Genomic DNA, 72,089 nt, shown 5'->3' with positions numbered 1-72,089 from the left:
AATTTGTGCTTTTCCATTAGTATCAACCATACCCCTTCCAGACACAGCTGCAAGTATATGCACCAAAGTTATCACACTAAGTTATCAGTTAATTTCCTACTGCTCAGACAAGACTTTATTTTTTATGGTGCATCAATATTTTCATCCCACTTAACAGCTGTAGTTCTGTATTTTTTTTTTTCTTCCAGTCTTTCCTTTTTCTTCAAAAAAGTTCCATGAACTAGGTTTTAAATTGCTAGACCTGAGTATCAAGTATATCAAGATGCAGGTAGATTTATGGATAGCCTCCGAAGACAACCTCTGTCAATACACTTTGCGTTCAGTGAAAAATATTTGGCCATTTCTATTTCAAAGTAGTTTTGAGGTTACTTCAACCATTTGATTTGACATTTAAACTACCACTGGCAGATCATGGAACTTTGGGGTTACCTTGCCTAGGGACTTTAGCATTTCACTGCATACATGCACCTTCTCATGTGATGTTGTTACCAGATTTGCCCGTCTCCTTGGGCAATTCGTTTATTAGAGTTACATTTCTGAGGTCTCTGCAATTTTATCAATGTACAGCTTGTGTCACTTGGGTTTCTATATGGAGCTCTTATCTTTCCCTTCTGCAAGTCTTCACCCCCAATGGAGCTAACTTGCAGGGCTTAGTTTCAATGGGGCTGGGTTCCTTCAGCTACCGAATCAATGGAACACATGCACACTCATATAAATTAACAGAGCACATCTGAGCAGGTAGGGTCATTCAACATTTCCAAGCTGATACCCTCGTGTGTCACAGACTCAGCACAGGAACAGAGCACATCTGAGCTGGCCGGGTCAGTCAGCATTTATAGGCTGACACCCTCACATGCCATGGACTGAACACAGAACTTAGTTCAGACGGGCAACAATAAAATGCAGTTAGACACATGCACGCAGGTTAACAGAGCACATCTGAGCAGGCAGGGTTACTCAGTACTTACAGGCTGACATCCTCATATGCCATGACTTAGTACTTCATAATCTCTTGTCCCAGTTGTCCTGATAATAACTCCCTTGATGAAGAGACCCCACAGGATTTGGGGCTTTTTGGGGATCTTTGGCTCAGATAAAAGAAGTGTTACTGCAGAGCAAGTGAGGGGGAAGAAAGAGTAAACAAGATTCGGAGAGAGAATATGGCAACCAGCTTGACCATAAAAGTTATTTTGTTACCAGATATATGAAACTTATGATGGCACTAGTAGTAATAGCCATACAAGAAAAAACAAACAAAACAGTTACAGTATTACACAACTTCAGTTGGGTATTTGGGGAAATCTAGCTGAAGCCTGATCAACAAAAGTTGGGTTTATAAACTAATGCCTGGAGTAAGAAAGAAGGAGAGAAAGAGAGATTAAATCAAGTCTGAGGTTTAGAAAGTGGGCTTAGAGAGAGAGAGTTGGGGTCTCATCACTACGTGAAGCTTGAACCAGCAGTCATGGTTCCAGGTGTTTGTTGGAGCTTGCAGACAAGCTTCTCGGTTTCAGGTCCAGAGTGCATGAGACAGGCAAAGCCCCCAGCACAATCAGTGGAGGCATTTGAGGCAGAAAAGGAGAAGGTGACGTCCCAGTGGAACTGGTGCAGCATTTGGATCCAAGCACCAGAACAGAAACTTAAGCTTAGGTAGGGGTTTTTGCAGGGAAACAACAATGGTTCAAGGCAGAAGACTAGGTTTGTTTATGGGTAAATGATGGCTCAAGGGAGTATACCAGAGTTATTTTGTTATGCTGGACAGTAAGATCATTCCTGGCTATGGGCTGCTGTTACTCTGAGGGAACTCACAATGCAGACAGGCAGATTCAGTCTTCTGGGTACTAATAAAGGAGTCATCACTAGAATTGCTCTGATAAATGCTAAGCTAGTTGTGTGCAGACGTGGATTGATTAGCATTTGGAGCAGAGATCCCCCATCATGCACTACTCCTCTGCTTCTCTGATCCCAGGGTTCAATGCCGTTCTTACCTTGGAATCTCTGTTCTCCACTCTGAATACTAATGGAGGTGCCTCTCTGAACCATGTTGAATGTAAATGAGACTAGGAGAGTTGCTTTACCCCTATCACCCTTGTCCAGAGGGGTTTCGGAGTGTCTCCCACTTCATCTTCATTGCCTTTTGTAAGTCCTTCCTCTGATCAGTTCCAGTTCAGGCAGAGGTAGGGGACAGTTGAGTCCTTCATGAGTTAGACAGGCTGAGTACTGTGCCAGGGTTCCCCAAGAGCACAGAGCTGATAGGTAAGAATGTATGACCTTATCCTATAGCATTTTGCACTTCTGAGGCTAGGTACAGACATTACACATAAATAGGTACAAGTGATTGGAAATTGGTCTAAACCTGTAATAGAATTGAAGTTAGGGGAACATAAAATAGTTTAAAAATGGCAGAACCCAGTCTAAGGTAGACCTGGATGGATGTAGTCTCAGACTTAACCAGTTTGTTAGCTGGTCAGGTTAGAACTTCTATACCAGACCCCTATCAATTCATGCTAGGTTGCTGTTCACCAGCATCCCAGGGACCTTTGCACCCCCTCTCACCACCCTACCCTGCAAGGAGGTGAGGAACGTGGCTGGGCTACTTTGGCTGAGCACCTAATCAGGCCTACCTCCCAGGCTGTCACAGAGCTGAGGGGAAAAAAAGCCTCTGCTCCCCAGCCCTGCATCCTGCCTGTGCCTGTAAGTGGCAGCACTGGCAGGGGGCTGGGAGGGCAGAGGTACCCTGTCATGTGCTCCCCCTAGTGCTACCTGACTCTTAGCCCTGGCTCCTGCCCATCCCATGTCAGCTGAGCTGGGCAATGCCACAGGGGTGGGGATGTGTAGCTACCCCCCCCAGCTGCGCTTGTTCAGCCCTGCAGGGACTGGGGCAGAAGCCTGCAGCGCACTGCTCTGCAACTCCCCAGCTTTGCTTACAGCCTCATATGGCTCTCATCTTTGGCTCATGGTTTTTTGCATCAGGTAAGCCGTGCAGTGGTGGGGGCAGGTGGAGGATCAGAGACCCCCCACTCTGAGGTCCCAGCCCCAGCCCACTCCTATGTCTGAGAAAGCACACCTGGGGGAGCCTTCACTTCCCCACCCACCCATGCCACTTTCCAGCTCCTGCTGACCTGGGCAGGAAAGAGCCAGGGGCTGAGAGCCACATGGGGCTATCAGCCAAGCCAGGCAGCACCGGGGAGGGGGTTGGGGGAGCACAGGCCACATTTGATGGGAGAGGCAAGGTGGAACAGAGCTCCCTCACCTCGTGGCTCCAACCTGGCCTCCCTCAATACCCCAGCCATGGTAGCTGGGGAGAGCCCGTAAGGCAAGGGGACTCCATTCAAAAGCAGCCAGCAGCTCCATGCTCTCACTCTCCCTCCCCCTTCCTCCCCTGCTGACAGCTCCACCTTCCACATGGGGCCTCAGCTGCGGGGGTGCCTCCCCCCACTGCTACTGACAACCACTGCTGGCAGGGAGAGGGCAGGGCTGGAGAGAGAGGCTGCACTGGGAAGTATATGGGAGCCTCCCTCCCCCCCCCCCCCTTGGCCTCTGCCAGTGCAGGCCTTTACATCCTGCCCCCCAAACAAACATGCATTTTGTTCTCTCCTGATTTCATCTACACAAGTTAGAGAAACCTGTGTAGGTTGGATCGATTTTTTTTCCCTCAAGCCTTTTGAATGTCTTTACCCAGCCTGAGTGATCAGTTCCAGAAGAACCTAATGTAACTTCAGTTTCTGACTGTATCATTTATCTGTAGTAAATAAGAAAAGAAAGGAAGAGTTGGAGTGAAAGAAGGATGTTTAATAACTATGGACTTACAACTGGTAAGATGTCAACAAAATAGATACATTTTCATATAACATGCAAAGGTCCCCTTTGATCAGAGACATATTTGCCCAGGATAAGAAATATCAGGTAGGAAACTTCAGCTGTGTAAATTGTCATAGCCAATGAAGAGAACAGAGCCATGCTGATTTACACCAACTGAGATTCTGGTTGCTTTTCCTACTATTGGGGGGTGGGGGGGAATTAAATGCAATCATATACCCTTGCAGAAGTAATGTAAGTATTGTACAAAGAATATAGACACACACTTTTAAAAAAATTCTTTAAGGTCAACTGGACACACAACATTGATTGGGTGGGGTGGGGGTTGTTTTCTTTTTTGCAGATACTGTAGTTAAACAAGTTCTACAAGCACATTTATTACTAGTGATTCATTGCATGCTTGCAACAGCACAGGAGAGTTTAATTTTAAATGCAGTCAATAGACCTCTGTGTTTCTGTAACAATGCACAGCTAAAATATCTGATACATCTACAGAGTTAGGCTCATGGTCACTGACATTTTCAATCAATAACATCATTGACAAATAGCAAACAGATTGCTTTGAACCCAGTGCAATTTCATCATTTTTTGGTTAAAAAAATAACTAATTCTATCAAAAAACTCCTGCACCAAAAAAAAGCTTTATGATTATGTTGTTTTCCTATGAAGGAAATAAACAGAAAGGAGCAAAAGCATGTTTGCAGTACAGTATACAGTAATTATCTGGAATTATTTTACCATTCAGACATCCTACATGCTTCCTTCCTGGTTCTCTCCAAGACCATAGTGCTGCTTTTTAAACAATAATAAAGGTGAAAATGAAAAATAAACAGTAATTCAGTTTAAATGTGTATTAGCTTGAAAACATTTAGTATGTATTGAGATAATAGGAATGTTTTCTCTTCCTTCTGAATTGCAAGGTATTGGTTTTTACACAAAGCTGTATAAATAGAAGTGTATGGGTGCTTGTACATGTTATGATGGTTACCATGTACACGTGACAAACATTTCCTTTGTGTGATTTAATAGTGTCACACATTACATGTGGGCAAGGTTTGGGGGTTTCAAATGAGTTTGCAGCCTTGCAAACTAAACCACTTCCCCATGTAGTTTAGTTTGCAATGTTGTTACTTGTAATGTTGCAGCCTTGAATCTGACAGCTGTCACCTGCCTACTGAAGAGACAAGTGGTGAGGGGCCCGATCCTCCCCCCCCCCCCCATTTTGTAGATCCTGTCCACCTCTCCTGCAGTCAGGGGGCAAGCTGCCAGTTGGCCAAATGGCCCCTGAGCTGCAGGGGGTCTCAGTCCTTCCCTTCATGGTGGCAGCTCTCCTTGGGGCTGGCTGGGTGGACTGCTAATGGGTCAGGTGCTGCCCTCACTTGGAGGCAGCACCCAGCCAGATCCAACTCTTCCTCAAGCCTGCTGGGGCTTCCAGCACCCTGTGCACTGTCCTTACCACCTTCCTGCCACCTGGGATCACCCAGGAACAGCCTGGCTTGCCCCTGGAGCAGCATGGGGAAGCAGCAGGAGGGTGGCTGGGTGTGCTGATGGCTGGGGAAGGTGGTGGGGATGGTGTACAGGAAGCTGGAAGCCTAGGTGGGCTTGGAGAAATGTTGGATCTGGCTGGGTGCTGCTTCTGAGCTGAGGCACCACATGGATCACTAGCAGCCCGCCCAGCCAGCTCTAGGGAGTGTTGCCTCTGTGAAGGGAAGAACTGGGGGGTTCTGAAGCTCATGGGCTGCTCAGCCCACCAACAGCTTGCCCCCCAGCTGTGGGATGGGGCGGGCAGGCTACACCAGAATCAGGGCCGGGTCCCTCACCGCTTGTGCTTCCAGCAGTTTGCTGCAGCTGGCAGGACACCTGGGGCCACCCAGGAAAGGGCTGGCTTGACCCAGGGGCATTGCGGGAGGCTAGCAGGAGGGTGGTTGGGGGCACTGGTGGCAGCAGAAGGTGGTGGGGTGGCACATGAGGCCCTGGGAGCCTGGGAGGGCTCATGGGGAAGTTGGTTGTGCCCCTGTGAGCTAAGGCAGCACACAGCCTGCTAGCAGCCTACCCAGGCAGCCCCAGGGAAGTGCCACCATGGCAGAGGGAAGGACTGGAGCTCATCACAGCTCAGGGGCCACTGGCAGATGGCCCTCCAGCCACAGGAGAGGTGGGCAAGTTCCCTGGGGGAAAAAAAAAAAAAGAAAGGATCGCGCCCCTTGCCATAACATGAAGGAAAAATTAAAATTGTTTAGTCCTCTAGTTTTTAGTCTATGTCCCACCATGTCAATTTAGGGGGTATAGAATAAAAAGTTGGGGATTAAATCCCTGTCACATCTACAAGTGCCCTTAGTCACTACTGAACACACAAATAAAAACCTCTACGGCTGAATTATGCCATTTAGTTTGAACCCTAAAAAACTGTGGTGCGGAGAAGACCTGGAAGAGGGATTGGGTTAGTTCCCAGGACTCTCTTGAAAACAAATGTCTAAGGAGACTTACACAAGTGACATATTTTCTGCAATCAGGCCCCTGAAAATGCTCTACAGCTGTGACTTAACACACATGCATAACTATAAAACAGTTTTAAAATGGCTGATCTCATGAAAAAATAATCCTGGTCAAATGAAGTATTAGATTAAGGCTCTCTAAAGGAGATCACCTTAGGAAACTTGTGTTCCCTTCAGGGTTATTTTTTCCCATGGTGGTGGGGCTGTCAGCAGGGCAGGGAGAGCAAGGGGCATGGAGATGGCAGCTGCTTTGGAACAGCTAGAGCTGACGGGGGCGGGGGGGAGGGAGCGTGGTGGAATGGAGCCCCCTTACCTCACGGGCCCTCCACAGCTAGCCCGGCTGGGATACTGGGAAGAGTCAGGCTGGGCTTGTGAGGTAAAGTGACTCCGTTCCACCCTATCTTCTCCCCTCCGCTCTGGCCATTCAAAACCAGCCAGCAGCTCCATGCTGCTGCTTCCCTTTCCCCTCCCTCCCTGACAGCCTTGGAGATGGGGAGGTAGGGTCGGGGGTCCACAGCCTTCTCAGAGGCTGGAGTGCCCCTGCCTGCTAGCAAAGGCCAGTGCAGGCAGTCTCCACCCCCTCCTACCCACCTCCGACCCAACAGGCAAATGTCTTTTGAGTTGGGAGGGGACTCTAATTCATGGCGCTTTACATGCTCTCATTTTGCATAAAGTACCATGAGTTAGAGCAGGGCCCTGAATGTCCGTAGGCACCCAGAGACCCCAACTTCATTGCTGGATCTAGTTCTTACAAGTCACTCTAGATTCCACCAGGCCTATTTTATATGAAGACAGTTCCCTTTTTCTCCCATGAAATATAATGTGTGCCACTTCGGTCATGAGGGAGCAGTCACTCCAAGTCAATTCAACACCCCTACCACTGAGGTTGGAAAATTTAACTTCAGCACAGTAAGAAGGTTGGTAAACTCTCTTGACTGTAACTTTAGACCATGGTTGCCCCTTTTATATAATAAAAAAGATGACAATCCCACATGCACCTTAATTTAGAAAAGAACAAGGACCTTGTTACACATTAATTTTAGGTGGCTGCAGGAACTCTTAACCCCTGGACTGTCCACACATCAACACCAAGAACTGGTTTGAAGCATACCTTAGGTGACTTAAAGTTATGCTGCTCCAGGACAGTTTTATCTCTGATTTGCATTCCCCCAGATCATCTTCCAATAATATGCGGCCACTTCTCACAGATGAGCCATCCAAGTTGCAGTCCTCCAGAAACCCAGGATGCAGTGTCCCCTTGCCCCCCTCCTGTTTTGTGTGGGCAAACTTTCCACCCCCTGAGCTCTACTGTCTAGAGGGCAGTTTTAGCACCAACCAAAATTGCCTTCCCTCACTACTCCTACCTCCCAGCCACCCCAGGGAGCGTGACCAGCACCCCCGCACCCCAATTCAAAATGTCTTTTAAAACATGAGTCTTTTTTTAATTTACTTCCTCTTTATTTCTTTTTTTAAATCTTTTTTTTTTTTACTTCTTTTTATTTTCTCCGTCAGTGGCTGACTTTCTTCATTTTACCACCATTCTCACACCTCCATTTCCATTCCATCTCCCATTTCATTATTCACCCCATCCCATTAACTTTCTGCCTCCCAGCTTTATGTTCCTGCCTCACATCCCCCCACCACCCCCACCTAGAGCGGGGAAAGAAAGAAGCACGTCCTGGCTCACCATCCCTGTAGTTGCAACTCACAACTGTATCTCCTAGTTAGGCCTCTGCTTACCAGCCCTTTAGCAAGTCACAGTTGTGCAGATGAGGGACAGTTGGATAAGTCAGGTTTTAGCCTTAAGGTGTAACTGCTCCAAGCTCAAGCTAGCACTAACACTGATAAACAGTTGAACAGCTGGAAGTGCAACATGTAACAAGGTCCCAACACTGATTAATATTTGTTGTTCCTATATGTTTTCTATCCCTATAAAAGCTATCTTTTCCTTCCATATCTTATCTTCTACCATATTTTTGAGTCTTTCAGCCTCAAATATAAAGGACTATGCAGCTCAGAAAGCAGTGTCTAAACAAATAAGGTTATACAGAGAACCAGTTCTTGTTTTATTCTAATCTCATTGGATTCTCATCCCCGTAGGAAAGGCAGTGGGACAATATGGCAAACTCACACTTGCTGAGCCATAACTAGTATTCCATGACTGTTTGGTTTTGCTACTGGAGTCTTCTAACTTACCACAACTTGGTATTGTAGGAGGTTTTACCTGGAGGTGTTGTTCGGTGGTATCCCTCAGATCCCAGGTGACTCAGCTGGTACTTCTCCTGTATGGCTCCTCTTCCCCGACACTCCACCTCTTTCCACTAGGGTGGTAAAGATCAGCCTTGATGGTATCTGAGCATGACAAGGGTGCCATTTGCTCTTGTGTAAAACCTGATCTTGTGGCTATCTACAGGTATATGGTTATGGCTAACAAAATGGAAAATGAACAATATAACTAAAAATGCTTGAAGGATGTGGTGGGCAGGACAATGATGCCTATTGCATCCAACTCTTTGTCTCAGCACTTAGGGCTTTTTGAGGCAAGTTTCTCCTGGTTCCTATGTGATTCTATGTTGTGGGTATACTTAGGCTGAACCAGTGCCTTGGGGCTCCTAGCACCTGGCCATGTGTTGTAGTGTCCCATGTGACACTCATGGTTCTGATAACTCCCCACTGGGAGGTTTTTGGTCTGTGGCTGCTCAGCCATGGCAGAGAGGATTGAAGGGTTCATGAATGGGTTCTTCCCTTCAGTGGATCCTGATGATGTCCATCAGGCTGGACTTTCCCAATCCCAGATGACCTGTGAATTTCTGCTGCCAGCATGGGGATTGGGCAAGGAAAAGGTTGGACCTGGATCCCTTAGCCACCTGCTGCCTCTCCCATTCTTACCTGAATGTCTTTTTCCAGGCACCTGGAGCACCAGTATCCTCTGGCTTAACTCCTGGAGGGAGTCTCTGGCTTTTCGGCAGCTGGTGAGTGTGCACTCCAGCACCCTCTGAATGCTCCTGCCAAGGAACAGGCTCTTGTTGCCTCATGCAGCGGCAATGCTTTGTGGGGTTGCACTGGCTCCATTCTGGTGGTGGGAGGAACACCTGTCAGTGTAGCCAGTGCTCCTTCCTCTCCCCCCTGCAGTTCAACTCTGGGGCTCCTTTTACACCCGGAGTCTCCCAGTGTCAGACCAATCTGCGGGACCTCCACGTGGTATCAGCCAATTTGCCCACAGACTGGACACCTGGGATACAAGCACCATGGTAAGTGAGGTTTGAGCCTGCCATAAGCAGTAAAGTTGAATGATGGCAATCTTAGTGAAAGAGACATCTATAGCATGTAAGAGGATGATCATAGGTGTTCTTAATTTTCCTTGTCCATATTACTGATGATCTATCTAAATATCTGTGGCATCATTTGAGTTAAAAGGTGTTGTATTTTAGTTATATTTTGCTCCATAGAAGATTTTCTATAAGGGGAAAAAAAACAAAAAACTATTGTAAAAGACCCAATATTTTGTGGTAGAATATTTAGTAGCTTTTTGCTTAAATCTCCAATCAGTTTTTATACTGCAGTTCTTCATGTGCTTCAATTTAGACAAGTGAACAAGTAAGAAAGATGAACCTTGATTTAAATTAACCAAAGTGCACTTTATTACAAATCCATCAGGCATGTCTGTGTGGTAGCCCATTCAATTATGACCAATTTAATCAAATATATTTCATTCTGAAATATTTAGTTTTCTGAGCCTGTATGAACAGCTGAGGAGTAATTTTGTTGTTACATTTATATATGTTCTGCAGCTACACAGAATAAAATGTTTCAGGAGTAATTCACTTAGCCTTCGCCTTCAAGTCAATAGCTTTAAAAAACATACAAAATGCCCTTCAATATAGAAGCATGATGTGCTTGGTAATATTTTTATTCAACCAACTTTATAATTGAAAGACAAGCTTTTAGGCACAAACTTCCCTTCCTCAGCAACAGTGGGCAGTGGGCACATCTACATGTCCATTAATGCACCTTAGATATTGTGCATTTAGTTTACTACTTCCTTAATAAAGGACTAACTAAATGCTCAGTACCTACAATTACTGCGCATTTGCTCCAGCACACGGTTACTTAGTGATGCTTACTGTACATTAGCCTAATAACACTGTGCAGTAGGCTATTAGCACAGTTTGTATTGTGATGCTCTATTTCACAGTGTTATTAGGCCAATGTGCAGTAAATATATTGTGTAGGGCCCCATGGGACTGGGAGCGGGGGGGCAGCAAAGGCGCCAGTCGCAGGGCTCAAGTGCCTATATACTAATGCTAGGAGCATGGGGAACAAGCAGGATGAATTAGCACTCCTGCTTGCACTAAACACCTATGACTTAGTGGGGCTAACAGAGACCTGGTGGGATTCATCCCATGACTGGGCGGTACATATTGAGGGCTATAGATTGTACAGAAAGGACAGGTCGGGGAAGAAAGGGGGGGGGGTTGCACTTTATGTCGGTGACCAATATACATCAACCCTCATCAAGACAGAATCCGAGGCTGAGGAAGTAGAAGGATTGTGGGTTAGGCTACATGGGGGGCAAGGAGAAAGGGATTTGGTGATAGGGGTCTGTTACAGACCCCCACACCAAGGGGAAGAAATAGATGTGGGGCTCCTGAGGCAACTCTTGGAGACCATAAAAGCTAAAGAGGCGGTAGTCATGGGGGACCTAAACTACCCGGACATCTGCTGGGAGACGAAGACAGCAAGGTCCCATCGCTCACGCAGGTTTCTAACTTGTGTACAGGACCTCCACCTGACACAGGAGATGTATGGTCCCACTAGGGGGAATGCCATACTGGATCTGGTATTGGCAACGGGAGATGACATGATAGGGGACCTCCAGATCGGTAGCTATCTGGGAGACAGTGATCACCTTATAATAGAATTCAACATAAGACGGCGAGTGGGTAAGGTAACTAGTAGGGTAAAAGTGCTAGACTTTAGGAAAGCTGATCTCATTGCACTCAGGCGATTAGTCAAGGAAGCACTGCAGAGTAGGAGTTTTGATGGGATGGGTGCCCAAGAAGGGTGGCTGTGCCTAAAGGAAACGATCCTTTGGGCACAAAGCAAGACGATCCCCGAGCAAGGCAAAAGAGGGAAAGGGGCCAGGAGGCTTCCATGGCTGACCAGAGAAATCCAGGGCAGCCTAAGGGCCAAAAGGGGAGCACATAAAAAGTGGAAACAGGGTGAGATCACTAAAGATGAATATACCTCCTCTGCTCGTGCTTGTAGGGAGGCAGTTAGGCGGGCCAAAGCTACCATGGAGCTGAGGATGGCGACCCAAGTAAAGGACAACAAGGAATTGTTTTTTAGATATATAGGGAGTAAAAGGAAGGCCCAGGGAGGAATAGGACCCCTGCTAAATGGGCAGAAGCAATTGGTGACAGACAGGGGGGACAAGGCTGAACTCCTCAACGAGTTCTTTGCCTCAGTGTTCCTAAGCGAGGGGCACGACAAGTCTCTCACTGGGATTGTAGAGAGGCAGCAGCAAGGCGCCAGACTTCCATGCGTAGATCCTGAGGTGGTGCAGAGTCACTTGGAAGAACTGGATGCCTTTAAGTTGGCAGGCCCGGATGGGCTTCATCCGAGGGTGCTGAAGGCACTGGCCGACGTCATTGCAGAGCCACTGGCAGGAATATTCGAATGCTCGTGGCACACAGGCCAAGTCCCAGAGGACTGGAAAAGGGCTAACGTGGTCCCCATTTTCAAAAAGGGGAGGAAGGAGGACCCGGGCAACTATAGGCCGGTCAGTCTCACCTCCATCCTTGGTAAAGTATTTGAAAAAATTATCAAGGCTCACATTTGTGAGAGCCCGGCAGGACAAATTATGCTGAGGGGAAACCAGCATGGGTTTGTGGCGGGCAGATCGTGCCTGACCAACCTAGTCTCTTTCTATGACCAGGTTACGAAACGCCTGGACACAGGAGGAGGGGTGGATGTCGTATACTTGGACTTCCGGAAGGCCTTCGATATGGTATCCCACCCCATACTGGTGAACAAGTTAAGAGGCTGTGATGTGGATGACTGCACAGTCCGGTGGGTGGCGAATTGGCTAGAGGGTCGCACCCAAAGAGTCGTGGTAGATGGGTCGGTCTCAACCTGGAAGGGTGTGGGCAGTGGGGTCCCGCAGGGCTCGGTCCTTGGACCGATACTCTTTAATGTCTTCATCAGCGACTTGGACGTGGGAGTGAAATGTACTCTGTCCAAGTTTGCAGATGACACAAAGCTATGGAGAGAAGTGGACACGCCGGAGGGCAGGGAACAGCTGCAGGCAGACCTGGATAGGCTGGACAAGTGGGCAGAAAACAACAGGATGCAGTTCAACAAGGAGAAATGCAAAGTGCTGCACCTAGGGAGGAAAAATGTCCAGCACACCTACAGCCTAGGGAATGACCTGCTTGGTGGCACAGAGGTGGAAAGGGATCTTGGAGTCCTAGTGGACTCCAAGTTGAACATGAGCCGGCAGTGTGACGAAGCCATCAGAAAAGCCAATGGCACTTTATCGTGCAGCAGCAGATGCATGACGAATAGGTCCAGGGAGGTGATACTTCCCCTCTATAGGGCGTTGGTCAGACTGCAGTTGGAGTACTGCGTGCAATTCTGGGTGCCACACTTCAAGAAGGATGCGGATAACCTGGAGAGGGTACAGAGAAGGGCAACTCGTATTGTCAAGGGCCTGCAGACCAAGCCCTACGAGGAGAGACTAGAGAAACTGGACCTTTTCAGCCTCCACAAGAGAAGGTTGAGAGGCAACCTTGTGGCTGCCTATAAGTTCATCACGGGGGCACAGAAGGGAATTGGTGAGGATTTATTCACCAAGGCGCCCCCAGGGGTTACAAGAAACAATAGCCACAAGCTAGCAGAGAGCAGATTTAGACTGGACATTAGGAAGAACTTCTTCACAGTTCGAGTGGCCAAGGTCTGGAACGGGCTCCCAAGGGAGGTGGTGCTCTCCCCTACCCTGGGGGTCTTCAAGAGGAGGTTAGACGAGTATCTAGCTGGGGTCATCTAGACCCAGCACTCTTTCCTGCTTATGCAGGGGGTCGGACTTGATGATCTATTGAGGTCCCTTCCGACCCTAACATCTATGAATCTATGAATCTAGAGTAAGCTAAATATCAGGTAGAACAATTATTTTTGTTTAGCAATTATTTTGTTTTCAGTTAGAAAAGTTAGACATTTATAAGTCAACTGGACTGGATGAACTTCATCCGAGAGTGCTGAAGGAGCTGGCTGAAGTTATTGTGGAACCCTTGCAAAACTCTTCCAAAACTTGGGGAGCTCAGGGGAGGTCCCTGAAGACTGGAAGAGGGCCAATGTTGTGCCCATCTTCAAGAACGGGAAGAGAGAGGACCCAAGCAACTATAGGTCAATTAGCCTAACTTCTATCCAGGGAAAGTCCTGGAAAAATTCATCAAGGAGTCTATGTGTGATAGGCTTCCAGAAGATAGGATTTTGAATGACAGCCAGCATGGCTTCATTGCAGGCAGGTCTTGTCTTGCCAAGCTCATCTCCTTCTATGACCAGGTAACTCACCACTGGGATAAGAGAGAGGAAGTTGACATTGTATACCTAGACTTCCAAAAGGCCTTTGATCTGGTATCCCATGATGTTATCACAGGAAAATTGGAGGATAGAGGGCTTAACTTCATGACAGTTAGGTGGGTAGGAAGCTGGCTTTGGGGTAGGACCCAGAGTGTTCTAATGAATAGATCTGTGTCATCCTGGTGAGAAGTGGCCAGTGGTGTCTGTCAGGGGTTGGTGCTTGGTCATGAGATGCTTTTTAACATCTTTATCAATGATTTGGAGGTTGGGGTAAAAGAGTTCACTGGCCAAGTTTGCTGATGACACCAAGTTATGGTCATGCTTGAAGACAGACTGCAGATACAGGAGGACCTGGACAGGCTGGCAAGTTGGGCAGACTGGAACCAGATGAAGATCAACAACGAGAAGCGTAAAGTGCTCCATCTGGGGACAAACAATACCCAACATACTTACAGGCTCAGTGGTACCAATCTGATTAGCACTATGACTGAAAGGGACCTAAGGGTAATAATAGACCATAGTATGAATATGTGCCATCAGCGCGATGCTGTAGCCAGCAGGGCAAACAATACTCTGGCATGCATCAATGGATGCATCTCAAGCAAAACCAAGGAAGTGGTTCTTCTGCTTCACTCAGCATTGGTGGGACTGCAGCTGGAATACTGAATCCAGTTCTGGGCTCTGCACTTCAACAAGGATGTGGAAAAGCTTGAGAGAGTCCAGAGAAGAGCCATCCATATGATCAGAGACTTGCAAGGCAGGCCATATGAGGAAAGGCTGAGGGACTTGGGACTCTTCAGCCTAGAAAAGAAAAGACTGAGAGGGGACTTGGTAGCAGCTGACTGCTACATCACAGGAATACATCAAGGGTTCAGTGAACAACTGTTCACTAAGGCACCCTTGGAGAAAACCAGGAGTAATGGTCACAAACTCCTGGAAGACCATTTCAAGCTTAACACTAGGAAAAACTTCTTCATAGTTAGTGTCCAGACTGTGGAATAAACTCCCTCCAGAGGTGATGCAATCACCTCCTCTGGAAATATTCAAGAGGAGACTGGATGGTCACCTCACTGGGATCACCTGACCCCAGTTGTCTTTCTTGCCTAATGCAGGGGGACTGGACCCAATGATCTTGCAAGGTCCCTTTCAGCTCTTACAATCTATAAATCTACAAAACCCTATTATGTTGTAGAAAACGATCAGTTAGAAATGGGCGGTAAACCTGTGGAGTAAAGAGATGTTATAAGCAGTAGTTGCAGACAAAATAAAAAATAGCTGATAAAAGTTCTGGTAGAGTTGCACCTTATAGACTAAATGAATCAGGGTTGTGTAAGTTTTCATGAACTGTCGTAGCATCTAAGTGAGCATCTGGTTAAGTGAGCTTTTACATCTCTGATTCAGTTACTATATAAAGTACAATTCTCCCTTGCCTGTTGCCTTACTTAAGAGTAGCATAGCTAGCTGCTTCTCTGTGCTGATAGCTGTTATAGATCAGAGGTTCTCAACCAGCGTGCTGTAGTATCTCAGAGTGCTTCAAGTCCTCCTCAGGGGTGGCACAGACCAGGTAAGAGTTTCTAATGCACAGTCAGATGAGGAAGGACTGTGTCACATGTGCACTCTCCTGACTCATTAAGGTTCTCTCTCTAAAGCAGGCAAGAGAGCCAGATGCTGTTGCAGCTGTTCCTGGTCTGGTTACCCATGTTTTCTCCTGGAAACAGAGGCACAAAAGACAGTTCCATCTGCTTGACTGCCTGTTTCCAGGAAATGCTATGCAGAGTTGGACTAGGAAGAGCTGCAGCATGAGTAGGCTCTCCTGCTTTCAGCTTTTCAGGGAACCCTAATGAGGTAGAAGAGTGTGTGTGTGCTACAACTCTTCTTGGTCTGGCTGTGCACTAAGCATGCAATGCATTTTTAACTGGCGTTGGTGGCAGTACCCAATCAAGAACCAGTAAGGTAAGGTGAGGCAGCGTGACAATGCCTCTCAGCTGGGGATGTTGCCAGATAAAAAAAGCTTTGGGAGGATGCCCTGGATCTTAAATAGTTGAGAACCAATTATGTAGATAGACCTAATTATATGAAAAAAGAAGACTGTTCAAAAAAGAAAATGGCCATTATTACCTTTGGAGCACAGAGAGGTTAGAAGAGGGAGTGGGTAACCTGCTAAGAGCCATAAAACCATTGTCAGTAAGACTATGATTCTTGGTCTCTTAGGACACAGATGCACGAGACACGTAACTGCATATTAACTTAGTTTAGTGTGCAGTATGGGCAAGCATCTACATGTGTATGCCTTTACTGCAGAGTAAAAATAGCTAATAGTGATTAAATTTGATTCCTTCAATTGCAGATATCAAATTTAGTCGTGATTAGTTAAAGCTCAGTAATACACGTGCAGATGCAACCCAGCACTAAGTTTAGTGCCAGGCCTGCACTGCAAGTAGGGGGCCAGCCTGAGGCCAGCCCCAGGGCTTCTGCCTTACAGCTGAGCTGCCTCTGTGGCAGCCCCTAGCTGCAGGCTGTACAAGCCTCCAGCCATTTTGTGCCCTGGGACACTGTGGCAGCACATTGTTTGTGTCTGCCACTTTAAGGGCCAGAAGACAGCAGCCTGCGGGTGCCTGATTAGGGCAGCCATTTTAGATTCAGGGCTGCCCATATAAACAGGACATTTTGCTGCTAGAAGGCTAGGCCACAACATCACCTGGCTGAGGGCTGCTGGTATCATCTGGAGGTAAGGGAGGAGCTGTAAGGGATGGTCAGGAGGCTCCTGGTCCTCAGCATGACCTAAAACTGCACCCTGCCAGGAGTGGGTGGCCTGGTGGGGCTCTCAGTGGTGTGGGAGCCCCCAGGAAATGCCAAGCTAGTTACCACCCTGGTGAAAGGCGGGTCAGGACACCTTAACCCCTAGCCCCTACAACCACGTGGGTTACCCGCTTTGTAGGGTCTAGAAGCTGGACCCCAGAGAGAGAGAGAGAATTAGACCATAGACTCTTAACCTGTCTTGACATCCCCTGACTGGTCCAAGCTGGGGCCAGGACTGGAAAGGTCAAAGGGCCAGGGGCCCACCATGAGGAATGCCCAAGAGCTGAGGGCCTGGGGTTCTGACTGGCCTGGAAGTGAGCCTGGGCCAGTAGAGCCACAGGTCATGGGGGGACCACACCCATAAGGGGGAAGCAGCTCAGGGAGCTATGCAGCTGGGAATGAAGGCAGAATATACTGCCTGAATGGAGGGATCTAAGTGGGGTCCAACTAGTAGGATTCTGGGGCCCAGTGCAGGGCCAGTGATATGGATAACATCTGGGTGCCATCTGTGAGGCTTGGGCTGCAGTATAGGAGAGGAATGGAGCTGCAGATAGACCCCCCCTGACATCAGGGCAAGAAATGGGCAGCCTCCCACTTTATTACCATCAGTTAAATAATTAACAACAAGGCATGGTGGGAGAGAAGGTGGGCAGTTTGCCCAGAAACAGGTGGGCGGGCCACTGGGAAATTGGGCCTGAGAAGGGCCCTTGTTACAGGCACATACACCAGGACTCTGGAGGAATCCATTTACTCTTCAGGAGCACTGCGTGCCCTTCATGCCACCCCTGGATAAGACACAGGCTGCCTCTGCCTGTCCTGTCACCTATCCAGAGCTGCTTCTTGGCCACAGGTGGGTATTGCAAAGGACTGCAGCCTGCTGCACCCCCTGATAAGTCCTGATACCTTCCCAGGGCTGCTGGCTGGCTGGCTGGCTGGCATCAGGACCAGCACCTGCTCCCTGCTGAAGCTCATTCCCATCAGTCTGTCCAGTGCTTGCAGGTACTGTTGTGCATTTCCCCTGCTGTGCAGCTCCCAGTCCCATGCTGTACCTCTGTGCTGGGTGCTCCTGGCCACTGTCCAGGGCTGGCAATACAGGCATAGTTGAACAGGGGCACAATGTTCACCAGCAGGGGTGACCTGCCTGAACCCCTGCCCTGCCACGATCCCTCTGGTGACATGTCAACAGAGGAAGGGCCCTTGGGTGTTCAGCAACCCACCCCACCATCTCCCTGCCTCCCCACCAGCTCCCCAGCATCCACTAGCAGCTTGGGGAATTTTGATTGGTGGCTACCTCAACAGCTCCACAGCTGCAGACCCCACCACAAGGAACAGCCAGCCATGACACTGCTGGCCATCAGCATTGCCAGCTCTTCCCTGGGGGGACCCCTAGTCAGGCATCATCCCACCATGCGCCATGGACAATGGGTGCAGTTGGAAACCATCACCAATGTCGAAACCCATGCCGATTTGCTAGCCTCACCAGCCCCAGATATGTGGTAAGTTCTGCATGGTGGGGAGGGCCCTCCTAGCCCCAGTCCCCACCCTTGCCCCTGTTCCCTTCCCCTCCCACCCTGCTGCACTCCTCTGAACCAGGGTTTCCCCCAACAGCACCCAGAGAGGCGAGACACAGTTCAAAACTTTATTCAGCAGCCCATGTCTCTGCAGCTGGGCAGGCAAGGGCCTCTCATTCTCTGAGGAAGGTGTTGATGTTGGCAGCAATGTTCTCCTTGGCAGTGGGGGCAGGGACATGTAGTGCTGTATGTGGAGGTTGCAGGGTAGCCCAGGCTTGCCTCCCATGCCATTGTAGCTCAGGGTCCCAAACCAGGAGTGCATGTGTGCCTGGAGCATCAGGAGGATCAGCAGGAGCAGGGCATAGTGACTTGGGCACCCCTCAGCCTGCATGAACAGCTCATCATGCACCACCTGGGCACAGACTACAGGGACATGCTCAGAGCACAGTAGCTGGATGCTGGGGGGCTGGCCCTGAGGTGCCTCCCCACAGAGGCCCCCAGTGGTGAGGGTGGGGGCATGGCCAGCTCCTCATCCTAGTTTTCCAGGAGCCCTTCACCCTCTGATCCCAGGCGCTGTTGGCTAGGCAGCAATGCAAAGAAGTGGTGGCCTATAGGGGAAGAGGTGGGGAAGCAAGGTCTAGAGCCACAGCAGCGGGTGCTGCTAGCAGCCACGCCTGTCCTGACCTTAGAAGGGGGTGACGGAGGCAGGCTGTCTGTGGCCAACACCCAGCAGGCCACTGGCCCCAGGGGAACAAGCACAGATGGTGGGGGGGGGCACCCCATGGCCCCCTACTCCAGGACTCAGACGGAGACTGAGACGTTTGTAAATAGTTTTGACACTGGGGGGAGAGTTTTTTATTGCTGGTTGGTGGGAAGGGTGTTAGAGGGGCTCTGTTTGTTGGGTAGGGAAGGGGGCAGGGTCTCTGTGTGTTGGGGAGGGAAGGCCAAGGGGGCTCTATGTGTTGGGGGCAGGGGGTGGGTGTTGTGAGGAGAATAAAGTTTTTGTTTCAAATATGTGCCTGCTCTGAGAGTGCTCAGGGATGTCAGGGTGTAGGGGACGTGTGGCCAGTGGGGCAGGTAGGCTAGGGTGGGGAGTCCTTCAAGAGGTGGTTCATGATTTTTCCATGATTAAAATGAAACACCGCTATATATATTAGTGGTGTTTCATTTATATCATGACAAAATGTGGATTTGGGGTCATTTTTTTCACCAAAAATTGGGGATTTTTTTTTAATTGGAGAAAACCAGGATCCTCGCTGATTATGGTAAGAATGTCAATATGTTCATATGTTTTGTATTTATTGTTTAGGCAGGATCTTGTTCCATGTAATGTTTGTCAATCGGCACATAATTTACTTCTTAAGCTGTTTAGTGAGTTTTGGGAGGTTGCTTGAGGTAGAAGAAGAGATGATGGGAATATTTCTTTCAGAATGTGATTATCTTAAAATATAGTTTATAATTTTTTAATAATCTCTTTTGTCTACTGCAGTGTGGGTGATGTCATGGGAGTGTAATAGGAAAGGTTGTCTTTTTGTAGGTTTGTGCAAGGGATTTGAAGGGCACGTTCAAAGCTAGTTTCTCTAGTGCAGTGATTTGGTTCTCCGGTGCACACTCTGGTGTGGTGAGTATCACAAGTGTCCATCTCTGAGCATAGGCAGCAATATCTGAGCCTCGACTATAGGTTAAAGTTTCCCTGGTGTACGTAGAACAGTTGCTGTTTTTGTTGAGGTAAGTGTGATAGTCAATGGGATTTTTGCATGTTTGTAGGGTTCCATTCTGGATGTGGACCATAGTCTAGAAAGCTGAGAATTTGATGGAGAGCTAGTAGCAGTTGAAGTTTCACTGAAAGTAAGTTGGCAAATCTAGATTTTCAGTCCAGATAATGATGTCATTCATGTATTGTAGCGTATTATAGGTTTGATTTTGCATTTTTCTTAACACTCAGATCCCTATATTCAAGCTCATACAAGGGGAGGCAATACATGTACCCTTTTTGGAGATCAGTAAGTATAATTTGAACTTTTATAACTAGAATTTGAATTACTTATAAAGTTTGACATTGTATCATGTTTAAAGCTTGTGCCAATCTAAGCAGTTGACCTCACTGATGTATTCTGATAGCTCTTTGTGCCAGAGCAGTCAGGAAAGACAACAGATAAAATAAAAACAAAAGCAAGCAACTTAAAAGACCAAGTGAGCTTCATTGCCCTTTATGTCGCTCTTTAATTAAAAAAAAAAATGTTAATATGTCATGAGCTCCCCCTGCCCCACAAGTAGTGTAGATGCAATGCAAATGATCACTGTATAGCTCTTTCTATTGGATGTCCATGGCCTGCTTGTCTATTGAGAATTACTTTCATTTAATATCAGTGGTTCAAATGGAGCTACTGCAGTGTCACAGAACAGGGGTGTGGCCCATTGGTAAATTCAGCCTTCTGTGCTTAAAATTCATGCCAAATTTTGAATTTTTTTTTTCATGCTGTATTATTAATGTCCAGAAAAAAATGGCAATATAAACCAAACAGAAATTTGAGCTCTAGGAATTATTTTCCCTTTTGTGCCTTCTCTAATTTTACTTTAATTCACCCCTTCAGAAACAAACTAAACTGTGGAAAATAGGGCTGTGCAAAACTTCAGCAGCTGCTTTGTTTCAGAGGTGTTTTGGCCCATTTTGGTGCTCGAAACACTGAATCTGAATCATAACGGAAGGCTCTGAAACATGTCCGAAACTAAATGGAACCATCCGAAACGTTTTGGAATGTTTCAGATATTTTGGATTGTTTCGGAGATGGGCTGGCGGGGAAACAGAAACTCAGAAGAGGGAGGGGGAAGAGAGGGGGAAGGACTGCTCTGATATTGACACCTGTAGCTGGTCAGTGTCTGTGATCTGACCCTGAGATCCCTTCCAATCCCAGTGCTCTGTTACAGGCTACCTTGTCCCTGTTGGTTTCATCCCGCTGTGCCTACACGCACACAAGTGACAGGAGCTTTGCTTTCAGAAGCTTGAGGTGCCGTTTCACAGAAACCCCTTTATCTACCTCCTGGCAGTCTTCATGGCTTCAGAAAAGGCTACCATGCCTGCTGTTTTCATCCCGCTCCACCTTAAGACACACACAAAGTCGCACATGTCACGAGTTTTGCTTTGAACAGTTTGAAGTGCAGTTTCACAGAAACCCCTGTACCTATCTCCTTGATACCTTGCAGGCTTCATGCCCTCAAAGGGCTACCAACCCTGCAATTTTAATCAAAATCAGGCATGAAATGACAATGTTATAGGCATTTTAGTGATTTCCCTATTGTATGCCTATTCAGTCTATGGCTGAATAACCGAAACAGTGTAGAAACTCCAAAACAGATTTGGCCAAATCAAAACAGAACAGCGATCCGAAACACTGAAATGAATCACTGTTCCTCCAAAATGGCTGAATCCAAAAACAAATCAAAACATAACCTTTTCACACAGCCCTAGTCCAAAATCAATCCTGAGAGTCAATACTTGGGCTTTTGTTTCACAGAGAAGCTTTAAAAATCCCTAAACGGCAGAAAAGATGAAAAATAAAGGGAACAATTCTTAAGTCATTTTAATCCAAAGGAGGACTTTGGATCATCATTTAGCTAAAGTACTGAGGGATGACACAAGTTTCATTTTCCAAATCAATCATTCTCTTTGGAGGTTTAAAAGAAGATCTCTATTTCATTAATGAATGACCAAAACCATACCTAGAATCTGTACCATTTTCACATATTCAATTAATCTTTTATTGAATTTACCAACTTTAATGGACAGCAAAACAGGGGAACAAAAAGACAGAAAGGTTTGGGAACTGAAAAATATAAGTCGCGGTGGGGAACACCGCTCAAGAAAATGGCACATTCCTGTAAAAGACAAGCTGGACCTAGAATAAGCTGCTAGCAGATATTCTGACTTGGGCTTTTAAAAAAGAAAACAGAATGGGCCTGTGCCAAACAGATCTTTCCACATTTATTGGAACACACTAAACTCGTATTCAATATTTATTGTTGTACATTAATTATTAGTGTGCATCAATTATGTTTTTATTACAGGAGCAGTTAGAGGCCATTATGCATAGCACTTCACATGCATATTGTCTCTGAAGAGTCTACAGTTTAGAGAAAGAAGTTATGTATGGGGGGGAAAGTGAAGTACTGTTATTCCTAATTTAAAGATGGGGAAATAAGACAGGAAAGGATTTAAGGGATGTCTATACCATCAAAACATTGTGTTAAGGAGCACCAAAATGAAGTATGATGCACTTGCTCCGTGTGCGACACCCTAGCAGTAGCCAATTGACAGCGCACCCAGGCCAGTACATTTGCTGTTTGGAGTCTGTGTTTTGTTCCACCCCCCATAAAGGAACTGTGTTGTATCAGTCAGGTTGTAGCAGGCAAGTGTGCCATGTCTCACTGCAGCACTCCCTAACACGATTCTTTGATAGCCAGAATATTCAAGCACACAGAATTAAGCTGTTACATGCCAAAATATAAAGCTGTAACAGAGCTAGAAAGATAAGTCAAAATTAACCCTAATTTCAATAATACTCCACAGCATAAATAAAAACAGAATAACTGAACTTCCACAAGTAATACTATAATTCTGACTAATGTATCCACACCAAAATATTATTTTCTGCTAAAATCCAAATGATCAGAGAAACATCAAATTCTTTTTATTAAAGAATATTTTCTAACCCAGATGAAAACACAGCAAGCAGCCTAATTATATTCAGATCAGGTATCCCAAACAGATGTTACACAGAGGATCAATATCAAAGTGTATAGTTATCATGATACCCCACAATTGTAATTATGATCTAAATAAGCAAAGAAAAAAAAGGAATAAAGCAAAGTTATGACAGATAGGCCAATATAAAAGCAATTTCAGAAGCTGTAATGGAACAAAGATGATGAGCCCTCTGAACTGGAATAGGTGTTGCCAAACATTTTTGTATTGGCAGCATCTGTTTGAAATAACAACCAAGAGTCATAATTATAGTCAAGAGGCATGACATATATTACCCTTCAGAGACAATACATTCTCAGTTATCAGAAATGATAAGTAGATGAGGAACTAAAGAAGATTGACAAAATGCCATAACATGTTTCCTGTGCAACACCAGTAGCTATGGGAGTTTTAAACATGTACCTGATAGCAGGATATGTATTGAAGTCAATGGATGCCTTTACACAGACTTCCAAGAGGAAGTAATGAATGAATGAACATTGAACATGTTCAAATATTCCTATTTTCTCCAAGCTGTAGGGGTGGGTTGAGACAGAACAAAATATCTAGCAGTAAGTATTAGATGAGAAAAAGGTAGTGAGCTAGTTGGATTAATCATTGCAAGTCAATTTTCTAATAAATTGAACCTCTATTTTTATGAGTCACTACTTAGTTTATACATTCTTTGGAACAGGGGACATCTTTTTGTACAACCTTTTTTCTATTATCTAGCAGAATGGGCTCTTAGGCACTACCTCAATATACCTGATAATTCTTTTACCAGTCCTAATTTTTCTTAATGCTTTGTTATCCAACATGCAGATTCCTTAGAAAGTGTATGCTTTGTCTGTTGACTTTTTTCTATTCATTGTATGTAATTAAGGGACAATAGAAAAAAAAAATTAAATAGGAGAAAAATTGTAAACAGCAATTGGAATGTGCTAAAAACCATGCTTGTATCTCCCTCTATTGACTCCTGTAACTCCTAATTTAGGAAAATATTCCTACTACTCAGGAAATCATTTAAGCATATGGTTAAGTTTTACTTAAATCAATTGGATTTAAACATTTGGCCCTAGACACATTACATTTGTTACACCTAATCAGCTGTTTTAGCATAACAAAAACCAACAGTCCATATGTTTGTGTTGTTTTCCATGCTAAAAAAGGCATGATCTGGCAAATCCATGGCAAAGACATTGCTCTTTCAAAGGTTTTTTTAAAGAATGGGGTTTTAACACATCAATTGAATGTAGGGACAAGTCTCTTTAATGCCCAGTATCCCATAGTGCTCTACTCTCCCTCTTCCACTCTTCAACTGGGGACTGAATATAGAATAGACAGAAACTAGCTAAGGGCTAAATCCAACCAATGATTCAGATGTCTATAAAATAGACACAGCAGTGCCTAATTTTTAGACATCTGGCCAAGGTGAATTGATTGGAATCAAGGTCATTTAAGTCACCTAATGAAAAACCTCATTTCCATTTGAAAATCAATTGTTTTCTAAAGAGAGGGGCACCCTTATTGGTTGATATAACTATTAAAATATATAGATTTCCAATTAAACAAAATCATTTCACTAGAGTTGGTGCATTATTTTGTGTCTTGTAGGCTTAGTGGATGATCCTGGTGATATACATAACAGTATTTCCTGTAGTCAGAATCTGGGTCCCAATGCCTCTGATGTTGCCAGTCTCTTTCACCCAGAAACATATCTGCCACAGGATATGGTATGTAGCATATTATGGCTTAGTTATAAGAACTGATATATTTTCACCCTTATTCTTTGTTTATGTAGAAAATGCCTAGCCTCTAACTCAAAGTGATTTCACAGAATCATAGAAAATTATGATTGGAAGGGACCCCAGGAGGTCATCTAGCCCAACCCTCTGCTCAGAGCAGGACCATCCACAATTATATCATTCCAGCCAAAGCTTTGCCCAGCTGGGTTTTAAAAGCCTCTAAGGATGGAGATTCCACCATTTCTCTGGGTAGCCTGTTCCGATGCTTTACTATCCTCCTAGTGAGACAGTTTTTCTTAATATCTAACCTAAACTTCCCTTTGTTCTGTTACCTGCCACCACTGAGAACAGAGGACCGTAGATTCAGCATATTTTCTTATGTAAATGTTTTAAAACAATGGGTTTCAAACTCCCTAGATCTCTGTGTGAAGTCTGGACCCTGCAACAGCAGAAAGAGCAGCAGTGGGGTAGTGATGCAGAGGGTAATGTAGCCATCACTTGCATCCTTGTTATCAATATGTGTCCCAAAAGGACTCCATAGCTGGGAATTTGGTGGTGGTCCTCACCTCAGCCACTCTGAGCCCTGACAGCTGGGTGAAATGACTCCATGGGCTGGAGACACCCTCTTTAAAAAAAGATTATAAGTTTAGGCCTTGAGATATTTTGTATTACATTAAGGTTTGAAATTAATTTAAATAAGATTATTTGTTAAAAGGAAAGCTTAAAATGTATATGCCAAAAATAAAACTCTGATTTCAACAAAAATCTAGTTTTAATTTATTTAAATAATTTTTTCTCTACTCTGCACCTGGCCCCTGGAATGGAATCCAAAACCCAATGCTGGGTGCTCAGTTTGGTCATCCAGTGAATGGAGAGAGTAAGGGGCCTCACAGTGGAGATCAGAAATACCCAAATATTGAACTAGCATATAGAGCTGGGTAGCTGTTCCTAAGCAAGGGGCGCGACAAGTCTCTCACTGGGGTTGTAGAGAGGCAGCAGCAAGGCGCCAGACTTCCATGCGTAGACCCTGAGATGGTGCAGAGTCACTTGGAAGAACTGGATGCCTTTAAGTCGGCAGGCCCGGATGAGCTCCATCCGAGGGTGCTGAAGGCACTGCCTGACATCATTGCAGAGCCACTGGCGGGAATATTCGAACGCTCGTGGTGCACGGGCCAAGTTCCGGAGGACTGGAAAAGGGCCAATGTGGTCCCCATTTTCAAAAAGGGGAGGAAGGAGGACCCGGGCAACTATAGGCCAATAAGTCTCACCTCCATCCTTGGCAAAGTCTTTGAAAAAATTATCAAGGCTCACATTTGCGAGAGCCCGGCAGGACAAATTATGCTGAGGGGAAACCAGCACGGGTTCGTGGCAGGCAGATCATGCCTGACCAATCTAGTCTCTTTTTATGACCAGGTTAGGAAATGCCTGGACACAGGAGGAGGGGTGGATGTCATATACTTAGACTTCAGGAAAGCCTTCGACACGGTATCCCACCCCATACTGGTGAACAAGTTAAGAGGCTGTGATGTGGATGACTACACAGTCCGGTGGGTGGCGAATTGGCTGGAGGGTCACACGCAGAGAGTCGTGGTGGATGCGTCGGCTTCGACCTGGAAGGGTGTGGGCAGTGGGGTCCCGCAGGGCTCGGTCCTTGGACCGATACTCTTTAATGTCTTCATTAGTGACTTGGACGTGGGAGTCAAATGTACTCTGTCCAAGTTTACAGATGAGACAAAGCTATGGGGAGAAGTGGACACGCCGGAGGGCAGGGAACAGCTGCAAGCAGACCTGGATAGGTTAGACAAGTGGGCAGAAAACAATAGAATGCAGTTCAACAAGGAGAAATGCAAAGTGCTGCACCTAGGGAGGAAAAATGTCCAGCACACCTACAGCCTAGGGAGTGACCTGTTGGGTGGCACGGAAGTGGAAAGGGATCTTGGAGTCCTAGTGGACTCCAAGATGAACATGAGTCAGCAGTGTGACGAAGCCATCAGAAAAGCCAATGGCACTTTATCGTGCATCAGCAGATGCATGACGAATAGGTCCAAGGAGGTGATACTTCCCCTCTATCGGGCGCTGGTCAGACCGCAGTTGGAGTACTGCGTGCAATTCCGGGCGCCGCAATTCAAGAGGGATGCGGATAACCTGGAAAGGGTCCAGAGAAGGGCCACTCGTATGGTTAAGGGCCTGCAGACCAAGCCCTACGAGGAAAGACTAGAGAACCTGGACCTTTTCAGCCTCCGCAAGAAAAGGTTGAGAGGTGACCTTGTGGCTGCCTATAAGTTCATCATGGGGGCACAGAAGGGAATTGGTGAGTATTTATTCACCAAGGCACCCCCGGGGATTACAAGAAATAATGGCCACAAGCTAGCAGAGAGCAGATTTAGATTGGACATTAGGAAGAACTTCTTCACAGTTCGAGTGGCCAACGTCTGGAACGGGCTCCCAAGGGAGGTGGTGCTCTCCCCTACCCTGGGGGTCTTCAAGAGGAGGTTAGATAACCATCTATCTGGGGTCATCTAGACCCAGCACTCTTTCCTGCCTATGCAGGGGGTCGGACTCGATGATCTATTGAGGTCCCTTCTGACCCTAACATCTATGAATCTATGAAAAACTGAAGAGCAGGATTTGCTTTAATCCCTGCCCACTCCTGCTCTGCAGCCTTAAATTCTCTCCTGAGGGTAGAGGCCTGAAACCATTTTCTTCAAAGGAGTGAGCAAGACTGACTTGTGATGAACACGGATCCTGGTTTTCTCTGATTAAAAAAAAAATCCCCAATTTTTGGTCAAAGTACGGTAACCCCAAATCCACATTTTTCCGTGCTTTAAATGAAACACCACTAATATATAGAGATATGTGTATAGTGGTGTTTCATTTTAATCACGGAAAAATGTGGACTTGGGGTTCCTTTTTTTGTAACTGGAAGTTGAGGATTATTATTATAATTTTTTTTTTTTTTAATCAGAGAAAACCAGGATCCCTGGTGATGAAGGTACCCTTCTTTATACAGCTACTTTTGGTAGTTACTTATCCATGAATGAGGCCTCAGTTCCAGGCCTCCCTCATTCGGAAGTGGTTGAATCATTACCACAAGAGGGCCCTGAACAACAGCTTATAGCAGCAGCTGCTTTTAACAAGACTGTGTGGATCGCTGACCACTGATCGTGTTCCTCCCTGAAGAAATTCTTTAGTGCAAATGGGTTCAATTCCAAAGGTTTTCCTTCTTGAGGCCCTGCCTACCTGGGGATATGCAGAAAAGTTAAAGCAAATTGGCCAAAGCTGTGCAGTTCTTGTGGAGGTTAGTAGCATTGGAGTGATGTTGTGGAAACTCTCATTTAGAAGTGAAATAGTCTTAATTTGTTGTAGTTTCAGGATTACAAATTAAAGTACAGGGAATCAAGTTTTTAATGTGTTTTCATGTAACTTTTCTGAATTCTCCTATGTAGCGAGGCCCTCAGGTCCAAGTCTTCATGCAGGGAGAAATAAAAGTAGTCAAGGGGAAGGAAAGGAGAGCTCTTCTTGGAGCCTCTGTAGAACAAGTTCACTAGTACCAGATAAGAAAGATGCGCCTTACCTCTGATTACTCAGCAGGATTCCTGCTGGTTAAACAAAACTTTTTTCCTCTTCGAAGGAATATCTTAACAATGCCACATTGTGAGTTGGTTTTCTAATAATGTTCAAAGACTGACAAATGCAGATGAATTTCATTAGTGACCTGAATTAAGATGAGTTAAAGAAAAATGATCAACATTTCAAAGGTCTGCATTTATCCATGTGCAGCTTCACCCAAGGAAACCAAAGTAAAAAAATCTGTTCAAGCAGATGCTAGAATCTATCGCCTGAACACAAAAGGGATGGTGTTCAAGTAATTCCCACACAGGCGTTTTTGCACATGAGTTAATTTTTGCCAATTAATATTAGGCGCAGTAAGTCCTGGACATAATTTTAATGTGATTTCCCTAAAAGAACATAAATAACAGAATTTAAGTAACTGAGGTCAGAGCTATTTATTTAAAGCCGCTGTGGAAAAGTGGATCAATTTATTTTGTGCTTATTTTTGTTCTCTAGGGTGCTCTTCCTGCTTTTTCTATATTCACCATAGGATAGTACTCCTTTATTTTGTGTTCTCTCTACTCATTTTCCTTTATTTGCTTTCTTACCTCATTCCCCCCCAATTTTCCTTTCCTTATTCTTTTCTCATCCCTTCACTTTCCTGTACACCTTTTTTTACTTTATTTTCCAAAGCCTTTTGCCTTATGTCATTGCCAATCTGTTTCCCAAGGCACTAAATCAGCCCTTGTGAAACCTTCTCCTCTCCTGACTGACTGTTACTTCTGTAAGAGCCAGTTCAGTTCAGTGGGAGACCAGCGGCCAGATGGCAGCAGAAGGACACTTTAAAATCTGTGATCCTTCAATATCCCTGTGCAGAAGAGTGGGCTCCAGAGAACTGAAGTAAGTTGTGCTGTTTATGTTCTAGCATTAAATATTCATGTCAGGGCAGATATGTTTATTTGTACTGTAATCAGTACAGTTTGCCTAAACCTCAAGTATATTGATTCATAATGTGCTTACCAGAGCCATGAGAACTGTTTGCAATGAAAACAGATAGCCTATGAAACTTGCTTAAATTTGTGTTTTGTTTCAAAGTCCAATCTCAGACCTGCTTAACTGACAAAGCCACTAAAATTTGTGAACCTTGCACTTTGAGTATAACTTGGGTTGACCTATGCTTTGGTGATGTTAAAACCTTACAAAAATACACTTCCATGGGATCTTGGCACAGACTGAACTGTCACTTAGCAGCTTCAGCTAAGTTCCTGCATTTATTCAAAACTAAAACACAAGAGTGAAACTTGATGGTTGGGATAACAGGCCAGATGCAAACTAAATCTGATGAAAATATTGGCACTGCGGGCTGAGTTCAGAAGAGCACTGGGACATGAGTTTAAGTCTTAGTGACTTACACAAGTGAGTTAAGTACTATGTTGCTATTTTCCTGAACTGGAGGATTTGTAGAACAATTGCTGCACCTTTCTAATGACTAACTAATTTGAAACTAACATTGAAGTTCATTAAACTATTTTTATCGGGAACCTTTTAAAAGTTGAAAATCTGTACTAAATGATGAATAGCCAAAACTTGATCCCAGTGAAGTGATCTACTATTGACTTCCTTTCACAGGGAATGTGGCATGCTGCTATGGAAGGAATGGGTAATATTGTAGGAGACAGAACCTGACCTGAGGTCTTCGATTAAAAAAGACTTTTCAGCTGAGTTAACATTCTTGCAATAATTCCAAGCATATTGCTATTTCTAGCCTGAAAATTACATTGCATCTTTTTTGGGAGAGAAATGTGTGGATTGTAATGAGTAGGATTAATAAAAACAACTTTGTCCAGTTTCACTTTGAAATTGTGTACATTATGTTAGTATAACTTTCAACACAGGTGGAAATTAATTACTTAACATAATGTTGTCCAGGTTTATTTATTTCTGGCCAGTTAAACCAAGATTGCACGTACTTGTATTCTCAGAATTACTCTTTGTTCTCTTTCCATCCCACACAGTCTCCCTTCAAGTATCTGCTGCTCAATCTGTTTTAGACATCTTTTGCTCAAAACGCTTTTACAGTTGTAAAAAGGTCTGTAGGAGGAAGACACAACATCAGCTGTCCCTTGATCTACTTTGAATGATGATCATGAATGATTTGGTCACATACTCTGTCTATATGGTTAGATAGAATTCACCTGCCCTGTTAAGTATCTCTGTCTTAACTGCAAAAACAAAAGTTTTTTTTTTTAAATTGAAATAACTATTGTTTGTGAGTTTTCTTGAGGAAAAGAACCCTGTAAAGAGAGGCACTTCTATTTTACTATAGGGTAAGCCTGTTGAGGTCAGCACTATATCTGTACCTGGGTTTTATAGTTTTACCTTGCAGTAAAATGAAAATCACACACATTTATTACTCCAAGGTAAAAACTGCACCTTAAATGGCAGAGAAGACAAGGACTAACTTGCTTTGTCTAGCACTACTTAGCTTCAAATTGTTTTGCTGCTAATAAGAAACAGTTTTCAAGAGAATGGTTCAAACATTATATCAGATTCTTACCTTGAGTTTACAAGACATCCATTTTCTCAGTGTCCCTCAACTGCAAATTAAACTCAATATATTATTGAAAAGATCTGTGTTTTAAAAATGGCAAATGAATCAAATATCCTAGTCCCTTAAATGCCTTTTACTTGCACTGCATGAAATGCATCTTCACATAAAGGACCTGATATTCCAAACCATGCATGTGCAGTTGTGCACATTTTATGTGCATAGTTTCCATAAGTGCATGCACCATGCTTGCACACCACACATCATTAGGGACCTACATAAATCACAGTTTCTTGATTTTCTTGATTTTTGTGAAAACTGTGAAAAATAACAATCTCTTTGATAGCTGCAAAAAATGATGCCTGTGATATCTCAGGAAATCAACCAAAAAAAATAGTAAAAATAAAATGCTGACTCCCCAGTGGGAGCCAGTGTTCCTTACTGCCACTGTGGCTCAGCCTCCCAGTTTGCCTGGGAGGAGAAGGCACTAGCTGGTGGGGTGCCTCTCTGCCAATCAACACCAATGGGGAGGGCCACAGAAAGGGCAGCCAGCAGTCAAGATGGCAGCCACCCCTTCATCCCTCCTCCCCCGGGGCCTCTCCACCAATCAGCATCGAAATGCAGGGCTGCCACAAAATGACCACAAAAATTGGCAATCAAGCTGTGAAAATTGCTTTCTGTCATCATGAATTAGGTAGACCCCTACACATTATCATCATAGTCCTCAGAGTTTGATCAAAGCAAATCCATCTTTGATCATCTTCCATTGCATGAGAATAAAAATACAGCAGTTTATGTCAAAAATAGACTTTAAATAATTCATCAATATAGGAGTGGTTGCTCCATGTCTACAAAGTATCTTGCACTTGTACTGACTTCCATCAATCAGAAACAAAATTCCAGATTTCTCTACTGCAAATTTGTGGAATGACTTCTTTCTGAGATAAGTAGAGGACAGTGTGAATTTACACTGACTAGATGAAAATACACTTAGTGGATCTAACTCCTGCTTAAAACTGGACAAATATTGCAGGTCTGAAAACTGAAGCCTGGAGAGGCTTTTTTGCTAACAACCACCTTAAGAGCAATGCTGTTTGGAATTTTGTACTCCTGATTGAGTCGTCTATGGTGGTAAGGTCAGAAACACAGTTTCCAAACTAATGGTAATCCAAAAATAAAAATAAAAGACTTCAATAGTGGAGCAAGTGGATGAAAAAAGAATACTTCATGATAGCCACAAAGGCAGATAAAGGCTGCAGCAGAATAGGAACCTCTGGTCGTCTAGATTTTCCTTGCCATGGGACTAAGGTGTCCTTCCTACAAAATATTGTGTGCATCCCCTCATTAAAAGAAGACATGTACAGGTATCTTTCTTTGATAGCAAGTTCTGTGGTGATGGGCAAGTGATAATGGAGGAAGTGTTAGCAGGAGACTCTAGTCATGGACCTACACAGAGAAGTTGATTACATGATTGGTTATAGTGAACTTGGATCTGAAACAAGTATGCAGTTCGGCAGCTGCAATCCTGACTGAGCAGGCCTAGTTAGGATCTGCTCTGCTCACTTTGTATAGAGAAGGGCTAGAAAAGGTGCCCTAAGCCATAGTCTGTCTTACTTCACATGCCTGCATCTAGTGGAATCATCCTATCTATAGTCCAAATCAAGTAATGCAGTTTGCAACCTGGAATGTCTTCACCCTGATTAGTCAATCACTGTTATGGTTGTCAAAGCAAAGGACAACACTCTTGGGCAGAAAACTTGCATGATTTGGTAATGACATTGTAGTACTTAGGAAGACCAGACATGTAGGAAGTGAATAGCTCACAGATCATGGTGATGGCTATTCGGGATGTGTGAAATGGCACTGTTCCGTTCTGACTTCAGTTTCAAGGTATGGATGGTACAGTGTTTTGTATCTAATATAATTTTGAGTCAAAACAGACTCACTGTTTCGCTTCGTTGAAACAATGAGGCTGTTTTGACTCTGTTTCCACCATTTCACTGGACCATGGGGCTGGAGGAAGATACTCAGCCGAGCTGGGTTGTCTTCCCATATCACACGGGGGAGGAAAAAGCACCATCCCCCATGCTAGATCATGCCAGGGAAGTGAGGCAGCCCATTCCCTGCCCCCCACGTGATCTAGTATGGGGGATGGAGAGGCATCCCAGCCTGGCTGACTTCTCACCCCCTGCGCCATCTAGTGCAGGGGATGGCAAGGCAGCCCAGCTGGACTGACTTCCCATCCCCAGTGCTGTGGTTGAAACGTTTTGACTTTCAAAATGTTGGACTGGCCTCATTTTGCTTCGAGGCTATTTTAACAGCCTTTGTTTCATTTTGATTTTGCTGTTTCAACCTCAAAATGGCCATCAAAATTTCACACAGCCCTAATGGCTATACCTCTTTTTGGACACAAAAAGCTAAAAAAAAGACAGACACCTCTATGGGATTGGTTCTGCTACCAAGACCAGGAATATTACTCAGATGCAGGAAAGGAGACCCTGTGGCATATCCTGATGAAATTTGGGGGCACACCAAGATTTGTTACCATTATCAGACCTCTTTACAATGACATGATAGCATCTATCCTAAACAATGGCCCAGAAGCAGCACTTTTACTGTTAGAATTTAAGTCAAGCAAGTATGCATGATTACACCGGTACTGTTTCCATCTGTATCACAAGTATTCTGCATCCCAATGATGATAGACTTCCATCCAGAGTCAGCATCCAATATCACATGGATGAGAATTTGTTTAACACCAACCAGTTATGTTCCAAATCCAAGATAACTAATACATCCATTACTGATCTTCAATACATTGATGACTGTGTCATATGTAAACTTAAGGGTTCTATGTTGCTCTTGATCGCTTCTGTGAAGCATACAAAATGCTTGGACTCACTGTCAATTTAAAAACAAACAAACAAGATCCTTTACTAACTCCACCCCTTTAATATTATATTTAAAGGGAAGTCCCTGGAGAATATCGAGCATTTCCTGTACCTGGGTAGCCATCCTTCCCCAAAAATGGACATAGATGATACTATTCAACACTGAATAAAATCAGATAGTGCTTTTAAGGTCTTTTTTTTAGTGCTGGTTCTTGTATATCTTTAGGAAACTGCAGCCAGTAAATAGAAGCTTAAATAATTTTTCTGTAAAAGTCTCATAGAAGTGTATAAATAATGATAATCAGGAGCATAGTGATGTGGTCATGTGCCCAGGGTATAACAGCAGTGGTGATTTCCAGTTGTTACCGTGCTGCTGGTGTCATTGCAGTTATAGGCGAATTAACACAGGGGCCAGCTGGGCCTGGGTCCAGGGGTTGCTACCAATCAGGGCCCCCTGAGATTCCTCATCACTCAGCAGGGAAGTAAAAGCTGTGATTTTAAACTTGGCACTGTTTTTGTCTCTGTGCCTCAATCAATCCATACTCTTCAGCCCCTCAGCACCCTAGCATCACCTGTGTACATCTGCATGGCTGCACGTGACACAGCTGGGCAGTAGCTCCCTGCAGGTAAGTCTAATAGGGGACAGAGGCATGGGGGAGGGAAGGGGCGTGGGAGGCAGATTGAGGCCCCCATGGTGAGAGAGGGCATGGGGCAGGGACTGGGGCTGGAACTGGGTCTGTGGACCTGGGGTTGGGTCAGGGAGTTCAAGGCTGGGGAGGGGTGGCCTCAGAGTGATTGAGAGCTGGGGAGGAAAGAGGTCCTGTGAAGAGACAGGTTGTGTCTGGGTGTATGTGTGTCTGCATCTGTGTCTCTATGCCTCTGTGTGTGTCTGTGACTCTCTGTTTCTGTCAGTCTGTGTCTGGTGCTGCAGGGAGGGGCCGAGCCAACCTAGAGAGCTCCCATGTCAGGAGGCTTCCAATTTTCTCCTTGCCTGAGGCCCCCAAAATCCTTAATCCACCTCTGATTGCAGTTGACATCATGTAACTGCCAGCAGCTGCTGGTATTTTCACCTCCCGCTTCCAAAGTCCTCACCCGGAACAATTACCCTGGTTGCCCAGCTCTAGTTACACCACTAAAAATAAACTTTCAACTGGGCTGTTAAATAAGACTATATTTTTAGAGCAGGGGATATAATTAAATAATAAGTTTTGATTTGAAAATTCTACAGGGGCAATACAGTTCTCAGTTAAATTCTGTGGGCTTCTATGATAATATCTATGGAATGAATTTTAATTTCTTTTGGAACTCTTCCTTGCATCCTGATCTTTAATGTCTGTGCTTGAATTCAACTATAACCTTTTGGAAGAGGAATCATATATTATACTGCAAGGAGGGCCACTCGCATGATTAGGGGGCAGCAGGACAGGCCCTATGAGGAGAGGCTACAGGACCTGAACCTGTTCAGCCTCCACAAAAGAAGGCTGAGAGGGGATCTAGTGGCCATTGTGGCAGGGCACTGTAGGTGCCTGCCACTTTAAGGGCCTGAAGCTAGTGGCCGGCAAGTGCCTGATGAGGGCAGCCATTTTGGATCTGGTGGTGCCCATATAAACAGGGAATATTTGCTGCTGAAGGCCAGGCAACAACATCACCTGGCTGCAGGGCTGCTGGTATCATCTGAAGGCAAGGGAGGAGCTGTAGGGGATGGTCAGGAGGCTCCTGGTCCTGGGCATGACCTAAAACTGTACCTGCCAGGAGTGGGTGGCCTTGTGGGGCTCTCAGTGGCGCTGGAGCCCCCAGGAAATGCCAGGCCACTTACCACCCTGGTGAAAGGCGAGTAGGGGTGCCTTAACCCTAGCCCTCACCTTTGGGAGGGTTTGCATACTATAGGAGGTAGTTGGGGCCAGGCATGGCTGAGGCCGCCTGAGCCCTGTGGGGGTGCGAGACCCTGAGAGGGAAAGTTGGGACCAGGCACAGCTACAGCCACCTGAGCCCACTGGGGAGCAAACCCCATGGCCCTGAGTGAGGGGGCGGTCTGAAGCCCCAAGTGAGGGGGACAGAAATTAGGAGCTCAGTGTGGGGGTAGCCCCAGTGAAGGGGACTGTGATCTGTAGCCCCAAGTGTGTGGGGGCAAAGTTGTGGAGCTCCAGTGAGGGGATAGCCCCAAGTAAGGGGTGGAGACCTGGCAGCCCCAAGTAAGGGGTGGAGACCTGGCAGCCCCAAGTAAGGGGTGGAGACCTGGAGCCCCAAGTGAAGGGGGTGATGTGGAGCCCCAAGCAAGAGAAGTCTGCCCAGGTAAGTCTTCAGACACTTGAGGCAGAGGTTTGGGCTTGAGGCTGAATGAAGGGGGCTCAGCCCCAAAGCGGGGCAGAGATCTGGAGCCCCAAGTGAGGGGGGGTGATGTGGAGCCCCAAGCAATGGGAATAGGCCCAAGAAGCCTTTGGATGCCTGAGGCTGAGGTTTGGGTCAGAGTCTGAGTGAATTGGGGATCAGCCCCAGAGCAAGAGAGGTGAGTCCTGAACCTGGTAAGTCCTCCACTACGGGGAGGCCAAGTGTGGGTTGAATGTAAGATCTGAAGTAGCACCACAACCTGCTGCCCGAGGGGGGAGTGAGAGTTCCCTGTGAGACCCTGGGGCCCTAGTCGAGGTGTGAGGTACCCCAGCTCCCCACATCCAGGAAGGTGGACCCAGAGAGAATGTGGGGCTAGTGAGGCCAGAAGTAGAGTGCCCCCTCGACTGGTCCATGCTGGGACCAGGACCAAGATGGTCAAAAGGGCCAGGCATCCATTGTGAGGGGCACCCAGAGTTGTGGACCTGGGACCCCACCTGGCCTTGGTGGTGAGGCCAGGGCCTGTGCATGGCTGAAGGTCCTGAGTGGGGACCACGCCCGAGAGGGGAGCCAGGTACAAGGAGCTTGGCAGCCCAAATGAAAGTGGCGTAGGCTGCCTGAGGGAAGGGATCAAAGGAGGGTCCTACCAGGAGGATTCTGGAGCCTAGTGTGGGGCTGGTGTGACTGTTAACATCTGGATGCCATCTGCAAGACTTGGGCTGCAGTGTAGGGAAGGAATGGAGCCACAGATAGTGCCCCCTGGCATCGGGGCAAGAAATGGGCAGCCTCCCACCTTATTTAACAACTTATTAATTTTCCAACAAGTCATGGCAGACGAGACAGGCTGGCAGCATGCCCGGATGCAGGTGGGAGGCCAGTGATGGCTGGTCTGAGGGAAACCCACTTTGCCACGACCAGCTATAAACTTGCCAAGGGGGACCAGCAGGCAATGGGAGAGTCCCTGTTCCCTCGAGCACTACTGGGGGTAACAAGGAACAATGGCTGTAAGTTGACTGAGAGTAGATTCAGGCTAGATATCAGGAGGCACTACTTCACTGTCAGGGTGGCTAGGAGCTGGAACCAACTTCCAAGGGACGTGGTGCTCACTTCTACTCTGGGCTTCTTCAAAAGGAGGCTAGATAATCATCTAGCCGGGGTCGTTTGATCCCAGCACTCATTCCTGCCCATGGCAGGGGGTTGGACTAGATGATCTCCTTAGGTCCCTTCCAACCCTATCAACTATGAAACTGTATTTATACAGTGCCATAACTTAATTTTAAAGGTGGGTGGTGGTAAGCTCAATCTCTTTTTGTGCACAACATACTTGAAACCTGGATGTGTGCACAGTTACATGAAGGAAAGAGAATTTACATGTACAAAGATAATGTAGGTTATGGCAACACATAAAAACACTGGTGGCAAATATCCTGCATGAACAAATCTTTTGGGGGAATAAGTACCCAGCATGTACATTTGTAAAGAGGTGCTCAGCCTTCAGGGGTTGAAACCCAGCTGCAGATAGTTATCAGCTAATAGTCTGCTTAATTGGAAGACTGGGAGCAAGCTGGAAATGACTGGTAAATAGGAGTGGAGCTACAAAGAGGGTAAATAAGCTCCAGGAGTAGAGTTCAAGGAGGTGGTAGTGCTTAGTGGGAAGCACAGAGCTTGGATTTTACCAGGATGTGAGAAAAGACTACAGGTTTTGCTTTTGTTTGTCTGCTGTTTTCATACTTGCTTGGCTTGTTGTTGTTTTTTTCTTATTTTACCTTGGGGACAAGGCTGTCCCATGTCAAATAAAGTGGCTGGAAATCCTGGACATGAAGCTGAGTGGCGTTAAGAAGGAAGCTGGGTGAGTGACTTGCTAACAGTCTTCTTCAGGCCCCCTCTGCACTTGAAAGTAAAGGCATGATTGGATCTAATGCATGATCCACACAAGCATTCCTTCTGCCGTGCCACAATCATGTCTTATTGCTGGTGTAGGGGGAGCCTGATCCTCAGTTTCCTTTGCATTGGCTAGCAGCAGTCACCCATGGCTGAGAGACCCCCTTTGCTGGGGAGGCTCCCAGTTGTGGAGGCTGTGCTCAGCCAGGACCAACAGACCCCACAGCTGACAGGGCTCTGGGTCCTACTTGTGCCTCATATGAGGTGCAACCAGGACCAGAACCCCATCAGATATGGGACTTTTGGTTTCAGCTGCATTTGAGGCACAGCTGGGATGAAGAGTCCCATGTGATCCTGAAGGTTTCATATACCCCTGAGCCCTGGGAATAATGATAGCTGTGATCCCCAGGGCTTAGGGGTTTCACGCTGGGAGTAGAATCATAGAAAAATTAGGGTTGGAAGGGACCTCAGGAAGTCATCCAATCCAACTCCGTGCTCAAAGTAGGACCATCCCCAACTAGATTATCCCAGCCAAGGCTTTGTCTAGCCAGGTCTTAAAAATCTCTAAGGATGGAGATTCCATAACCTCTCTGGGTAGCCTGTTCCAGTGTTTTAGTACCTTTCTAGTGAGAATGATTTTCCTAATATCTAACCTAAATTTCTCTTGCTGCAACGTGAGACCATTGCTCCTTGTTCTGTCATCTGTCGCCAGTGAGAACAGTCCAGCTTTGTCCTCTTTTGAGCACCCCTTCAAGTAGTTGAAGGCTGCTATTAAATTGCCTTTCAGTCTTCTCTACTCTAGACCAAATAAAACCAGTTCCCTCAGCCTCTCCTCAGAAGTCATGTCCCCAGCCCTCTCACTATTTTCATTGCCCTCTGCTGGACTCTCTCCATATCTTTTGTAGAGGGGGGCTAAATAGAAGGGAATATTCACTTCCCTTGCCCTGCTGGCAACACTCTTACCAATTCAGTCCAGTATGCCATTAGCTTTCTTGGCAACTAGGGCACATTGTTGGGTAATATTCAGCTTATGGTCACCTGTAATTCCCAGGTCTTTTTCTGCAGAGCTGCTGCCCAGCCAGTCAACCCCCAGCCTGTACTGGTGCATGGGATTGTTACCTCCTAAGTGTAGCCTATGTATTTGTCCTTGTGGAACCTCATGGCTTTTCTTTTGCCCCAGTCCTCCAATGTATCTAGGATACTCTGAATCCTAGCCCTACCCTTCAGTGTATCTAGTCTTCCCAGTTTGGTGTCACCTGCAATCTTGCTGAGGGTGCACTCTGTGCCATCTTCCAGGTCATTGATGAAGATACTGAACAAAACTGGCCCCAGGACTGGCACCTGGGGCATTCCACTTGATACCAGCTGCCAACTAGACATCAAGCCATTGATTATCACTCTATGACCCTGATGCTCCAGCCAGTTTTCTATCCACCTGGCGGTCCATTCATCCAGTCTGTATTTCCTTAGCTTGCCTGTGAGAACGTTGTGGGAGACCGTATCAAAAGCCTTGCTAAAATCAAGGTATACCACATACACTGTTTTCCAGGATCCATAGAGCCAGTTACCTTATCATAGAAGGCAATCAGGTTGGTTGGGCATGACTTGCCCCTGGTGAATCCATGCTCACTGTTCTTAATCACATTCTTCTCCTCCAAGTGCTTAGAAATGGATTTCTTGAGGATCTGCTCCATGATTTTTCCAGGGATTGAGGTGAGGCTGACCAGTCTGTAGTTCTCTGTATCCTCCTTTTTCTCTTTCTTAAACACAGACAGCATGTTTGCCCTTTTCCAGTCATTCAGGACTCCACCCGATTGCCATGAGTTTTCAAAGATGATGGCCAATGGCTATGCAATCACATCAGCCAACTCCCTCAGCACACTTGTATGCACCCTGTCCAGCCCTATGAACTTGTACATGTCTAGTTTTTCTAAACAGTCCCTAACCTATTCTTTTCCCACAGTTGGCTGCTCACCTCCTCCCCAAACTGTGCTGCTAGGTGCAGTAGTCTGGGAGCTGACCTTCCCTGTGAAGACCAAGGTGAAAAACCAGGCTCCCAGCCACAGGGGAGACTATGTTACACATGCAAATTAAAGCTTAATAACAACCAGCTGTAGAGTTAATATACATTTTTTTAAGTCTAAATGTATAGCTGGTTGGAACTTTTTATTGTGTAATAGCTGCTTTGCATGTGTAGCTGGTCTCTAGGTAACCAATTAATTGCATAATTGATATCTTCAACATGTAGAGTGGGGCCTCTGTCTCTGAAAACTGTGAGTGGAACAATTAAAGAGAGAACATATTTGCACAACCAAGGCATTGCAGCAGCAAACAACCCTATATCCCTCCTCATGCTGAACAGAAGTGTCATATGAATCTGATTAAAGAATTGTTATGGACAACTGAATTCTGTCCAATAGGAAAACAAGGTAATAACTGACTGCAAGGCCATTGCAGAATCCATAATACATCCAGCAATGAAACAGATGCAAGAAACCAAAGGTTCTCAAAATGTCTTGTCATCACCACCTCAAATTTCTTGCTATGTAATGATAGTTTAAAAAAAGAAGCATTTAGTAGGAACACTTCCAGTGTCCAGGAATCTGAGGATTCATAACCACATTCAAATTCTAAGATTTTCCATATACCCTGGGCTGTAGAAGCCTCAGGAAGTTCCCACTTTTAAGGTCATCAGCAAGGTGTGTATACCCAGTAGTGCTGCTGGAGTACTGGTAAAGAACTTCCTTCACATATTTCTCATTATGTAGGAGGTAACAATATAAAGACTCCATCAAAGGAAACCTGTAGGTACAATATCCAAGAGGAATAATGATAAATGCAGTGGATTGGATAAGGGCAATAGTATGCCTTGGCTAATGCCATTGTGAATGCACAGCTAAAATAATCCAGGAAGAGCACACACCAACTGCTGAAGCTTCCTTAGCCTGGCGAAGGGTTTTTGAACCCGAAAGCTTGCTTAGTAACTATTCTCCAGCCATTTGGGTTGGTCTAATAAAAGATATCAAATTCACCCAAGGAACCTTGTCTGCCTATGTCCTTAGACCAACATGGCTACAACCTAAACCCCTGCAGCTAAGATAAAGGAACTTCTGACTTCTCTTGGTTCAGCACTTCTCTTAGAAAGGGTGGGGCATAATGGTGCTCCAGGGGGCCACATGTAGTGAATTCTGGTAAGCACTATGTATCATTCCCTTTTGTACATGGGTGCCATAAAAGTCATGACTACTAAAGATTAGTTTCTATTAGTGGATCTGATTAGGGATAGTCTGCCTTCTCCTCATCTTCACTGCAGGGCTATATTTGATCTCAGACACTGATATTTGTGAGGCAGGCACTATATGATTGATTTATACCTTATTTTCCTAAAACACTTTTCATTTAGATGAAAATTTTATGTAAACAAAGAGATGGTAAGCAATCTACCATAACATATAATCTGTTTTATTTTCTGTTAGTTTATATGACAGTTTGTTTTTGTAAAATAGAATGGGGATTAATGTTTAAATCCTTCAAGTTTCTGTTAATGTAGTGGAATATTCAGGGTCATGTCTTCACTTTCAGTTTTACTGTTTATCTTCTTAGACTGTTACAAAGTCAACAACCTTGTCAGGTTGTGTTAAATGTAACTGTACTAAGCTCCATCTTTTTACTGGAGGCAGTGGGGTTGATGCATCTCTAAATGTTGTGTGTAAGACAAAGGGCAGAGAAAACATAAGAACATATTTTGGTGGTGTTTCTTGACAGTTATCTTGATTAAAATGACTTTGTCATCCTTTCAACCATATCATCATAAATACAATTTGTCATCTCCAGCATTTTAGGCCATAATGATGGTTCTTGCTTTCTTTCAAATGTTACATTTGCAATTAATTCAGCATTGAGGTTTGTACTACAGTAAAATGTGATAAAATAATAGCAGTCTAGTGAGACTGAGTTAGTCTGAATCAGTTTGCAAACCGCTTTTATAAATATTAACAGGAAAACCCAGCAGTATAACAAATGAGTAACCCCTTCTGTAGTTCTCATTGGACCAATCACCACTGAAACATTTTGAATGCTTAGATATAACACAGATTAATCACTTTTGACTGACCTACATTCTAGTTAAGGTATTATGTTATATAGCATTGATTACAAAGTCTATTTATTTGCTATATTAATTGCACGTGATATCGGGCCTTTTGAGTTTGAAACTTTCTAAAGGTTATTCTGTTGAAGGAAACATTTGTAAAAAGTACAACATCAAACTTTGTAAGAACTTTTTCTCTAGATTAATTTTGCTCATAAATGGGCTATTCTGATTAAACTTAATATAAAGCATTTACAATGACAACTGCTGTCTGTGGGAAGGTAAGTTACTATTGAGTTTCTATTAAAGTAGATAGTCAAGCTGGGTCTGTATCAGGCGTACACATTTTGTACCAAGAGCCTTTTAGAACGCTTATTATTAAGCATTGTTCCATGAACCAGATCTTATTTAGTGGTGACTAGATGTTTGAGGTGTTCATTTTAAGCCCTTAATTCAGTTCAATCTAGGACACTTATATAAAAGAGATATGTTAACACTAAAAAGTAACTTTTTAATTAAAAAATAAAAAAAAATTAAAGGTTCATTCCTATCACCAGAGGTGTAACAAGGCAGCTTTGTGGACTAGGCAGCAGTGATCCAAGTGAGAAGCACCAGCTGCCCAGTTGGTGCCTCTACCCAAAGGTAGCATCTAGGGCTGCTAATCTAGTTGCATCTCTTAGTTAACTCAAGAGTTGCCAGGTCCAATAATGAATGCACAAACCACTAACCTCATCTGAGCTGGTGAGGAAGGACTGAAAAGGAAAAAGCTAAACAAAATTCTTTGGAAAATCCAGGGAGAAAAGAACCAGGGACCTGGGAAGGCTTACTTGAGTGTTTAAGATTATGAAAGATAGAAGCAGCTAATATTTAGATTGTGATCAAGTTATGCAGCTCATGGAATTTACTTATATTTTAAAAATGTTAAGTGAATGTATTACTTGTGTAAAATGCCAGATTGACAACCCTGGAGATTCAGGTCTTCTATTTATACACAGATCATATACAGAACAGGCAATGTCAGAAATCTTCCCTAGGGTGGAAGTGTTGCCATTGATTTCAGTGGGAACAGGCAAAGGCCCAAAGAAAGGAATTTAGCATTTCAATTTGAGGATTTTAAAGGAAAAGAAAAGGTCACAGAGTTTCACTTTGTTTGATAAGTGCTCCGTACAAGAATGATTTGACCTCCCTACATTTATTAATAATTTGAGTAAAGAAAATTTCTACCAGTGTCAGAGACTTTAAGATTCTCTAACAGAAAACAAACATCCAAAACAAAAAACCCTAAACCAAACCAAACCAAGAAACCCAGATTATTTCATTTACTAAACACCAGTAGCTAGTAACTATTTAAAAGGCTGAATCCTAAAGCTTTTATTGAGGCAAAATCGTACAGATTTAAATGTGTGTTCTACCTATGAGAAGACTACAGGCTCAGTGAAGTCACTGAGCTCAAAAATTTTGACTAACTGAGTCTGGACATTGTTAGCAGGGCTGTGGTATTCTGTTGTTGTTGTTTCCCTCTTCAAGAAGCAAAGGAAGTTGAGATATAATGGACCATAGTTCTGCAAAGGCAAGAGTAGTCTCTGTTGTTTAGAGTCTCTGACTGCTCAGTCAGGACTGTAGAGAAGACTGGGAATTGGAGGGAGCCTTAGCACTTCCCATACAATACAATAGTATAAAGCTGGTCAGTAGGGGTGTGTGAAACAGGCCGTATTTGATTCAGATTCAGCCCAAATTGGGGGACAATGATTTAATTCATTGATTTAGATCACAGTCCTGATTTAATTCAGCTGAATCTGAAGCTGTAGATTCGATGCTGATTTGCAGAATCAGCGATTTTGCCATAGACACAGGTTTAAATGTTTTTTCTACATACCGTTAGGTACCAGCTGTGGCTCATGAACGCTGAGATGGTGGAGCAGATGGAGCATCCCAAAGGATCATTGGGGGGGTCCCCCTTGCATGCTCGGCAGTGGACCCAGAAGTGAACCGGAAAAACTTCTGATCCACTTCTGGGGTCTGCCTCTGAGCACAAGGGGCCCTTTCCCTTGCCCCCGTGGCTCGGTGATTGGTTGTGGGGGGACTCTGGGTGCTCCCCCAGACCCAGAAGGCACCAGTTGCTGAACCAGTGACTGAGGAGGCGGGTCCCCTGCATGCTCTGTGGTGGACCCGGAAGTGGACCAGAATTGCTTCTAGTCTACTTCTTGATCTGCCACTGAGCACACTGGGGATCCCTCCCCCCCCCCCCCCTGTTCCTGTGGGATGCTCCATCCACCCCAGCATCTCAGCATTCATGAGCTGCCTGGTACCTTGAGGTATGTAGAAAAAACATTTAAAGCTGTGTCTATGTTCGAATCATTGAATCTCTCCAAATCTCTCCAAATTGATCCAGAGGGTTCCAATCCAGTTCAGAGAGATTAAAGGGTCTCCTGATTCAATTTGGATTTGGGGATTCAGCTGCCAAATCAGGCCACATTTCCATTGAATTGAATCAGTGACCAAAGTTTCGCACAGACCTACTGGTCAGGTATGAAAGGCGAGGTAAGTAGATGCAGATTAGTTGACCCTTGTAGATGGTGGACAACCAAGGGAGGAATTGTGATTCTTCAGGTCATCATTCCATTCTTGATATGCTCTTGGTGAAGTGCAGATATGCACTATGTGGTGTAAATGGAAAGTTTGGTCCTATAAACAGAGGTGCCTAGGTACTTCAGCTCTCAGGCATATGCATATGGGTCAGAAGTCATTATCTATCCTACCCATGAGAAATCATTTATACCCAACTATGCAGGGAGAATAGCAAAATGTTTTCCTGACTTTTTTAAAAAATGATAAAATATTAAAAAATCAGTGAAAATAAAAGTAAATGGCTTAAAATATTAATTGCTCCATCATTTGCCTTTGCTTTATTTTCAGAGCTCAGAACTCTGTTTCAGAGGGAGCAGGAGCAGAAAGACAGCAGGTAGCCAGCAGCAGAGAGTCAGAATTCTCACTTGTCACTGTCAGTGCCTGCTGAGCAGTGAAAATGCAGGTCTGCAAAAAGCCAGCAACAGCTTCAAGGAGGCAAACTCTTCCTAAGGGCTGCAAACCTTTAGAATTAGACACAACCATGAAAGAGTAAGTTGGCTACATTATTGTGTTTGTGTACTCAAATGGAATTTTCACAAAACTTTCTTATATTTCAAAATAATTTTAAAAGCAACTGTAATTCACAGAGTGGGAAGAAACCTGCTTTTCTCTTGTGGTTTCAAAAGTAGGGCAAGGCTATGCTGTATAGAATGGTAGCTCATTTAGGACTGCAAAAGGTTCATGAACAGTCTGATCCAAATCCCATGTAGATCATTGGTCTAATCTCATCCTCTACTCATGTCAATAAAAGCTTTGACATTGACTTCAGTAATCTCAGGTTTTTGGCAGATGTATGACTGTTTTTGCATATGCCAAGGTTGGGTGGGGAGTGTTCCATTAAATTTCGTGAGGAGTAAACCTTTAGAGGTTTGGTGTTTGGGCTAATTTAAAATGAGAATTCAGACATTGGTATTTGGGTCTGACCTAGTATGGCAATTCTTATACACATCTGGTTCAATACCCTGTATATGACCTGTGCTGGGTATTTCAGAAGGTGCAAAAAATACCATACTAGGCAGATATGGCATAATCTGCCTCCTACATCAGTCTTATCCTGATCTCATAGTTAGATGGTATTTTGAGTAAATGTAGATCATGAAAATGTGTTTATTCCCTTCCCTCATACTCATAATCCAAAGATTTATCACTTCAAATAAACCTCCAAACATTACTTCTCATTCTAAAGATTGCCAAACTGTACACTTTTATGCACTAGTCTCAAAAGAGCACTATGGGTGGTCTTTGGAAAACCAACCAGCCAAGCAATGCTGCCTTTCCTCTTTGTTACTAGTTCACATTAAATAAGATAAAATTATAGTAAAAATTGGAATTTTCTAAAGCGCTCAGCATTAAGCCAAGTCTGTTGCCACCCAAGTCAATAAGAATTTTTTTGTCAAAGGGGTGCAGAGACAAGTCAATGCCAAATACATTTGAAAATCTCCCACTAAATATTTTTCTCATAAATGCTTCCAAGTAAACAATTGCTATAGGTGCTACAGCACTGCTGTAGGTTTGCAATTTGGGAGGAAGATATTAGGTAAAATAATCTGTTCAAGTTTGAAAGTGCTACATGCAGTGTTGCCTCATTCTCATACCTGTGATTTGCCTCTTATCAGTTCCCTTCCAATTTGTACCCTCCCTTCTTAACTCCACATAACCATTGTCTTTCCATATCTGATTTTCTTAGGAAAGGGTTACCTAATTTCTTCTACAGCGGGATACGTACTGTAATTTCTAGCAATTCAGAGGACTAGTAAATCAATCTATACCTTCCTAATTCATCTGTTGGAACATATTAAAGGCCTCTTTACCTCATCAGGGTCCTTGACAGGCAAGAGAAGGGATATAATGCTTTCTTATTTTCCCAGGATAAAATCACAAATGCTCATCCATGTCCTAAGACCCAATATGCCCGATATCCTGCAGAATGTATTCAGTTGTATTGGTAGACATCTGTGCTGTAAAAAACCTGAGGAGAATGAGTACTATATCCCTAGTAACAGTGTGACACATTATGAAGCTGTGTTGTGCAGTGTTCTGTCACTGGAAAGTTCCTAGGTCTCAGATTTTAAACAGCATTCAAGTTTTGTCTGGCTTCAGCTTAGTAATTCTCCTTGAAGTGAAACAGGAATTAAATAGAATCACAAGGAAATAGAGAAAAATCACTTGGGACCAAGAGCAGGAATCTACTGTAGGGAGAACCAAACCAAAACAGATTCAGTTCTTATATCTGATTATGAAATGGTTATTAGAAACTTTGGAGCAGAGCATGCCCCCATCCCCTGGACATCAATCAAAGACTATAACTGCCAGAATTTATATGATGGAGAAAACAATGTGTCGGAAGGTAAACAAATGTTTTCACTGATGCAGCTTTGACAATGTCTTCTTCTTTTTTTCTTAAAACCTTAGTTTATCAAAATATTTCCAACCAGAGCTAACAGCAAGCAATAACATTGAGTGCATAGAACTAGAACAGTAAAATTGTTTTTTGATGCATCTTAGCTAATGATGAATGTAAAGTCACTAGCAGGCTAACAGTGATTTAAGAACAAATAATATCATAGGTAAACATTTAGATAGATTGGAATTAATTAACGTGGCTTAACAGGGCAGCACAAGGGAACCAGTAGCATAGCTGAATACAGACTCTAAAATGCAATTCCTTTCTTTAAGCATCACACAATTTTTTAATCTCCCCATAACAGCCCTAAGGTCATTTCTTCTGGAGGAACTAATGCTAACATATTTCTTAAAAGGACAGCTGCCTATCACATGTAACACTTCCAGCATTAACAGCTGTATTGTGCCAGCAATTTTATGCAGTAATTTCCAATGACAGTCAAGCTGTGTATTATTTAGACTTTTCTATACCTGAAGGAAAAACATACAAGTTGTCACATTTCATCTACTAGACATCATCTGTAAGTGCCAACATACATTTAAATATAACATGGATGAAATTTTAGGAAATATACACTGGATTTAGGTGACCTCTTTTGTTACAGAGTGGTTATACAGATAAACCAAATCCTAAAATGTTTGTGGATTATCACATTTTGTGTAAAATCATATGTGATCAGTAAAAATTAATCCTGACAAGAATAAGATACTAACATATCATTTTTTAAATTATCCTGAGTTAGGTAAATGCACTACTAACTACAATTTCCATGTTGAAATTACAGCTTTCAGAGCTCTCAAATTATTGGATTGAAAATGAAATTTAAAAAAATATATTTAGAAGTCCCAATCCCATTTTCAAAAATGATTTATGTATTTAATACTACAAACCACCTATATGCCTATATCACTTTTGAAAATGGGAGTTGGCTGCATAACTCCTGCAAGTGCTTTTGAAAACTTGCTGTCAAGACAGGATAAAAATCATAATAAAAAGTAAATGGATTCAATTAGTTCACAGTGCTTCATTTTTATAGTTATTGCCATGGAACTTAAACCTATTATTCTGTAAAAAAAAAAAAAAAAAAATGTAAAAACCTATATTATGAATTATTGAGAATTTATTTTCCATTTCAATTACATATCAAAGAATGTGGAAAACTGGTAATATCATTAAACTAAAGTTTTCTTTGAAATTTCTCAGGTTTCCATAAACAAAAACAAGAACCAAAAATTTAATTCATCTGGGAAAAACAGAAAAAAAATTGATAGAAAAAAAATTCAATGCGTTCTAGCTACAAGCATGGGCTGATCTAGGATTTTGAAAAGGGGGATGTAGATAGTGTAGTCGTGCATCATCACTTTTTTTCCAGGTTAAAAAGAAAATTGTCATTGTTATTATTATTAATACACCTAAAGGGCCTATGACTATATTATTCAATTTAAGATAAAGCAAAAAATATACATAACTTTATTTACATTTGCATTAATTTGTGATATCATGTATAAAAACCCACAACAAACTATGCAGAATAATCAAAAGATGTTGTTTCTCTAGTTCTGTTAACATTAAAATTTATATCTCTTTCAGATTCGTAAAACAAAATCTAGCTTTCTTGAGCATCTTGTAATGCTTCACTGAATTAATTCTACACCTGAGTTAATATTTATCTGAGTTAATGTTTTTAGTTAGAGTTAAAACATTTCTTTAGGTCTACAGTATCTGGAGCAAAATTGCAGAAGAAAGGCTAACTTGATTAGTAGAACACTGAGACCATCAAAAAAAGAATAGAGGTCATTCACTCCTGTGGGATGAAGAGTTGAGAAGGAATCAGGTATTTATCATGACCCATGAAGTTAAGTGATTTCCTCTTTGCTGCTTGAATAGAAATGCTGCCACCACTGTATTTAAACTTTGGGTGGACCAGGAATCAAAGTGGGAGATGCATCTGTACCACTGCATGCCCTGGATCCATCCATGGCTACAAGCATTGACCAATATTTGGTCAATGATCAATAACAACTTTTGATACAAATTGTAGTGAAATGAAACTTCATCTATTGTACTTATTGGGAAGTTTCAGGATTGCAGTATTCACCTTTTTGGTTCTTTCTCAACTGAACATGTCGAACATACAGAAATATTGTGGCTCCACTCCAAGTAACATGGGGAATCTGCAGAAAGCATTTAGGTTTTGACACTAAAACTAGAAAATAATGCTGCAAAGTAAGTAACAGATGTCAATGTTAACAGAAAACAGACGTATCCAAAGAACACCTTTGCAACACACAGTTAGCCCATATGATTGTAAAAAGCAAGTTCTAGAAAATAGTTTAAACGCCCTTTATTCATTTATGAGCCAATCTGTGTTGGCTCATTCTTACATTCTTGCTGAGAATGATGCATCTTCTGAAGTTGAGAATCTGGAAAAGAAGCACCAATTCTCACTTGTACAGAAAGCAATGGGTGTTCTCTTTATTTTTTTTTCTCTTTTCCACTGGAGTGTAGGAAAAATATTAAAAAAGAGTGTGCTCTCAAGGGCAAGTGGTCATGTTATATCCTTGGGTTCTTATTACATCCTTCTACTCAACATTTACTGGCCCATTTATCATTCGTTTTATTATACAGTAGAATCCCTTTGAAACACTGTCAGTACATGTTTCTTGAAACAAACAGGCAGCTCCTTTGAGGCTTCCATAATATGCTGGTTCATTTTTCTTTGTTGCTATATGACCTTTCAAATTACCTTTTATTTCCCCCCTTCAGTCCATGTCTAAATGCACAGGTCAGTCTGGATGCAGTGGTGCCTTTTGTGCTGAAGCTCAGAGATATTTTGGTTTTAGCCATGCCCATACAGAGTACATACACCTTACTCCCTCTCATGCTTTGTGCTAAAGGGCAGTGTAGATGTTTCTCTCAGATCTTGGTCTTTGTCTTAAGACCAAGCATTTTGTTGTCCTCACTGATCACCATTTCCCAAATGTACTGCTTGTTATCACTTATTCACACCAGGAATGTATGACTGCAGCCTGTCTGGACTTCCAGTGGCAAATGTTAGGGTTTGGTCTTGATACAAGGCTTTGTTAACATTTTATTAATGAATTCAATTTATCAAATAACAGATTTAAGATTTAAAGATATATGCAATTCCTTAAAGTATACATAAATATATAAATCATTGTTTAGTGTAAGAAGGCTGTTTTTCGCAAGAGGAGACTAGACATCAACTAAGAGTGAGCAATGCAAGCATCTATATAAGAGAGTCTCATATTCCTGGGGAAGTAGTTTGCAAGACCTTCACTTCCCTAACAAGAAAGGACAGAGGCCAGGCTTTTGAGCATGCCTGCCTGCCTGGTAATTATATTGGTCTTCACAGACCCAAGAGTAAAAAAGATCCATCTCTGTACAGAGAGACTTAAAGAGCAGGGGTTCCCCACCCAAAAGATCATTGTCATTCTCAGGGCCAGTGATCACTTCTGAACCTTTGTGGCCCCATGCAGTTTCAGACGAAGCTCAGAAATAACTTGGTTGTGATGCCTTTTCACTAGGACACAAGTCCAAGGAATCTACTCTCTCAGCAAGATATGCAATAGCTTGGCCATTTTCTACCCATGTCATGAACTCGTACTATGGTGCTGCCATGTTTTATGGCACCAGAGGACCTCACCCTGCAGGAACCAAAGTCACTTTTGATCTCTACTGACCTGGGCCAGTGTAAGTATTGATCCTGTGCTTGAATCCTCATAATCACCAGCACTTTCCATGCCACTGTTTTTTGGACTCCTTGTATGTCTCAGACAGTGATCAGGACTCTGACTAGTCTCACTGTACTCACCAAGACTTTATCCTTCATGGTTCTCTGTTTCCCACCATGAGTCCTAGAATACTAATGATAAGAGAGCTTGGTCTGTGGAATACTTTTAAAGGACTAGGGCCAGGATCCTTTTGTGAGTGTGGCCATCTGCTCATAAGATAATATGGGCACTGGAGATATTCAGAGTCAGTGGGTGCATCTACATGAGATGCTAACTGCACAGTAGCCTCATTCTACTGCACAGTAGTGTGCAGGGCAAAACCCATGCTAATACTCTATTGCACAGTATTATTAAGATACTGCTCAGTTAGCATCACTAAAAAGCATCACAAAAAAGTAGGGGTGTACCAACAGAGATTTTTTGGGCCGATACCAATGGCCTATTTTTAAGGAGCCATATTGGCTGATACCGATTCGATTGCTGATATGTGGTCTGGCAGCTTGGAGAGCAGCATCCTGCTGGTAAGTCTGTTGTAGGGGAAGGGACAGGAGGCGGAAAAGAGTGTGTGTGTGAGAGGGGGGCATATTGAGGCCCCTGTGATCAGGGAGGGTGTGGAACTGGGGCAGGGGCAGGAGCAGACACTGCACAGTTGGAGTGAAGCACAGGACAGATCTGTGCGTAGCTTGTCGAGGGGGCATGGGGAGGGGGCATCCCCCACTGCTATGCTTACCCCAGGAGGGCATGGGAAGTGTGTGCTCCCAGATCTGCACATGGGGCAGAGGCCTGCTGCTGTGGGCTGGGGCCAGGGTGGTGCTGAGCCCTTCCTGGTGGGGTCTGGTTCAGGGCTGTGCTTGGGGCAGGTGGCAGTGGTGCTGGGAGGAAGGCTATGGGGGGGAGGGGTCTAGCTACCCCAAAATTCACCATAGCCCTCCTCCCAGTGCCACCTTCCCTGAATGCAGCCCAACCCAACCCCCTCACTGGGAAGAGCCTGGCACAGTCCTGGCCCTAGCCTACAGCGCTAGACCACTCTTGCCCTGCACACAGATCCAGGGGCACATCCTCCCCATGCCCTCCTAGGGTGCACCTAGCTGCAGGAACCCCTCCCCCATTACTCCCAGATGAGGCACTTGCAGCTCCATCCCACACTCTCCTGCAGCTGTGCGGTGTCTGTCCCAGCCCCAGCTCCATCCCCACTCCCTCCCTCACTTCAGGGACCTCAATCTGCCCCTCCCCCTCTTACCTCCCCTTCCCTTCCCCTTCTCCCACAACAGACTTACCAGCCAGATGATGCTGGGCTGTGCCCATGGTCACCTGCATGCTGTGCTTTGGCTGCAGCTGGCCACATATACAGGGACATTTGTTGGTGACATTATTGGCAACATCAGCCAAAAAAGGCCAATTGCCAATACTGCCAATTTTCCTCATATTGGTGCTGATCTGACATGGGACCAATGTATCAGTGCACCTCTGCTAAAAAGCTGTGCTGCAGTACTACTGTGCAGTAGCTCCAATTACTGTGCATTGATTTAATACCTGGTTATACAAGTACTAGACTTAATGCGCAGAAACTATGGCACATTAATTAATGTGTAGACACACCCAATATCTCATGCTTCTCTCCTCTTTTCCTTTCCTCTACTTCTGGACAATAAGGACTTCTTGGGACGCCAGCCTTCTAGGCTTTGGTGCTCCATTATTTTATATGTTCCTAGAATCATGTATAGGTGTTCAAAAACTTAGTCCCATAGATAACTTTCTTGGAAGAGGTCACACAAGTGTTGGATCTTTTGTTGCTTTAGCAGGCTCAGCCTAGGACCCCTGCTTGCTGAGACTGTCTTCTAAGTAAGTAAGTATCACACACTTGGTGAAAAACATAAGAAAAAGTAAAGCCCTTTTTTCTGGTACTGCCAAGGCAAAAACAAATCTATGATGCCAAGGTCAAGAGGTATATGTTCATCCAAAGTGGTACAAATGGACAACACTCCTCAAAGGATTCCACTTAACGTGAAAAGTTCCTCCTTTTTTTCTTAATCAATATCAAGTGCCTTCAGCTGGATCCAGATTGCAGGTCTGACAGTCAAGATTCCAATATCTGTTATGCTCATTGTCACTTGGACTTTTGACACTGTATTGTCTTTACCTTGACTCACTTGTTTTCTCCCATCTTCTTCTGTTTCAACCTGCCTATCAGAATATACTTTTTTTTTTCATTCTTTTCCAATATACTTGAATCCATTGCTTGTACTTCAGTGGCAGATATGTTATTTCTATAGGTTATTCTCCACATATCCTCACTCCTTACTGTACACTGTTAAAGACAATGTTTTTTCTCGGTATTTCTGCAGTGACACCAGCAATAACATGTCCATTTAACTCATCTGTAATTTTCTGGGATCTGCACTTACTTCAATATTACTTTTTTCACTTGATCAATTACCTGGGTAGGTCTCTTTGGCAACATGCTGCATGTAGTTTTGTTGTCATTTTCATGGTCTAGTTAGATACTCAAAGCTGTTGGCTTGTTTTTCTCATATGTTCTGTCTTTAAAAAAATGCTTTATTTCTAAGGTCAAATTCAGCTTTTCCTTGCCCAGGAGGATATGCACTCTGTTCTTTTATTTTTCGTATTTCATTTTGGGACAAATATGCCCCAAAGTATGTGTTAATTAACACATCCATTTCCTTTGCTGAGCAGCTGAAGAGTATCTGCTTTAACTGATTCACTTTTTCAGTTTTCAGCTTGGTCCCAGCAGTTAGGATGTAGCATCTACCTGAATTTTCAGTGGTGCTAAGCACCCCCGGCTACAGAAACAATCTAGTTGGGAATGATCTACTAATCATAATTAATATTTAAAAGTGAGAAGCAATTTTATAAAAATGAAAGGTCAAACGTTAGTAAAGCTGTTGTAAATGAGGAGTGAGAAATTTAACATTTGACTGTTCTCGTCTAGGTTGGTACTATCTTTAACTCTTAACCCTGGGGCTCTTTTTTACTTGGCATCTTCAGTTACATATTTTGCTGGAGCCTTAAACAATCTCCCAGCTCAACTCTCTCAAAAGGTAACATTCAGGTCAAAGCAGCTGCACTACCTCTTAAGTCTACAGAGGCACATATGTAGACTGAAATGGGAAATAACATTGTTCCTTTAACACTCCTGCTACAGTGGAACTTTAAGCATCTGGGATGCTTTGAACTGAACTTTAGAAAGCTGAGTTGGGAGTTTGTTTAAGACTCCCAATTCAGTATTTAAACTAACACTGAAAGTTTAAAGGAGAACTGGGGATGAGATGATGAATACAGCAGTAAAAGAAGGAATTAAAGGATAAGCAGGAAGAGGGGGAATTGAATATCAATGAGGACTCATGTAATTTAAAAATAGGAAAAGAGTCTTCTGTTTCAGTGCTAATAATTTTATCCTTCTCTATTCCAGGTCAAATGCTAATATTTTCCTTTTGAAAACTCAGGTCCCAACGTTGAACCACTGAGAGAGGTTGCAATCTAATCATCACTTAAAAAAACCTCACCCAGCCTCTTAAGACCTGTCTTAGGATAATCACTGTATCTTTACTCAAGCAAAGAAAAGCAAGAAAGCAATTCTGAAAAATAAATGCAGCATCATCATTATTTACTTTATCAATTTTGTCATTTTTGTATTCTGTAAGGCACAGTTTTCTTGATGTAGGTCATTATAATTCTTCTAGAAATCATGAAATTCCCCTGATGTTGCTGTATTTTTAGCAAAGAATAATAAATAACTGATCAGATGAAATATAGTGCTACATAATTGGCAAATGGAGAACATTTTGCAGAAATCACTCAAACTATTTTGAATTTCATTTCTAGTCATGGTTTATTTAACACTAGCAGAGTGCTCAAAGAGTTTCACAAAAGATTGATGATCCTCTAGTGCAATTCCTAAGTGTAATATTATGTCTTAAAGAATTATGTCACTTTCTTTAAGGGTGCTGAGAAAGATATTACTATGCATCAATAAAAATTCAAGTTTTACCAACCATCTGTATTGCGTAAATCAAGCAGAGGGTAAGGGTTTCCCCAGAAAACAATTATGAAATAGAATGAGATGGTCCAAAAAGCATTTACTGTACTAAAGAGTGTCAGTAATGCTATTGTACTGTGACTACAATTAACTTCAGAATAATTTTTTACTGCAACATATTCATGCATTGTTGCTCAAGGCTGTGCTTACATGGTTAAAAGGACAGTTTTCCCAGTTGAACTGGTGTTTGTCTACAGAAGACTGTTTCACAGAGGAGCTGTGATATGAAACTGATGTTAAGAAATCTATGTGTACATAGTGATTATTATGGGTAATCTAAAGTTAAATTAGGTACCCAAACTGAAATACAAGTGTTGGCAGAAGGCTATCCATTAACCTGATTTTTTTTTTAAGTTTTAAAGTAAAAACAGTTCAGTGTCATACAGACAAGGCATTAATCAGTCAACATAGCTTAGCACATCTGGAGACCCCCTTAATGGAGTGTGGACCTAGTTTTGTCATCTAGATGGAAATCTAGGCTACTACACAATCAATTTACATGACTTTGGAGGTGCTCAAGGTGGTTCACTTGTGTCTACCTGGGCACAAGTAGCAAATTTACACAAGATTAGTAACTGTGCCATAGAGCTTGCATAGATGCCTGACCAGGAGCAAAATCTCCCAGTCAGCCGTCCACCAGCAGGTGAGAGATTGCTCCCAGCCCCTGGGAGCTGCCTGCTGCCGAGGCAGGCTCCACCATAGGAGCCTGGGGACAATGTCCCCCAGGCCCAGTAACAGAGCTCCAAGATCATGATCAGGGAGTGGGTCTGGGAGATCCTTATCTCCAATCCCTGCTCCACCATTGTGATTGGGGAGTGGGGGACTGAGAGACCTGTATCTCCCAGTGCTGGCTCTGCAACCACAGGGCCGATACTGGGAGACCCTTATCTCTATGAGCCTGTGCTGAGAGATAAAGTTCTCCCAGCCAGAGCCCCATGACCATGGAGCTCAGACTGGGAGATAAGAATCTCCCAGCTTGAGCTCTTGGGGCTCAGGCTGGGAGATACTTACCTCCCAACCTGAGCTCCATGGTTGCAGGGTTAGAGCTGAGAGACCCTTATCTCTGTGAGCCAGTGCTGGGAGACAAGGGTCTCCCAGTCTAAGCCCCATGATTGCAGAGCTCAGACTGGGAGATGCGTCTCTCAGCCCAAGCCCTGCAACTGTGGGACTCAGGTTGGGAGCTCCCTGCTAGCAGGGACAGGGGAACCTGTTCTCTGTCCAACTCTGTGATCATGGAGCTGGGGCCAGAACAGGCTAGGAGCTTGTTTCCAGCCCCGACTGCAGCTGTAGAGTAGGGGCTGGGAACAAGCTTCCCAGTCCCCACTCTGAAACTGCAATTGCATTCATGGATCTGGGGCTGGGAGCTCCCTGCATGGGGACAGTTCTCAGCCAGCCCCAGGCTGCACAGGGAAGCACATGCAGCCTGGATGTGGCTAGGGACTGTCCTGTTTCAGGCAGTCCCCAGCCAGCTCCAGGCTTCCCATGCAGACTTTCCCATGCAGCCCAGGGCTGGCCAGGAACTGTCCTGGTTAGGGGCAGATCCAATCCCCATGCCCTCATCAGGTGATTGAGGCACAGGTCTTAGAAAGAACTGCAGGGCTGGGGTAGGCCCAAGCTCCCTGCCCCCATCCACTGGTGGGGCAGCTAGCAGTGAGCTAGCTGTTAGCTACCCAACTTGAGGTTTGGGACAGGGGTTTAGGACCCTGCATCTCTTTCGAAGCCCCATGCCCCTGATTGGGGATCCAGAGCCAGGAGATTCTTGCTACTGGAGCAGGGAGACATTGTATCCACCCCAGCTGCTCCCTGCTAGGTCTGGGACTGGCGCCCAGGAGGAGCCTGGAGCTCCCCCTAGTGGTGGCAGGGGCCCATTGCAGGGCTGCAGGGGACTCCATGCAAATTTGTAGACCCCTGCCCAAAAACCCTTACTCAGACTTAGCTTATACCACAGTAAATCTGGGCTGGAGTAAATGCCTGTGTAGATGTACAGTGTGTTAAGCACTTCATTTTCATGAATAAAATAAGCTTATGCTCCCAACTTGGAAGTAAATCATTTATGTATACACAGCATGGGTAATTACACATGCAGGTACACATTTGTGGTATATTTGTTATCAAATATTCATATTACAGTATAAGCTGTGAGATCAAGGTCCTGTTTTGCTATGCACTGGTTGGCTAGGAGGTTAGGACAGTATCGGCCCAAAGTATTTACAGCCTTAATTTGTACAATGTATCCAATCCCATATATTCAAAGGCGTATTTACACATATTGTATATGGCAGTCTAGGTACAGTATTAGAAAATGTATTCCTAAATGTCTGCAGAAAAAAAAACGGTATTTCTAATAAAAATATTGCTTGGTGTCCATTCTGCTCCACCTATGCTGTTACCATCTGGCCCAAGGGGACTCTCCCACTACTGGCCTCCACAAGACTTCTAAGGTAATCCAGGATAGGATTATGCAGAGGGGAGGGAAAGGGGGACTGAAGCTAGGATAAGTTATGAATGTAGTGCTCTTGTGCCCAGCTTTTCTTTCCCCTGTAATAGTTTTGAATGGAACCTTTGATTTAAGGGCAATATTTGAATTGCAAGTTGATTCCCATCACTCTTTGTACTCTGGTGAATGCAAGAATTAATCTGTCTCTAAATTTAAATAATACACTGAATTAGAATGACTCTACAGTAATACAGAAACAAAGGAGTTAAAAATAACTTAACTACCAGCATATGCACAGCCTCTGGATGTGTAGACACATTCAAATAATCTGGGAGAAACCTCCCAGATTTGTTCTCCTTGTAGAAAAACTTATCCAGTGCCATATGTATAGACATTCATATGCTAAGTCCCTGAAGAGGGGAGAGAACACACTGCTGGCACTGTGTGGCTTGGGGAGAAGGGCAGGCTGTGCACACATCTCATCATGTTCTGCAGGCTTCCTTAGTCTGCTGGGTGAGAGATTGCAGCAGTGCATAGGGCAGCTCTGATTGTCTGACTCCGACTGCCCATGGTCAGCCTGTGTTTCCGTGTAGCACCATGTGGGGATTGTGAAGGAGGTGAGTTCTGCTCCCTGCTGAAGCAGCAGAGCCCAGCAAGCCACACACTGTCTCACTGGATGGTGGTTGAGCGAAGAGGGAGTGTGGAGAATACTAGATGGACTATGTTCAATTCTGATGCAAACCACAGTATGTACAAACATTCACCCCCAGGAGAAATGCTCTTTCCTGGAAGTAATTTAACCCTGATTGTTCCCAGGTTATTTCTGTCCTGGAGTGGTCATTTTTACTCCTGGGGGTGGGGAGGGGGGGAGCGGGGAGAAGCTTGAACATCTGTACATTCCTGGTTTCTACTGGGTGAACATTAACTCTCCCAGGAGAAACTGAATGCCTGAAAGGCTCTTCACTAGTTTTGGGCTGGCGTTATTAAAGAATCATAAGACAAAAGAACATTTACCTCACACTTCACCTGGGCTCTGCATGACTGTGTGCAAGTCCCCTGTTCTGCTGTCAAACCCCTTTGAGATGCTGCAGGATGCATATGTGGGAACAAAAAACATTCCCCACGCATATTTGCAGTTTGGGTTCAAAATGTGGTATCTGGACATCCAACTACCAAAATAAAACCTGGGCAAAAAAAAAAGGGGGGGGGGAAGGGCACGGTTCTGGACCATGTCCTGAGGCAACCAGAGGCTGGGTTTCTCAACAGAGCCTCTCTGGTAGCCAGCCAGAGCATCTCTATGGCTGGCCCTTGCCCCAGTGCTGAAGCACGCTGCCTGCAAGCAGCATACAGGCTGCAGGGCCCAGGGCTCCATGCCAGGTAAGTATGGGTTGGAGGGTCTGGAGGAGTGGGGGAAGGGACCATGAAAGAGGGGCCCTCACCCAGTCCCTGCTTACTCCCTCAGCTCCTCTGCTCATTCCCCCAATTCCCCTGAATGTTCTCCCAGCCTCTCGTTCATTCCCCCAGCCCCTGCTCATTTTCTCAGCTCCCCAATTGTCCCCTAGCTCCCCCGCTCATTCTCACAGCTCCCCTGCTCATTTCTCCCAGTCCCACTCATTCTCCCAGCCCCTGGCTTGTTCCCCCAGCTCCCTGCTCACTCCTATGCCGGCCTCCCCCCCACAGCCCGCACTCCACCAGCAGTAGCAGCAGCTATCAGGGAGCTCAGAGCCCCCTCACATGGCATGGGACAGTGAGGGGAAGGGCTCAGCCCTGGCTACCTGGCACCTGCACTGCTGCTGCCACAGCTGGGTGACAGCTGGAGTGCCCCAAGCTGCCAGACAGTGTGCAGTGCTGTGTGGTGCCCAGGGGAGCCAGGCTGCATCCATGCGATGCTGCACCTGCAGCAGAAGCAGCGGCATGGGCGCCAGGTGGCTGGGGCTGAGACCCACTGCCCACCGCTGCCCTGCATCATGTTGGGGGGGCTCTGTCATGAGGCTTTGAGTGCCCCAATTGCCACTGCCACAGCCGCTGCCAGTAAACTCAAGCTGTGCAGGATAGCTGGGGCTGTGAGTGTATGGGGGGGGGCTCTAGGCCCTGCAAGGGTGGGGGGCAATAGCCCCTGCAGGGGGGGGTCTGGGCTCTGTGGGGGTAGTAGCCCCTGCATTTGGGCTCAGGGCCCTGTGGAGAAGCTGGGACCCTGCAAGGGGGGCAGTCCGTATGCTGTGTGGAGGGGCTGTGCCCTGTGGGAAGCAGGGGACCCAACCCTCCTGAGCAGCCCCCCCCCACAGTCCACCCACAGTCCCCTCACAATCCCCTCACACCTACCTACACACTGACCCACTTCCTTTCACACACACCCACCTGCATTCCCCAGCCCGCTTCCCATCCCCTTCCTGCAAACCCCACATCCCCCCATCACACACCCATCCTGTAATAAGAAAACTAAAAACAAACACAAAACATATAGATATTTAGAATTTATTTTATTATGATGATAGAGAAATTTGTAGGCTTCCAAGTTGCTTTAACATTGTAAATATAGCAATAAAACGTTGCCCAACTGATCCCTCTCTCTCTCTCTCTCTCTCTCTCAATATATATATATATATATATTAGAACAAAAGAACACTAATATATATGGAAGGCCATGGATTTAGGGTATTTTAAAGAGTGAATTTGGGATGATGCTTCAGCAGTCCAGCTGGCACAAGGGGTAGTTTCCCCAGATACCAAGTGGCTGGGCCCCAGAAGCTCATCAGAGTGAATAGCTCTGAGCTGCTTTCCAGGGCAGCTTTTTATACCACTAGGGTCAGCACATGTGCCTCCGTTTCTAGCTCCCTCTAGCTGCAGATCCAGGAGGAGTTGGGCAGGGTATTTTGCCCCAAGTGGCACAATTTGCCCCACACCTAAGTGCATGTCTAGGCACATGTGCTGAGGCAAAAAGCCCCAGCTCAAATTTGTGCTGCTTCTATTTGAGCTGCTGCAGGTACATGTGTCTGCATATGTGGACACACCCCAAGTGCTATTCCACCTTGTCATCAACTTTCCGGTTAGGGCCAAGTAGTGAGTCACCTGGATAGCACAAGTGAGATATCTGTAAGGATATAGAATATCAAGGAAGGATTCTTTAGGACTTCTTATCAAGAATCCATTTGGTCTCATTTCCTCAGAAAACTTTCACTACACAAACAGTGATTCATAAATTTCTCCCAAATACAACCAATCTCCAGGGCCATTGGGGCGATGTTGCTTTCTTTACAATGGAACTACAAGGGTTTTGTTTTTACGTTGAAATGAAAAGAACTTACAACAGATTTTACTTCCCCTCAAAATATGCTTACTTTGACATTTAAAAAAATACCCTTAAAATAAGGGCTATGATGGATACGGTGACTGAAACTTAGAGAGAACTTATTTTGTTATTTAAATTCTGTTCTTTATTTCTGTCTGATGCAGTTGTAAATTTTGATAAACAGTGCATATGTGGGCTGGGCACAAAATGAATGTATATGTTTAGGAATGACAGGAATCACTGATGGAAGAGAATATCATTTATTTTTATAGAGAATATTGAAATGTTATCTCCCAAGGACTTTACAGAGTATACAGTTAAATGAATAAGTTCAATGAATATATAGACCAACAGAACCTACATTACCCACTCAATAATAGGTCATGAGCATCAATGGATGTTACAAGCTGTTATGCCTTAACAGGCTTTTTAGTACTTGTAATACATACCACATTGACAATTCTGGAGACAGAAGTCTGCTGTTCAGCTATGGAACTAACAATGGAAGCTGTTCCACACTAGCAAGTGCACTAAGATCATCCAAGCCATTTCATAGTCATCGGGTAATAATTGCTTTCACCTGTTACAGACTGGGGCTGAAATAAAACCAGCCTTCCTGTGATGAAGGGTTCTATATTCCATTATCAGTGTCCTCAGCTCTCCATTTCTCTTAGAATACTTTATATCAACAACTGTTTGTTAAAGTCCTGTGGCTGTATGCCACTCTTATTGAAAGTGTCAGAAGATGCTACACTTTCTCTCAGGCATCCACAAAAGAAGCTTATCAATCACATCTAATTTCCTGCGAAATCTCAAGTCCACTCTAAATGCCTACTGGAGCATTAAGTTGTTTTAAGCAACATTTATTCAGAAAAAATAATATTCATGGCCCTCAATGGCCTGTTTTAAAAATTCAAAGTGTAGCTGTCACTAATAGAACATTTTTAAATGCAGAGATTTTAAATATTAACAGTTATCAAAACTGTCTTCCTCACATCGATGCTTCACCACTCATGATAAGTAACCTTGATTTCCATTAAGCAGCTTCACCTTCAGCCCTGTTTATTGAAATTGCAAGGTAGAGCACAAGTTTGAAATTTGGTTACATTGTTTCAAGGTTATTTTCTCTCCAGGCAAAAAGTGATAATGTAGTAAATTTATACTACTTCTCACTGCTGATAGTATTGGAGAGCTAACTGCTAAAAGGAAGCAAACATAAAGCTCATAAGGAAAGTATAAATTCAGTTCCATATTGGGGCGGTGAAGTGCCATTCAGTGATTAACTGGGGTAGAATTTGGCTTGCAGAATCTTTACTGCTCATGAAAATGAATACCCCCCCCCCCCCCGAAAAAAAAATCCACTAGAAAGTAATGCTACAACTTGACCTTGACATTCCAGGTTAACTTTGAGAGACTGGCAAGTTAGGAAAACATATTTCCACTTGAAAGCTGAGCAAATTTCATCCAGAGGTCACTGTAATATGATAAATATGAAAGCTACTGTTCTGTTCATATACTCACTTTTCAGAAAAGAATTGAATTTTCAAATTTATACCAATAGAAATATATCCATGATTTTTATTTAATGGACTATTTAAACAGTGCTATTGAGAAGTGGTGTAATCTAAAATACAGGGTTTTTCTTTTCTCTACTCTGAATAGAGACAGTGAATAATAACCATGAAAACAATGCTTGTAATAAAAGGCTAGGTAGTTTTCTTTGGGGAAAAATAAGTAATTTGGAAATTTCATCACTATTTTTCTGTTCTGACAACAGCAGACTTTGATTTTTTTTTGTTCTTTATAAATGGATCTGACTTCAGAAGTTAATTTATAGATCTATACTTCAGAAATACATAATCTGGCAACAGTTATTGGGAAGATGTTAAAACCTTGATACTTTCTTAAATATATACAGTTAGTTAATATAGAGAGGCCATTAGGATTTTTTTTCCATCAAAAGTGCTGCCACTTAATCCAAATTGTAAAATAGAATCGCTATTGACAAATCTGGCTCAAAAAAAGAGAGTGAGAGTGTGTGCACATGAGACAGAGGTCTTGTAATTGTTGGAATTGTTTGCCATTTCAATTTTTAAATAAAAAAAAAGACTTTTAGTTTCCATATTTGAATGATTTCAGTTAAAAAAAAATGTAAAGGCTAACAGCGGAGCAGAACACTTCAAAATTATTAGAATGATAGGTTGGTGTCCTATCCACTTCAGTACACTGTTTCTGTAAGGAAAGGGCTCTACAAAGGGTTAGAAAGATTTCTATGCAATTTCTTTCAGTTAAAGACAGTGAAATAGTATGAGATTATGACTTTGTCTATGTGGTATAACATTACAGTGGCAAAGCTGAGAAAAGAAGGCATATTATTTTAACTCTTTAGTCCAAGACACTAAATGTGCGTGAAGGACCTGCTGAGGATCAGGGGAACTGGATGCCCCTGGACAACAAAATGACAATCTCGAAAGCTTGTTTAACTTTATCCCAAATATACAATTGGTGCAATAAATGTTATGGTCCCAAAAAATCTTTGCCTCTTGCAAAATTAATCACAGCTACAACATCACTCTAACTCTACCAATCTAATTGGTTTCATTGCGAATGCCAGTATTGGAACTGGCAAGATTGTTCATTTTACTGAGGCGTAGTAGCTGTCTGTTCACTGAAAATTTTGAAAAAATGTTTTTGGTTTTATTTGGACTAAAACTAAATTTAAAAGGAACCAAATTTTCCTCTGAATCAGATCTGAGTTTAGCTCAACTTGAACACTATTCCCTAATGACCTGACATGTATTCTGTCTGCTCATTCAGGAGAAAAATCATGCAACTGTAATTAGGCATGAAAACCTACCTCCATTTTAACTTTTCTTGGGACAAAGTAAGTGAAAAATGCACCATACCACAAAGATTTCCCAGTGACACATTCATAAAAAAGAAAAAGGCTACATTTTCTCATGGGGATGCTTTTTCAGCTACTTCAGATCAATCTGGAGAACACACATGCAATTCAGGCACTCTTGGGGTAAAAGATACCGCAACCAGCTCACAATAGACAAACCAAGTTCTTTGAAAAGCAGTTGAATCAGAAGCAAGCACATAAAAAAGGGCCATGGACACGTTTACAACCTACAGGAGTCAAGACATTTTCCTGAGGCAAAGAATTCATAGTGCCCTGGGCAAGCTGATGGTTATTAATAACTATCTGTTGTTGACAGTTTTTTTCCATTTCCTGGCATTTCAGGTGTTGTTTCACAATCTAACAAAAATGTTTCAGCTTTATATAACAGCTCTAAAAATCACACTAAGAAAACTGTATGCAAGAGAAATGTTCTAATTCTTAATAGTTTTACTCACTTCTTCATGCATCGTGCATTGCCCTCATACTTGGATCTAAAGCTTTGTAATTTTTGGTAATTAGCAAATTCTTTGATTTGCATCATATTCCTTGAATAGTGTCAACTAGGGAAATAATCAGGTTCTTGGAGGAAATTATAACCTCCTTGGGCATGTATGTTTGCAGCAGCTCAATTAGCAGAGATGTGTGCCTTAGCATACGTGCCTGAACATGCACTTTGGTGTGAGGCAAATTGTGCCACTTGGGGCAAACTGACCTTGCTCAGCTCCTGCTGGATCTTCAGCCAGGGAGATCTAGAAGTCTAAAAAGCTGCCCCAGTGAGCAGCTCAGGGCTATTTGCTCTCAAGAGCTTCTGAGGCCCAGCCAGTTGGTATCTGGGGACATTAGCCCCTTGTGCCAACTGGACTGCTGAAGCAGCCCTAACTTAGAGTGGCCTCTTCGCCCACTGCAGTAGTCTGGCAGTGGGGGCTGCTACCTAGCTGTGACCTGCCTGCTGCCTGTGACAGCATTTGTCCCCTTGGACTTGTGGCCACATGGCTGCATGCCTGTGTAGCCCAGGTATACCTGGGGGGTGTGCCCTGTCCTCCAATGATAGTGGTGGGAGTCAGGCAGGGAGCTGATGGAGAGGCCGGCTACTAGAACAGTTCCCTCTCCTCTCTACAGAGCCAGGCCAAGACCGAGTGCTTAACTATATACAATTTATTACTATAATAAATACTTAAGACAAAACATGAAATATTTACAGTAAGCTTGGCCTATATCACTACATATAATATTGCACAATTCACATACACCATATAATGTACAACATATATAATAATTAATACATTGAACAAAATAGTAAAGGTTACAACATGATAAACACATATGGAGACTCAACTTATATAACCCAAATGAGTTAATAATATTTCCTAGACCTACCAAGTAACAATACAAATATATATATTAACACATTACAAACATATAAACCATAGAAACATCCTTAAAGAATACCCATAGCTATATAGACCTTGACACAACAACAATCACCCAAAATAGGGAGTGCACTTAGTACCTCCCCGAGGGGTATCCTTGGAGCCCCTCCCCTTTAAGGTCCTGGGATGTGGACACGCCCCTCCTGCAATGGAGGGTGAAGGCGGCAGACCCTTCTGTCCTGTGCCTACCTCCCCTGTGGGGCCCGCTTCCCCAGCAACTCATGCTTCCTCTCTGAAGCAGCCAAGGCTCATCCCCTGGAGGCTGATCCCAAGACAGCCTCTCTCCAGCAGCACCTTTGCCTCTCCTCGATGGTCTGGCGCCCCTCACTGGGCAAACCAGAGCTCTCTCTCTCATGTGGGAGCTGAACCCTTAGAGGCTCTAGTTTCCTGGTCTAACACTGGGGGTCCTCCCTTTCCCCCACCCTGCTCTGGGCACCAGGGCTCTTTTAGTTAAAGGCGGAAACGCACTGCAGGTCTCCGGTCACTTGGCCTAGGGCCAGGGCTAACTTGAGCAGCCGCGAGCTGCTCCCAGGCAGGTCCTCCATGCACTGATCCATGCAACGGGTGAGGCCTGAGCAGCCACTAGCTGCTCCCAGGGCAAACTCTCCGTGGGCTGAATCGCACACCATGTGAGGCCCCAGCAGCCTTGAGTTGCTCTCAGGGCCAACTCTCCATGTGCCAATCTGAACACTGACTGCCCAGCTTCGAGCAGCTCCTAAAGCCATGTGCTGATTCGCACACTGCTGAAGCTCAAGCAGGGTCATGAGGATGGCCGTCTCTGGAGCTCCAATCTCCTCGCTGTCCCTCATCATCTCTCCGCCAGCATGCCAAGCACGCTCCTCTTTTATATTCTTCAGGGGCTCCACCCCTGAAGTTCTCTGGACCTGGCTGGTGCAGTCCCGATTCAGGTCCAGCTGCTCCTTTCCCCCTCCCTTTGGAAAAGGGCAAGACATTAGTTTTCTTGTGCTGCCTCCAGATTGGTGGGTGGGCTCCGCCAATCAAACAGCAGACCTTCGATCCTGGGACTCAACCCAAGCTCTGAAAAGGTAAGACTGCTACACCTGCCAGGCCCAGACAGGGACAACATGGCTGCCAGGGCTGTGTTATGGCCATTGGCGATACGTAGGTGGTGCACACGGGTGCACATGCACCCCCTGGGATTGGCTTCCACTGAAGCTTCCATTGGCATCTGTGTGTGTTCACCACTCCACCCTAACTCCCCACCGCCAGCACTGCTGCTGCTGCTGCCTGTGGGCGGTCTCTGATTGGCCTGCCCTTGCTGGCAAAAAACCACCGTGGCTGCTGACACCACCTCTGACACCCCAGCCTCAGGAAGCATTTCTACTGGTCACTGATTGGCTACTGAGGGACTCCACCCCCCCAGTTGGCGATTGGCCACTTGTGCCTCCCCAGCCTCAGGAGGTACCAGTCACCCATGGATGGGTATGGTCACTGCAGCAGAGCCTCCTTCACCTCTGGGCAAGCTGCCAATGGGTCATGGCTGCACAGTTGGCCTTTGTGCGGTGCTGCTGTCATGTTTTCTGTTGCCCCACTCTGCCATTTGGGCAGCTATTGCCCAGAAGACGTGCTCCTTGAATTGGCCCACTTTGAACTGTCAAACCGTATCCTCCTGGCCCAAATGGCCAGGAGGTCAGCTGTCTCATCTACCCTCTTGCTGGGTCCCCGGTGCTTGCCCTGAGCAGGCTCCTCTGCCTGGGTCCTGCCACTTGCCTCACCATCAGGGATCCTGGTGTTACCTGTTAGAAAATTCAAATTCGCTGATAACCCCCTACAAATTCTCTCATTAAAATACCCAAAATACTTGTTCTTCTGCAATTACAGTGAAACACTGATACATAGAGATCAGTTCAGCAATGTTTTATTTATATATTTACAATTTTAAAGCAATTTGGCAGCCTACCAGTTCCACTACCTTCATAATAAAATGAATTCTAAATATCTATACACTTTGGTGTTTGCTTGTGGTTTTTTTATCATAGAAAAATCATAGCTGCCCCTGCCCCCTGCACTCACCAGGATATGGGGTGCTGAGTAGCACTGATATGCCAGTGCCCTGCCTCTTCACTTGCCCCTGAGTTCCAACCCACAGCCCCACAAGTGCCCTCACTCCTGACCCACAGCCCTTGCCTGCCTCCATAAGCTTCCTCCTGGCAGCAGCTCTGTCCCAGCACCAGGACATAAGCTGTCCCGCCCACTGCTTTGTGGCTTTGAGCAGTGCCAGCCCTTACTGTTCTGCTCTCTGCACCTGTGCCCAGGCCCCAGGGATCCCCATACTGTTCCTGGGTACCTCTCAGGGACTGGACTGGGCAAGCCCCTTCCCTTCCAAGCTGGCCTCCACCTGCACAGGTTGCTCTAGCAGGGCAGGTGGGCTCTAAGCCTGGCTCTGGTGACGTCTCCTGACTGGAGCTATCCCCCACCCACAGCTACCATCTCTCTCTCTTACACAACACTCCTGCTACCATCTCCACACTTCCCCCCAGCCCATCACACCCTCCAAGTGGTTTCTGGGACCAGGAGCCCCACAGGCCAGGGATGCAAATCCCAGCACTGGTGTGGGAATGGGGCAGGGCTTCATTGTGGCAGTAGCTTCCAGGAGCAGGTCCTGCCCCACCTTGTCTGGTGGCTGGGCTGAAGGGTGTGAGATTTGTGAAGCAGATGTGGAGTTTGGGGGGAGAAGGAGTGTGTGGGGTTTGTGCAGGGGTTGGGAGGGGGTTCTAGGTGGGTGTAGGGGTGGGTGTAGGGTTTATGGGGTAAGGCTTGTGGGGTTGATGTGTGGCTTGTATGGGGGTTTGAGGTAGTGTGGGGTTTGTAGTTGGGGGTTTGTTGGTGGGTATTTGGGGATGGTTTGGGGATGTGCAGTTTGTGGGTGGGTTGTGGGGGAGTTTGTGGGTGTGGGGGAATTTTGTGGGGGCGGTGGGGACTGTTGGGTGGGGGATACTGCTTGGGAGAGGTGGGTCCCCTGCCCACTCCCTGCTGCATAACAGTCCCCCTGAAGCAACAGCAGTAGCAGCAGCAGCAGCAGCAACAACAATAGCCATTGTCAGGGTGCTCATGCTCACTTCTGGCAATGACTCCCAGCAGCACAGCACTGCCTTAGACTAATGGTTGCACATGGTTCTAGCCCGGCCCAACCTGTATGACCTTGGACAGAGCTAGGCTCTCATCTGGGGCTTCCTGCACTGCAGGCAGAAGCCGCGCACCCTCAGGCCAAGGCAGGTGCCTACATGGAGATGGCCCAGCCCGACAGCATGTGGGGCACACGGAGGCAGGATCCGGTCTGGCCTGAGTGCACATAGCTTCTGTCTGTGGTGCCAAAAGCCCCAGGTGACAGCAGGAGCTGGCCTAGTTCTGCCCAAGGGCACTCAGGCTGGGCCAGGCCAGAGCCATGTGTAGGTGCTGGTCTGAGGCAGCACTGCACCACCAGGGGTCTCTGCCAAGAGCCATTTATTACATTAATAAATGTAATTTATGCAAAAATTCCCATTAATTTCAGTTAGTGCAGGATCAAATATCAGATTATAATTGAATGATTAATACAGTGTATGGTAATAAATACATTCCACACTGAAAAAATAATTATCCTGTATTTTTGGAGCTTACTGTATGTAGATGCAGACTAGAGGAGATAAACTGGCTGAGGATTTAGTACTGTCTATAAAGATACTGGCATTTAAATTGACCTATATGATTGGAGTAAGGAGAAGTTCATTATCCCTCATCTTGGGGGATGAGTGGGGGGTGGTTGGTGGTAACTTTAAAGACATAGGTTCTTTCACAGTTCATTGGGCTCGCCCAATACTAGAAAGTCCTGTACCTTACAAATATCTCCTGTTGGTAGTGGTTTGGTTGTGCAGCTTTCCCCTTTCTCCATGCAAATCTCACATGGAGTGGGCACCTAATCTATTTCTGAGGTATCTATCACTGAGAAAACTTAACCACAGGGAATGGGTCAGAATTCAGGAGGAATTCCAGCATTTCCAGTTTTCTTAATGTTTAATCACGCTGCAAATTAGAGGAGTGTTACAAATTACAAGGAATAAAGGAACATTTTATAATCTATTGTTGTTGTGCTTAATCACTACCCAATTGCCTCCTAGGCTTACAATATCTCATTATGAGTTGTATTGTATTTCTTAAACCAATAACTGGAAGGTCAGGGTTGTATGTGCCCTTTTCATATAATTCTCTTTTGAAGTGTTAGAAAAAAGAATCTTAATGTTATGAAAATCTTGAAAGTTAGTTCTGAAAAGCTTTAACATAGACATATTTTATTATAGAGTTTTGTTTTATACCTTATGGGTGAAACACCACAATTAGGAGAATCAGTGAAAGGCAGTTTGTTTTATGGTATCTTTTTGTGGGGTAGGGAATTCACAGTGTGGCATGAGAGAGCAGAATCTTACCATGTAAAATACAATGTACAGTCTAAATCTATTGTACATATATGGTAAGCACAGAATAAGGCCCAATGTTAAATAGCCAAATAACTGAATTTAAAAGTTCACAAACCAGAGTGACAGATAATCAGAGGCACAGTTGAAAACATGAATACAGAGTCTTTAACAGCTGTGAATATGTAGCCTCTAAAAGCTGTCAAAATTGTCGATCAAATAGTTTTCAGCTGATGGGTAGGCTTTATCAGGAAACCAACTTCAATCAACCTGAGAAATCAAACAAAAGGTAAATTGCAATGGATTAGATTAATTTCAAGCTTCATAGGATTTTGCAGACTTTCATATAAAAGGCAACATCTGATCAGAAATTAATAATGATTTTGAGAATGGAGGAATATGTGAGACCGTATTTCCTACTCAAAGGGAAAGTCTACACAGGGTGCTATGTCACTGTAGCAATAAGCTATGGTGACATAGCTTATTGCTATGGTGATTTAGCATCAGCAGGCACAAACCATGATGTCGATGCTACTATGCAGTAGGGTCAGAAACAACCCATGTGCTGCTGGGACTGCACAGTAGGGCTCTGTGAAGCTTTGGTCCCTGATTCAATGTGGTGGAGATTTGGCCCAATTTGGTGGCAGAATCTCCAAATCCAAATTGAATTAGGAGACACTTTAATCTCTCTGAATCAAATTGGAACCCTCTGAATTGATTCGGAGAGATTCAGAAAGATTCGGCAATTTGGACATAGACACAGCTTTAAATGTTTTTTCTACATACCTCAAGGTATCAGGCAGCTCATGAATGCTGAGATGCTGGGGCAGATGGAGTGTCCCACAGGAGCATGGGGGCTTCCCAGCGCACTTGGCAACAGACCCAGAAATGGACCAGAAACACTTCCATTGCACTTCCAGGTCATGCGGGGAGTGTGCTGGGGGCCCCCCCATACCCACTTGGCTCAGCAACTGGTGTCTCCTGGGTCTGGGGGGGGGTTTCCCCACAGCCAGTTGCTGAGCTGGGGGCCACGGGGGGGAGGGGCTCTGCACTCTCCAGAGGACCCGGAAGTCGACCGGAAATACTTCCAGTCCACTTCCAGTCCACTTCCAGGTTCACCATCGAACACGCACCCCACTGCCAAACACAATCCATCCTCCCCACCATTGTTGCATTCACAAGCTGTGCCTGATACCTCAAGATATGTAGAAAAATATTTAAAGTTGTGTCTATGGCTGAATTGCTGATTCTCCAAATCACCATCAAATTTTCAGATTCAGATTCAGCCGAATTGAATCAGGGGCAGTGATATAGATCAACTAATCAAATCACTGTCCCCGATTTTGTCCGAATCCAAATCCAAATTGAATACGGCCCTACTGTGCAGTACTGGCAGTTGCTGTGCAGTCATTTAGTACTTGCTAAAGTACTAAAGCAAGTACTAAATGACTGCACAGTAACACCTGCTTAGTCGGGTGTTCATGTAGATGAGTCCACCTTGTGATAAACCCTGCCCTTCACCCCATTAGATAGCAAGATAACAAGATAGCACTTTTAGATTTTGTTTCACCACCACAACACATGTATCTGTAATAATAACATTTAACTGATATTCACTGTGTTTATCCATGTTTCCCAAAGTGGTTTTGTATAGAAAGTTGTTATCTACTTGTTACATATGAAGGAACAGAGGCAGAGAGCAAAGAAGTGACTTGCCACAGGTGATGCAACATGCTAGCGGAAAAATTAGGAATGAAATGCAGGTTTACAGAATGCTGGTGCTGTACTACATGCTCTGGGCTATTGTGCTTAGTAACGTCAATTGTAGTCTTATGCTCAGATTCATGATGCAAACCCCCAGAATATTCCTAATTATGTCAAATAATATGTTACTTCCTCTTTGTTTATTAGATTTGGTATGACTATCAAAGCACAGTTGCATCAAGAATTCCTAAAGCAGTTTTGCAAAATAATAAAACCATTTCTTCACCGTCACATGCTATCATTGTATTAAGCAAAAACCTTGTGCTTTTGCTTCTAATCTTAGTCATGTGTGACCCAGCAAGTGTGCAAATTTGTTTAGAAAATCATCATATTTCCCCATCCAGCTAACACAGGCAGATCCAAAGTGGTGAAGATAGTCACAGCTCTGTTCATTTACACCAACTGTGGCCCTGCCCAACTCTGTCCAAACGCAAACAGTTCCCATCAAGATGTCAGACTGACTAATATTTAAGTCTTTTTTTCCTTGCAATTTAGAAACCAGTAGCAACAATACCATGTCGTATGATAGTCCAAGATGATAGCCCAGTAAACTTATTTCTCACCCTTCATTTTCAGACTGAAAATTAACTTCACTCATCACCTTGGAACAACAATGCGCTTGCACAGTTTTAGAAAGATGCAGGTATTAAGATACATGTATCCTATATGAATATGAAAAAATGGAAACTTGCTAGTAATAAAAGTGACATGACAGGCCACATTACCTTTTAACAATCCATGTGTTTTTTCACATTTCGATATACCAAAGACAGAGGTCTGGTTTCAGGTTGCTTTTAAGAAAGGAAAATGTGTATTGCTTTGTGTGCATTAAGGTTAGTTTAACCATATCTTCAGGACACACATTCTTACTCCTAGAAAGTGTATTTAGCCAAAGAAAATTCCTATTTTTTATATGGGAAGAGAAAACTCCAGCAGTTTTAAATATTGAAACACATTATCTATTGTACAAATGTGGACTAATCCACATTTTTCTTATTTACCTTACAGTTATCCAAAACAACATTCAAAGGGGAAC

At 44.4% G+C, this 72,089-nt stretch overlaps 1 long non-coding RNA gene across 2 annotated transcripts; it reads left to right on the top strand.

Annotated features, from left to right (window-relative positions):
- The first annotated feature begins 29,409 nt into the window (after positions 1-29,409).
- On the top strand, positions 29,410-57,183 carry LOC109281204 (uncharacterized). 2 transcript variants are annotated; one of them, XR_002087771.2, is made up of 5 exons: positions 29,410-29,653; positions 44,889-45,089; positions 48,716-48,838; positions 50,553-50,718; positions 54,190-57,183. It is a non-coding gene; the product is annotated as an uncharacterized LOC109281204 (long non-coding RNA). The 2 variants fall into 2 exon arrangements; XR_002087770.2 differs by lacking the exon at positions 48,716-48,838 and having other exon boundaries at positions 29,426-29,653.
- Positions 57,184-72,089: the final 14,906 nt, after the last annotated feature.

Source organism: Alligator mississippiensis, chromosome 2 (genome assembly GCF_030867095.1).
Source record: "Alligator mississippiensis isolate rAllMis1 chromosome 2, rAllMis1, whole genome shotgun sequence".
Classification (NCBI taxonomy): domain Eukaryota; kingdom Metazoa; phylum Chordata; order Crocodylia; family Alligatoridae; genus Alligator; species Alligator mississippiensis.
This window is presented reverse-complemented; position numbering and strand designations above follow the sequence as displayed.